This window comes from Procambarus clarkii, chromosome 29, assembly GCF_040958095.1.
Source record: "Procambarus clarkii isolate CNS0578487 chromosome 29, FALCON_Pclarkii_2.0, whole genome shotgun sequence".
NCBI lineage: Eukaryota > Metazoa > Arthropoda > Malacostraca > Decapoda > Cambaridae > Procambarus > Procambarus clarkii.
Window position 1 is genome coordinate 23,418,179 of NC_091178.1, and position 72,089 is coordinate 23,490,267.

The 72,089-nt window shown below is 39.6% G+C and overlaps 2 protein-coding genes across 2 annotated transcripts; both read left to right on the plus strand.

Annotated features, from left to right (window-relative positions):
• Window positions 1-34,643: 34,643 nt before the first annotated feature.
• On the plus strand, window positions 34,644-36,892 carry LOC138369651 (uncharacterized). Its single transcript, XM_069333078.1, has 3 exons — window positions 34,644-34,772; window positions 34,948-35,523; window positions 36,467-36,892. Exons 1-3 carry the CDS (start codon window positions 34,644-34,646, stop codon window positions 36,890-36,892), a joined length of 1,131 nt encoding a protein of 376 aa, XP_069189179.1.
• Window positions 36,893-37,100: 208 nt separating this feature from the next.
• Window positions 37,101-45,170, plus strand: LOC138369652 (uncharacterized). Its single transcript, XM_069333079.1, has 4 exons — window positions 37,101-37,317; window positions 38,385-38,502; window positions 38,746-38,976; window positions 44,984-45,170. Exons 1-4 carry the CDS (start codon window positions 37,101-37,103, stop codon window positions 45,168-45,170), a joined length of 753 nt encoding a protein of 250 aa, XP_069189180.1.
• Window positions 45,171-72,089: the final 26,919 nt, after the last annotated feature.

The following is a 72,089-nucleotide window of genomic DNA, read 5'->3' on the forward strand; positions in this document are numbered from 1 at the left end:
TCATGGAATTCTCCCACATTAATTTTTCAAAATATCTGAACAACGTGATCATTTCATCTCCGCTGAAGCGTCCTTGAATACCACCCGCCCTGTCCAGCTGTGCTGATCCACTCTGTCAGTATTGCAGTTAGCAGTTAGTCAATCATTAATGTCTCCCTCTTATTAACTTTACCTCTAGACTTCAATACGTATTTTGAGCTTATTCTGTTTAAATTTTATATGGTCTAAGTTAAAGAAAAATATTAATTGTATAAAAGCAACATAAATTTATTTTTTATTTTATTATGTTGATTAACAATTAATGTTGTAATAATTAATACCTTTGAGCCAATTTAAGGTGTTTAGCTGATGTCAGTTAATAGTTTATGGTTCCATTTACTCGAATCTATTTTTTATGGTGAAATATAGAAATTTTGAACAGGACGAATTGGTTTTAGACATATTTTCCAATTAATATTTGAAAATCTTTGTTTCTCTGATTAGGATAATAATGTATATTAAGTGATGTCATCTTATTTTTTTCTTATTTACAGTCGACAAGAGGTTGAAGACATTGAAACCTTTTTCAATGACTTTCATGGTCGGAAACATGTGTTACCTGGTCTTCACTAACGTCGCCCCGGTCGCCATGGTGGTGATATACTTGCTTCAGGGACAACTTGCAACGCTGCTACAACTTTTGAAAGACCTCGTACCCCAGGAAGACTCCAAGATGATGCCTCACTCAAATTTCTTAAGGATTGTTATTCTCCTACTTGTTCCTTCTATTGATATTGTTTTTCGAGCAATAGTATTTACCGATATAAAGCACAACATTTCAATGGTATTTGTACTAGTTTATACAATACTAGCTATTCCCTTCTTATGGAGCTTCTCCCTGATACTTCAAGTTGTTGCCAGTCAAGTTATCCATAGAGCATATATCGGGACCAACGACACCCTGGAGCGTCTCTTCTCAAGTCAAGTAGTTATGGATGATCACTATTCATTTGTGTTGATCACTGCCCGCAAGATCCGGCACAGGTATCTGAGCCTCCAGGAAGCCCACCTGCATGTCTCCAACACTCTGTCGCTGCCTCTGATCTTCTCAAGCTTCGAGAGAGTGCTAATGATCGTCATTTTTGTTATGTACATGATAGTCTATCCACAATGCAATACTTTTTTTGAATTTATTAATTATAGCTCCTGCTGCTTATCTTCCATAGCTGCCATCTACATTCAAGGCTATACATCAGACATACTAAAGGAAGAGGTAAGTAATATTGGCAAATTTTTGTATTTGAAATATATATATATATATATATATATATATATATATATATATATATATATATATATATATATATATATATATATATATATATATATATATATATATATATATATATATATATATATATATATATATATATTAGTATTATTATATTTTGGTAGCAGTCTTTCCTGTAAACATATATTATTAAATATGACCGAAAAAGTAAGATTAATAATTTCACCACGAATTTCTTCGATCTTTCTTATGTTTCTTTTCACTATTGATGGTAATTGAAAAATCAATTCTCCAAAATTCATTTTTATTTCTAGTCTGACGCGACACTTGAACGCGTTTCGTAAAACTTATTACATTTTCAAAGACTTTAGTTTACACACATACAACTATACCTGAAAAGAGTTCAAACAGCTTCGATTTTATACCTGCATTTGGGTGAGGTGATATGTTACAACAGTTTTGGATGAGGTGAAAACAAACTTTCAACACAAGACAGAACACGAAACAATGGGTATAATATTTTGAAAGTTAAAGGGAAGAATGGAAGTAACTGCAGAGGGCCTATTGGCCCATATTTCTTGATGCTTCTATATTGGAGCGGAGTCTTGAAGTGGGTAGAATATAGTTGTGCATTAATTGGCTGTTGATTGCTGGTGTTGACTTCTTGATGTGTAGTGCCTCGCAGATGTCAAGCCGCCTGCTATCGCTGTATCTATCGATTATTTCTGTGTTGTTTGCTAAGATTTCTCTGGTGATGGTTTGGTTGTGGGAAGAGATTATATGTTCCTTAATGGAGCCCTGTTGCTTATGCATCGTTAAACGCCTGGAAAAAGATGTTGTTGTCTTGCCTATATACTGAGTTTTTTGAGGCTTACAGTCCCCAAGAGGGCATTTGAAGGCATTTATGACATTGGTCTCTTTTAAAGCGTTCTGCTTTGTGTCTGGAGAGTTTCTCATGAGTAGGTTGGCCGATTTTTGGGTTTAATAGCAAATCGTCAGTTGTATCAGTAAATCGTCAGTTATATATATATATATATATATATATATATATATATATATATATATATATATATATATATATATATATATATATATATATATATATATATATGTCGTACCTAGTAGCCAGAATGCACTTATCAGCCTACTATGCAAGGCCCAATTTGTCTAATAAGCCAAGTTTTCCTGAAATAATATATTTTCTCTAATTTTTTTCTTATGAAATGATAAAGCTACCCATTTCATTATGTATGGGGTCAATTTTTTTTTATTGGAGTTAAAATTAACGTAGATATATGACCGAACCTAACCAACACTACCTAACCTAACCTAACCTATCTTCATAGGTTAGGTTAGGTTAGGTAGCTGAAAATGTTAGGTTAGGTTAGGTTAGGTAGGTTAGGTAGTCGAAAAACAATTAATTCATGAAAACTTGGCTTATTAGGCAAATCGGGCCTTGCATAGTAGGCTGAGAAGTGCGCTCTGGCTAATTTCATAAGAAAAAATTTAGAGAAAATATAATAATTCAGTAAAACTTGGCTTATTAGGCAAATCGGGCCTCGCATAGTAGGCTGAGAAGTGAGTTCTGGCTACTAGGTACGACATATATATATATATATATATATATATATATATATATATATATATATATATATATATATATATATATATATATATATATATATATATATATATATATATATATATATATATATATATTTATATATTTATATATATATATATATATATATATATATATATATATATATTTATATATATATATATATATATATATATATATATATATATATATATATATATATATATATATATATATATATATGTCGTACCTAGTAGCCAGAACTCACTTCTCAGCCTACTATGCGAGGCCCGATTTGCCTAATAAGCCAAGTTTTACTGAATTATTATATTTTGTCTAATTGTTTTCTTATGAAATGATAAAGCTACCCATTTCATGATGTATGAGGTCAATTTTTTTTAATTGGAGTTAAAATTAACGTAGATATATGACCGAACCTAACCAACCCTACCTAACCTAACCTAAACTATCTTTATAGGTTAGGTTAGGTTAGGTAGCCGAAAACGTTAGGTTAGGTTAGGTTAGGTAGCCGAAAACGTTAGGTTAGGTTAGGTTAGGTAGGTTAGGTTGTCGAAAATCATTAATTCATGAAAACTAGGCTTATTAGGCAAATCGGGCCTTGCATAGTAGGCTGAGAAGTGAGTTCTGGCTACTAGGTACGACATATATATATATATATATATATATATATATATATATATATATATATATATATGTCGTACCTAGTAGCCAGAACGCACTTCTCAGCCTACTATGCAAGGCCAAATTTGCCTAATAAGCCAAGTTTTCATGAATTAATTGTTTTTCGACTACCTAACCTACCTAACCTAACCTAACCTAACTTTTTCGGCTACCTAACCTAACCTAACCTATAAAGATAGGTTAGGTTAGGTTAGGTAGGGTTGGTTAGGTTCGGTCATATATCTACGTTAATTTTAACTCCAATAAAAAAAAATTGATCTCATACATAATGAAATAGGTAGCTTTATCATTTCATAAGAAAAAAGTTAGAGAAAATGTATTAATTCAGGAAAACTTGGCTTATTAGGCAAATCGGGCCTTGCATAGTAGGCTGATAAGTGCATTCTGGCTACTAGGTACGACATATATATATATATATATATATATATATATATATATATATATATATATATATATATATATATATATATATATATATATATATATATATATATGTCGTACCTAGTAGCCAAAACTCACTTCTCAGCCTACTATTCAAGGCCCGATTTGCCTAATAAGCCAAGTTTTCCTGAATTAATATATTTACTATAATTTTTTTGTTATGAAATGATAAAGCAACCCTTTTCTCTATGTATGAGGTCAATTTTTTTTATTGGAGTTAAAATTAACGTAGATATATGACCGAACCTAACCAACCCTACCTAACCTAACCTAACCTATATTTATAGGTTAGGTTAGGTTAGGTAGCCAAAAAAAGCTAGGTTAGGTTAGGTTAGGTAGGTTAGGTAGACGAAAAAACATTAATTCATGAAAACTTGGCTTATTAGGCAAATCGGGCCTTGAATAGTAGGCTGAGAAGTGCGTTCTGGCTATTAGGTACGACATATATATATATATATATATATATATATATCGTACCTAGTAGCCAGAACGCACTTCTCAGCCTACTATGCAAGGCCCGATTTGCCTAATAAGCCAAGTTTTCATGAATTAATTGTTTTTCGACTACCTAATCTACCTAACCTAACCTAACCTAACTTTTTCGGCTACCTAACGTAACCTAGCCTATAAAGATAGATAAGGTTAGTTTAGGTAGGGTTGGTTAGGTTTGGTCATATATCTACGTTAATTTTAACTCCAATAAAAAAAAATTGACCTCATACATAATGAAATTGGTAGCTTTATCATTTCATAAGAAAAATATAGAGAAAATATATTAATTAAGGAAAACTTGGCTTATTAGGCAAATCAGGCCTTGCATAGTAGGCTGAGAAGTGCGTTCTGGCTACTAGGTACGACATATATATATTGTGACGGTAATCTCTTTCAAGAGAAATTTAGCCTGCTCTTCCCTACCAAGTACGTCAATATACAAGATAATATTGATGATACGTCCAGCAAGTATCGCCAAACGTTTTGCCCAGAGAGCAAAATGCATCCAGCACACCGGCACACCTGCTTCAGCCACCGTAACCAGCAAACTGCTCATCCTTTGCCTGCCTGTCGCTGATTGGCTGGTGTCCCGTCGCACCTGCCCTCCGCCCTCCACCACAAGTCGATGTCTGGGCTGCAGTGCGCTAATATCGTCAGAATATCTCAGTGCTCCAAGCAGTTGACATCTCTCACTGGTAGACTAAGCCTTGGCTTTCGTGTACTAAGGGAGGTGGCAGCTCGAAGCCGGTATTCCAGCACCACTAATATTTATTTTGCTATCACTGTAACTCACTTGTCTTAACGTAACTTTTCATTTGCCAGTGATTATTCATATTATTTTGTTTGTTGACTTGTCTTTCATATATTATGTGCTTAACTTTATTCATGTCTTGTTTTTCTAGAGTAATTAAAATTTCATTGTTAATTTACTTGTGTTTTGTGTGTCTTCCCATTACCTTACCACAGACGAAAGCTCCAGCTTTTCTCTTTTTTTCTATTATGTGATGAGGCCCTGCCCCTAGCTTTTGAAACAGCCGAACACCAACGCTTTACCGTCACATTAAAGTGGGGGCCTGTCCGGGAGCTTCACTCAGGTACTGGTGCCAAGTAGTAAATTTATGCAAGCGTATTTGGCTTTGGTAACGTAGCTTTTCACTATTTTTCATATTCAATTTTATTTTTATATGGTGCTGTGTGTATTGTGCATTCCAAGGGTAGCATATGGTGAAGGTGAGACAACTTTGGATTACGTGGTGACTGTAGGCCTCAGTCATTCTCTTAATTGGTCATCTCTCCGTCCGTGTTATTACTCGTGTTTACCATCTTTTGTCCCTAGGATATTTTTCATATTTTCGACAGATCATCATATTGGTACCCTGGTACTGTGGTCTGCCCCCGGGTCAAGTGCACCTAATCTTCTGCAATCTGACAGTAGGAGGATAAAGAGGGCCATAGTTCCTCTAGCACGAACTTTAGTTGCTGAATTGGGACCTCAGCAGCAGTTCTCGTCACCAGTTGACACCTCGCACCCCTACACGTCGGTCAGAGATGATGATATTTACATTGGTAGGGAATTAGCTTTCTTTTTCAGAGCACAAAAGTTCGCTAATTCTGTAAATATCATATTAATTTCAGTGGGAAAACTTGCTTATGTCCTACAGAGACTCGGCAAGGTATGCCTACATTCTTGGACTACCAATTTTACTTTTGAGGCAATTAACTGTTTCATTTATTTTAGAAACTCAGTTTCGCTTGTTTAGTAGGATTTTCTTGCCCTTATCCTCTTACATGAGTACCGGGTACAAGATTTCCTGCGACCTTGATTTAATTAATCATTTATCATCTTGTAATTAATATTAATTGTTAAAGATTCCACAGGATAGGTACCAGTTGCCACGTTGTCCTGTTTCTGACATTCACCATATCACAACAGTATATTCGTTGTGCATTTATTTGCTAATTTCACCATGTTTCGTCTCCAAGCTTTCCGTGCAGATCCAGCAGGTGAAATAGGGACTTTAAGTCGTGCCAAGAGGACTGAATTACAAACTCTTGCACATGAGTATCAACTAGAAGTTCCCTACCAAGCCAACAAAAATGAAATACATAACCTGTTACTGGATCATCTCTTAGAGCAAGGTAAGATAGACTCTGAAACTCACGAAACTTACTTTATTGCAGATAATTCTGATTTGGCAACGATGAAACTCAAACTAGAGCTGGCCAAGATTGAACGCGAGCAGCAAAGGGAAGCAGCTGCCATGCAAAGAGAAGCCCTCGAGCAACAAAGGGAAGCAGCTGCCATACGAAAGGAAGAACAAGAACGTGAGATTGCAATACTCCGTGAACGTGAACGAATACAGCTTGAAACAAAACGACGTCAATTGGAGATGCAACACGAACATGACAAGCAACACGCAACTCTGGCTATGGAATGTCGTCAACGAGAATTCGCGTTGGAAACTTCACACCTCGCTCAACGCCAGCAAGCTACCGCCAATCTTCCCATCAGTTTCAATATATCACATGCAAGTAAGTTAATGCCACCATTCGTAGAAAAAGAAGTTGATGTGTTTTTCACCACCTTTGAAACCCTTGCTAATCAACTTAGTTGGCCTGCCGACCAATGGGCAACCCTTCTCAGAGTACATCTTACAGGTAGAGCTACAGTTACACTCAGTACTTTGACGTCTGAGAATGACTACCAGACTCTGAAACAAGCAGTGTTGGACACCTACCTTCTCTCCACCGAAAGTTATCGAAGGAAATTCCGTGACCACCGGAAGGCAAGTACCACTACCTTTCTAGAATTTGCTAATACCAAAAGGAGATATTTTGTGAAATGGCTGGAAGCAGCACATGTCTCTACCTTTGCAGAACTCGTCAACCTTATGCTAGTTGAAGAATTCTTGAGGCGTGTGCCGCCTCCTGTCCGTCTATATTTAGCAGATAAAGAAGAAACCGACTACCTAAAGTGTGCTAAGTCGGCTGACACTTACAGCCTCATCCACTGGCTGACACCAGAACCACCTTCCAGTAAGAAGTCGTGGTACAGTTACGAGAAAGTGAGTACCGATCAAACTGGCTCGCAATTGTACTGTAAGTATTGTAGACTCTATGGACATACCATAGATAAATGTGGTAAGTCTCAATACAAAGGAACCACCGAATCACCAAAACCCAAACCAACTCCTCCTAAGTCCGGTAAGCCTGTGATGAATGTTGGTGTTCATGTTAATGATCTTTCTCTTTTCAGTAAACACCTGTATACTGGAACTGTCTCTGCCAACGGTTCAAATCCGGAGGGACGTTTCAAATTGAAGATCTTGAGGGACACAGCGGCTCTTCAATCAATTATTTTGAAGTCGGCTGTGCCCAACAGCGCCTACACCGGAGAAACTGTCTTCATCACTTACCTCACTGCTACCACTCCTTATCCTCTCGCCAGAGTCCACCTGGATTGTCCCTTCGTGAGCGGAGAAGTCCAAGTCGCCATCAGGGAAAAGCCTTTTCCCATGCCTGGAGTGCAACTTCTCCTGGGCAACGACTTGGCAGAAGACCTGCAACCGACCAACCTGATCGTCATGGATAAACCCCAGGTGTGTACCTCTGTGACGGATAATCCCATTTTTGAGTATGTTCCAGCAAAGGTTCAAGAGAGTGATGAAGTTTCTCCTCCGGTTCTCGTGACCACCCGTGCACAAGCCGCACGACCACAGCCAGCTGACTCTACTGCTACTGCTGTCCCTCAAGACCCTCAGAAACTACCCCCGAATCTGACCAAGTTGAAGTTCCGTAAGTTACAGAGGGAAGATCTTACCTTAACACCATTATTTTTCCAGGCTGAGACTCAACCTGACAGTATTCCTGGGTTCTTCCTAGAGAACGAGTTGCTCTACCGCAGATATAGACCCAGTAAACTGAAGGAGGAGGACGATTGGGCCAACGTCGAACAACTAGTGATTCCTGCCAGCCTGCGGCCCACTATTCTACACCTGGCCCACGGAGCACTCTCCCACTACGGATTTAACAAGACTTACCATGGAATCCGTCAAGACTACTACTGGCCAGGTATGGTAAATAGCGTCAAACAGTGTCATTCATGTCAGATGGCAGGTAAACCGAACATCTCTATTCCCAGAACGCCACTGATTCCCATACAGGTGCCTGCGGAACCTTTCCACAGACTTATTATAGACTGTGTTGGTCCTTTACCTCGGACCAGTTCAGGTAACGCCTATATCTTAACCATCCTGTGTCCTACCACCAGATTCCCCATAGCAGTTCCAGTAAAGAACATTATGGTTGCTACGGTTGTGAAACACTTATTGAAGATCTTCACCCAGTATGGATTTCCAAGGGAGGTTCAGAGCGACTGTGGCACCAACTTCACCAGTGATCTCTTCAAAAGGACACTGGAGGAGTTCAACATCAAACAGGTATTGTCCAGCCCCTATCATCCTGCTTCACAGGGTTCTCTTGAGCGTAGTCATCAGACTATTAAAGCACTCCTGAAAAAGTTTTGTAATGAAACCTCTAAGGATTGGGATAAGCAAATAGACCTAATATTATGTATCTATAGAAGTCTTCCCAATGAGTCCCTAGGAGTATCTCCTTATGAGATGCTCTACGGACGTAAGTGCCGTACTCCCCTCAAGGCTTTCAAAGACTCTCTACGTGATGCCACCTTCAGTGAGCATCAGAATGTGCCCCAGTTTCTTCAAAACCTACAACACATTCTAGAGAGAGTCCACAGTTTTGCCCAAGATAATCTATTGAAAGCACAGGAGAGGATGAAGACTCATTACGACCAGACCAGCAAAGTAAGAAAATTTAAGCCGGGAGACTTCGTACTTGCTTATTTTCCTATCCCAGGTTCTCCTTTACAAAACAGGTTTTCAGGACCCTACCGCATCAAGGAGTATCCATAACTACGTTCTAGAGACTCCAGATAGGCGGCGGAAGACCCAGCTGTGCCACGTCAACCTCCTGAAGCTATATAACGGTACTCCTCCCACTGTCTTGACATTATACTCTTCCTTTAAAGAGCCATACATCCACAGTGAGACCTTCCCTGCTTCTCCTCCCGAAAGCACTGACACTGAGTCAGCACTTTCAAATTCAGAAATCCTTACTGATCTTCCCAACCATTTTCAGGACCATAATAGTGCTCCTTTGCCATATTCTAATTCTACTCTCACCTCGTCAGATATCACCAAGCCCTTCATCCTCCATGTCGCCGCCAGTGGTACCGGCATCGGGGGTGACCTAGTACAGCAACGAGGCGAAGAGAATACACCTGTCAGCGACCACAGCTACAAGGAACTGCGGAACAATTGGCAAGGAGCTACTCTTCATCATCCTGGATCTACAGCACTTTGCTCCATACCTGAAAAGTGCTCTGCCTACCATCAACACGGACCACAACACCCTACACTTCCTGCAGCAAGCCCACTTCTACACTCAACGTCTTCTATGATGGGCTTGATAACTGCAGAAATTCAACCTGGAGATCCGCTATACCAGGGGTCTGACAACATCCTAGCCGACGCCCTCTCCAGAGTTTACAAAGTAGAAGAAACTTCACCTATTACTCCACCACATGACGACGTACTTCTTCCAGAACCACAGGCTTCGGGGGAGAGTTGTGACGATAATCTCTTTCAAGAGAAATTTAGCCTGCTCTTCCCTACCAAGTACGTCAATATACAAGATAATATAGAAGATACGTCCAGCAAGTATCGCCAAACGTTTTGCCCAGAGAGCAAAACGTATCCAGCACACCGGCACACCTGCTTCAGCCACCATAACCAGCAAACTGCTCATCCTTTGCCTGCCTGTCGCTGATTGGCTGGTATCCCGTCGCACCTGCCCTCCGCCCTCCACCACCAGTCGATGTCTGGGCTGCAGTGCGCTAATATCGTCAGAATATCTCAGTGCTCCAAGCAGTTGACATCTCTCACTGGTAGACTAAGCCTTGGCTTTCGTGTACTAAGGGAGGTGGCAGCTCGAAGCCGGTATTCCAGCACCACTAATATTTATTTTGCTATCACTGTAACTCACTTTTCTTAACATAACTTTTCATTTGCCAGTGATTATTCATATTATTTTGTTTGTTGACTTGTCTTTCATATTTTATGTACTTAACTTTATTCATGTCTTGTTTTTCTAGAGTAATTATAATTTCATTGTTAATTTACTTGTGTTTTGTGTGTCTTCCCATTACCTTACCACAGACGAAAGCTCCAGCTTTTCTCTTTTTTTTCTATTATGTGACGAGGCCCTGCCCCTAGCTTTTGAAACAGCCGAACACCAACGCTTTACCGTCACATTAAAGATATATATATATATATATATATATATAAATATATATATATATATATATATATAGATAGAGATATATATATATATACATATATATATATATATATATATATATATATATATATATATATATATATATATATATATATATATATATATATATATATATATATATATAGATATATATTATTAAATATGACCGAAAAAGTAAGATTAATAATTCTAACACGAATTTTCTCAATCTTTCGTACATTACGCTTCACTGTTGGAGGTAAATCAAAAATCACTTCTCCAAAATTCATTTTTATTTCTAGTCTGACGCGACACGGGCGCGTTTCGTAAAACTTATTACATTTTCAAAGACTTCACAAATACACAACTGATTAGAACTTACGTATCTCTGATTTTATATCTACATTTGAGTGAGGTGGGAGGGGTGATGTGGCATTAACACAAGACAGAACAAGAGGGGATATTAATAGGGTATTAAAAGTATCAACACAAGACAGAACAGAAACAATGGGTATTGAATAGAAGTGTTTGTAGAAAGCCTATTGGTCCATATTTCTTGATGCTTCTATATTGGAGCGGAGTCTTGAGGTGGGTAGAATATAGTTGTGCAATAATTGGCTGTTGATTGCTGGTGTTGACTTCTTGATGTGTAGTGCCTCGCAAACGTCAAGCCGCCTGCTATCGCTGTATCTATCGATGATTTCTGTGTTGTTTACTAGGATTTCTCTGGCGATGGTTTGGTTATGGGAAGAGATTATATGTTCCTTAATGGAGCCCTGTGGCTTATGCATCGTTAAACGCCTAGAAAGAGATGTTGTTGTCTTGCCTATATACTGAGTTTACTGTCTTGCCTATATACACATCACCTCTTCCACCTCACTCAAATGTAGATATAAAATCGGAGATACGTAAGTTCTATTCAGTTGTGTATTTGTGAACTAAAGTCTTTGAAAATGTAATAAGTTTTACGAAACGCGCCCGTGTCGCGTCAGACTAGAAATAAAAGTGAATTTTGGAGAATTGATTTTTGATTTACCTCCAACAGTGAAGCGTAATGTACGAAAGATTGAGAAAATTCGTGTTAGAATTATTAATCTTAATTTTCGGTCATATTTAATAATATATATATATATATATATATATATATATATATATATATATATATATATATATATATATATATATATATATATATATATATGTCGTACCTAGTAGCCAGAACAAACTTTTCAGCCTACTATGCAAGGCCTGATTTGCCTAATAAGCCAAGTTTTCATAAATTAATTGTTTTTCGACAACCTAACCTACCTAACCTAACCTAACCTAACTTTTTCAGATACGTAACCTAACCTAACCTATAAAGATAGGTTAGGTTAGGTTAGGTAGGGTTGGTTAGGTTCGGTCATATATCTACGTTAATTTTAACTCCAATAAAAAAATATTGACTTCATACATAGTGAAATGGGTAGCTTTATCATTTCATAAGAAACAAATAAGAGAAAATATATTAATTCAGAAAAACTTGGCTTATTAGGCAAATCGGGCCTTGCATAGTAGGCTGAGAAGTGCGTTCTGGCTACTAGGTACGACATATATATATATATATATATATATATATATATATATATATATATATATATATATATATATATATATATATATATATATATATATATATATATATATATAACAAAGGTACTCCCTTCCCTATTCATAATATATATATATATATATATATATATATATATATATATATATATATATGTCGTACCTAGTAGCCAGAACGCACTTCTCAGCCTACAATGCAAGGCCCGATTTGCCTAATAAGCCAAGTTTTCATGAAATAATATTTTTTCGACAACCTAACCTACCTAACCTAACCTAACCTACCTTTTTCGGCTACCTAACCCAACCTACCATATAAAGATAGGTTAGGTTAGGTTAGGTAGGGTTGGTTAGGTTCGGTCATATATCTACGTTAATTTTAACAACAATAAAACAAAATTGACCTCATACATAATGAAATGGGTAGCTTTATCATTTCATAAGAAAAAAATTTGTGAAAATATATTAATTCATGAAAACTTGGCTTATTAGGCAAATCGGGCCTTGCATAGTAGGCTGAGAAGTGCGTTCTGGCTACTAGGTACGACATATATATATATATATATATATATATATATATATATATATATATATATATATATATTTATATATATATATTTATATATATATATATATATATATATATATATATATATATATATATATATATATATATATATATATATATATATATAGTATATTTTGGCAGCAGTCTTTCTTGTAAACATATGTTGTTGAATACGACTAAGACTGAAAGAATAAGATTAGTAATTCTATCACGAATCTTCTCAAAATTTCTTACGTTTTTCTTCACTGTCGAGGGTAATTGAAATATTAACTCTCCAAAGTTAATTTTCTCTTTTTTGAATAATGGTTTGACACCTAAAAGCGTTTAGCAAAGGCTTCTTACTTTTTCAAAGACAGGTTGTTGTTGTTGTTGTTTTATATTTACCTACTCAGAGCTAAATGTCCATGTAGCACGGGCTATGGTGAACCTGTAATTGAGTTCAGGTTTTTGCAATATCCTTGTTACTGTGGTATTTGGGTCAAAGACAGGTTTACACATATCATATATCATGCTTATATTCGTTCTGGGAGTTAACAAAGTTAACGACCTTTGAAAACTAAATTCTAAAGGGTAACGAAGCCGAATTGAAAATGAAGGAAAACAGATTCATTGAAACTGGGAACGCCAAGGAATCCGGACTCCACCTACCAAAGGTTATCGGGGAATACAAACCTATTTACGCATATGGGAATATCAAGACCCCACAATGCTGGAAACCCACTTCGTCCAATCATCAGTCAGATACCCACTCCTACATACAGACTGACTAAGCGACTCAACTGCCTGCTGACTCCTTAGGTGACTTGTGCTTTTAGCCTGAAGTCTCCAAAGGAACTCATTGACTTACTGCGGGGAGCACGGGCCACAGGGATGAGAGTCTCTGTAGATGTTGAGTCGCTGTTTACCAACGTGCCTAGGCAAAACAATCAGGATGATGTTGGACAGAGTGTATCGTGATCCGGCTTGTTCCCCTCTGGACATACCACAGAGCATACTGAGGAAGTTATTCGAAGCCTGCACTATAGTGGAGCTCTTCTTGAATCCCGACGGGCACATGTATAAGCAAGTAGATTGGGTCGCCATCTGTTCTCCCCTAGGTGTCCTGTTTGCGAACTTCTACATGAGTAGCATAGAACAGAGGGTCTTAGTTGACATGGACTTGAAACCCGCCATATACTGCAGGTACATTGACGACCTTTTTATGCAGGTACCTGATGGCAGACGTTTACAGCAGCTGAAGGAAGCATTCGAGCAAAATTCGGTGTTAAGTTTCACTTACGAGATGGAGAGTGATGGGAAGCTGCCCTTTTAGCTAGATGTAACAGTCACGGAAAGGAGTGGTGGTTTCCACACTACAATCTACAGATTAAGACTTTCCACTAGCTTCCTTGAGATACGGTTCGTATGAGAACCTTGGTCCAGGATGAATATCACTAGTTCATGTTGGAGGGTGGACATAACAGTTCATGTTGGAGGGTGGACATAACAGTTCATGTTAGAGGGTGGACATAACAGTTCATGTTGGAGGGTGGACATAACAGTTCATGTTAGAGGGTGGACATAACAGTTCATGTTGGAGGGTGGACATAACAGTTCATGTTAGAGGGTGGACATAACAGTTCATGTTGGAGGGTGGACATAACAGTTCATGTTGGAGGGTGGACATAACAGTTCATGTTGGAGGGTGGACATAACAGTTCATGTTGGAGGGTGGACATAACAGTTCATGTTAGAGGGTGGACGTAATAATTCCTGTTGGAGGGTGGTTATCTATCTTGAGGTTATCTTGAGATGATTTCGGGGATTTTTTTTTAGTGTCCCCGCGGCCCAGTCCTCGACAAGGCCTCCACCCCCAGGAAGCAGCCCGTGACATCTGGCTAACACCCAGGTACCTATTTTACTGCTAGGTAACAGGGGCATAGGGTGAAAGAAACTCTGTCCATTGTTTCTCGCCGGCGCCTGGGATCGAACCCAGGACCACAGGATCACAAGCCCCGCGTGCTGTCCGCTCGGCCGACCGGCTCCCTGGGTGGACATAACAGTTCATGTTGGAGGGTGGACATAACAGTTCATGTTGGAGGGTGGACATAACAGTTCATGTTAGAGGGTGGACATAACAGTTCATGTTGGAGGGTGGACATAACAGTTCATGTTAGAGGGTGGACATAACAGTTCATGTTGGAGGGTGGACATAACAGTTCATGTTAGAGGGTGGACATAACAGTTCATGTTAGAGGGTGGACATAACAGTTCATGTTAGAGGGTGGACATAACAGTTCATGTTAGAGGGTGGACATAACAGTTCATGTTGGAGGGTGGACATAACAGTTCATGTTAGAGGGTGGACATAACAGTTCATGTTAGAGGGTGGACATAACAGTTCATGTTAGAGGGTGGACATAACAGTTCATGTTAGAGGGTGGACATAACAGTTCATGTTGGAGGGTGGACATAACAGTTCATGTTGGAGGGTGGACATAACAGTTCATGTTAGAGGGTGGACATAACAGTTCATGTTGGAGGGTGGACATAACAGTTCATGTTGGAGGGTGGACATAACAGTTCATGTTGGAGGGTGGACATAATAATTCCTGTTGGAGGGTGGACATAACAGTTCATGTTAGAGGGTGGACATAACAGTTCATGTTAGAGGGTGGACATAACAGTTCATGTTAGAGGGTGGACATAACAGTTCATGTTAGAGGGTGGACATAACAGTTCATGTTGGAGGGTGGACATAACAGTTCATGTTGGAGGGTGGACATAACAGTTCATGTTAGAGGGTGGACATAACAGTTCATGTTGGAGGGTGGACATAACAGTTCATGTTGGAGGGTGGACATAACAGTTCATGTTGGAGGGTGGACATAATAATTCCTGTTGGAGGGTGGACATAACAGTTCATGTTAGAGGGTGGACATAACAGTTCATGTTGGAGGGTGGACATAACAGTTCATGTTGGAGGGTGGACATAACAGTTCATGTTAGAGGGTGGACATAACAGTTCATGTTGGAGGGTGGACATAACAGTTCATGTTGGAGGGTGGACATAACAGTTCATGTTAGAGGGTGGACATAACAGTTCATGTTGGAGGGTGGACATAACAGTTCATGTTGGAGGGTGGACATAACAGTTCATGTTAGAGGGTGGACATAACAGTTCATGTTGGAGGGTGGACATAATAATTCCTGTTGGAGGGTGGACATAACAGTTCATGTTAGAGGGTGGACATAATAATTCCTGTTGGAGGGTGGACATAACAGTTCATGTTGGAAGGTGGACGTAACAGAGATTGCGGCTGTTAGTAAAGCAAACTGGTGCATTGTAAGCTGTTACGAATATGAAAGGAACAAATTGTGCAATATTTTGAACTCTGTGAACTGGCCGACCGGTGGGAACGGAAGGGAATTATCAGGGGAAAGCGCCAAGCCATTACTACTATTTATCACTTGGAAGGGGATCAGGGTAAGGATTTGGGATGGGACACGGGGAAGAAATGGTGCCCAACCACTTGGACGGTCGGGAAGGCCGTTGGATTAGCTCCATTATCTTTCCCGCCAACAAAGAAGTACCTCAAGGTCTGTGGTAATTATGGATTACCTGTAATATATCTGACGAACATTTTGTTAATAAAATGTAAACTCTTTAATATGTGCTGCAAATAGATTATTGCAGTTGTAAATATTTAGACTTTCCAGAAACTAGCCGAAAATGGGGGATGTCGTAAGTGGGTCGGGAGGACCCTGGTGAAGACGGTCTTCACACAACCTATATATATATCTGTTAAGACATCAGTTGTTTTCTGAGACAAAGTATATTAACTTAGCGATCTTGTATATCACAGTGAGTAATATTTAGACAGAGAGAGAGAATATAGTTTTCCTGTCATATAAAGTGAGTGCAAAGTCATGCAGTATTTTCTGTAGCTATTTATTTCATTCTATACTTGTATGAGGAGGCTTATTGCATGTGTATTTACGATGTAATGTGAAGATGTCTTCAATAATATGATGCGAGGGGTTCTAGCCCACTCTGAGATACACCACTTGAATGATATTGTAGCTTTCCATTTGTAAATATATTTTAATCATAACTCAGTACCGAAGTTTGTGTGCTCTCCGAGCCTTGCAACTAGCTAGGCATATAACAGCAGACTCATGTAATCAAATCCTGGGAGTATAGCAAACACCAAGCTAGGCAAGAAAAGAGGCAAAAAGAGGAGGCAAGAACATGAAGCAAGATATTGTGTGGCAAGAAGTAAAAACTGTTACATCATGTCATATAACTTAGAATTACATGACAAATTGTGAGTGCGAGTAAAGAGTGAGTCTTTGCAGTTACTTGGCAAAACTACTGGTGTTGGTTGAATCACGGATACTTTCGTAGCATTCATTACAGAGGACTGTGTGGTACTGGCGTCATTCACAGGTCTCTCCTGCAATCTATTGTTTTGTGCTGACGTAAACACTTTCCACAACGTTGCAAATGTTGAAGGCGAGCTTGCAATGTTGTATAATTAGAGGAGATATGGCATCCCTTGAGCTTAACTTGTATTCGTTCCGAAGAACAACATCCCCCGTGTGATATCATAATGATGATATACAGTGCAGTATTATTGTTAGCGAATCACTAAACACACAGAAGATTGATAATTTAAACGTATTTTTCGTGAATGTGATACCAACATCAAATATAATATATCAAATGTCACCCTTATCGAACAGGACTTTGAAGTAGCCATACACAGTTTGCTCATGCACCATGCGCTTATTTCTGGAATTCTATATTCATCAGGAATTGTAAAACCCACTATCACAGTCCCTTAACATCATTTGGAGACGGAGCCCAAAAACTAGTGTTATCCCGGTTATCACTAGGGAGCCGGTCGGCCGAGCGTACAGCACGCTGGACTTGTGATCCTGTGGTCCCGGGTTCGATCCCGGGCGCCGGCGAGAAACAATGGGCAGAGTTTTTTTCACCCTATGCCCCTGTTACCTAGCAGTAAAATAGGTACCTGGGTGTTAGTGAGCTGTCACGGGCTGCTTCCTGGGGGTGGAGGCCCGGTCGAGGACCGGACCGCAGGGACACTAAAGCCCCGAAATCATCTCAAGATAACCTCAAGATAAGATCCTCTGACCACGGTCAGTTGTATTATTTTATTTATCTTTGTAATGCTGCGTGTTATTTTTTCATATTTTTTGTTACGTTTTCCCTTGTTGGAACTTATTGTGTGTTATATTTTCCAAGTATTTTCTAGGGTTGGTGGAGGTGCTGGCCTCCGTTTGTATGGGGCCTTTGTGTGTCTTTAACTTTTTCTTGTGTATTCTGTATTTATGTGTTGTGTGGTTCTGGTTCTGTATTTGCAGTGCCATAAGAGTATTTCCCCAGTGTAGTTCTGGTCCCATTTATGCGCGCATTTGCGCTGTGCCCTGGTTTCGTGTACTTGTATTTCCATGATCTTTTAGTATATATGTAATTTTTGGTGTATTTGGTTTGTATTAGAATGGTGCTCTGTTGCTGGTGGTGTATCCTGTGGTGTTGGACAATGTTATGATACTTTGGTATCTTGCCTTTTATTTGTATGTATATATTATTTTTTAATAAAGGAAAAAATGATCCAGTATCAGATCTGCATGGTTGGCAAAACTTCCTGACACGAATCCAATTATTTCTGAATCTTTGCAATTCCTTTGAATTGTGACTTGATGGTTTGAATTTTCCAGTTTATTGATCAGTCGTGCTGGTGTCCGTTCTATGTCACAATAATTATCTGTTACGAACCCGACTCCATCGTCGGAGCATGGAGCAGCGACGTCAATGCCATCTGTGAGTCTGCTCCCTAAACCCCCACAAAATGGACGACGCCATCTGGTGGTCGCAGTAGGATACCTGTCAGAGACGCTAGATTCCTGCCCTGGTCAGCTCGAAGGGTCGCTGTTGCTGACCTCTGGTGAGGTGGCGCCTAGAAAATCAGAGTTATCTATTGTGGGAGGAGTTGTATGTTTATGTCAGAGTCCGTAAGTGGTATTTCCTAGTGTCCCAAGTACTGGCCAGTTTACTGATGACGTGTCTGTGTTCACAGAGGCGACGTAGGGCTGCGGTGGTACGAAGACAGGCAGTCTACCCAGGGCAGCCTGTTATCTCTCTACTTCATTCTGCTTTACGTAAGCAGTGAGCCGCCGCCGAAGAGGTACTGAGTAGTATTTGCTGTCTGCCTGTGAAGTGGCAGTGACAGAATTCGGCGTATCCCGGGACTGGCTAGAGGAAGAGACAACCGGCAGTGAGGTGCTCCAGAGGAGTGTAACTAGCTAGTTGCAAGAAGCTCCTGCCAGGGGTTCGCTACCCCTTGTATTTATTCGTGTAGAGGCCCAGCAGCGCGGGGCTGATGTTGTCTGCTAGCACCAGGCTGGAAAGTGATTGTGGGCATTCGAGGAGCACCTAGTGAGACTGTAGATAGGCAAGCCAATGGCTAGGGTAGACTCGTTGGTGTTTTCCAGTACTGGTTGAGGACGATACTGTGTGTTGAAGAAACACAGTAGTTGACAAGGCTGCATTGCACGAGCATCGAGGAGCACTTAGCGTCCTATGAGAGCAACACATGTGTATGTATCAGTGTAGTAATACTTCCTTTATGATTCTATTTAAGGTGATGGGAAAGTGATAATATGTGAATATATTGATAATTGATGAAGTGTCGTATTCCTTTCAACTCCCCCCTTGTGTTTTACTTGCATTACCAAGCTCACTCCTTGAAAGCCCCTACTGACTTGGGGTCGGATATTAGTACTTTGGTTCCTCCAGCAAAGAACCCGGTTGCGACTCATAGTGGCCGTAACATTATCCTAAAGGAGTGCGATTGCTCAATGGTAATTATTTGAGATCGTGGTTAATTCAGCAATCTCCTCTTTGGCTTCTTCAGTCACTTGACCTAGATCAGGTCTGTCGTGTACCGAGGCACTGAATGCATCATAAAATTGCTGCCTTGAATCACTATCACCGCTGAAGGTGGGAAAATTTATCAATGTAGGCATAGTGTGGCTACATTGTGTAAATTGCCACCGCCAGTTAGCGTCATTGGTGTGTTTACTGGTGATTGAGATGTCTGTGTCGCTCTAAGTCCACTAATCCTGCCATCATAATCTACTTCGCACTTTCATACACTCTCGAGTGAATTGCACGTTCCTCACCACCAGCTTTACTGTCAACGAACGTCAATTTTTATATTTTCCGAATCCTCAAAACCCTTGTTAAGGTCGCCGTAAACATGCTAGGCTTCTCGCTTGTACTGATTATAGAGTTGCCATTTTCTGCCTCAGTGGATATTGGCCTTTTGAATATTTTTAAATAATGATGAATCCCATCCTGGTGGGATTTTACTTCTAGGGTTAGCTTCTTATAATTATATTAGTATTTTTATTGCAATCTTGACCCAACTATGATCTTGAAAGGAATCCAGACCAAACTTTGATCTTTGAAAAGAATCATGACTAAACAGTGGCCTTGTAAAAATATGACTCAACTGTGGTCCTGCAGCTTGTGGGCGCCTGACAGCTGGGTGGACAGTGCTTTGGATTCGTAGTCCTGAGGTTCCGGGTTCGATTCCCGGTGGAGGTGGAGAAAAATATGCAAAATGTTTCTTTCACCCTGATGCCCCTGTTACCTAGCAGTAAATAGGCACCTGGGAGTTGGACAGCTGCTACGGGCTGCTTCCTGTGGATGTGTAACAAAAAGGAGGCCTGGTCGAGGACCGCGACGCTAAGCCCCGAAATCATCTCAAGATAACCTCAAGATACTGCAAAGGAATCCTGACCAAACTGTAGTCCTACAAAATAATCCTGTCCTAACTGTGATCGTGCAGAGGAATCCTGACCAAACTGTGGTCTTGCAAAATAATCCAGAATAACTGTTTTTACAAAATAATCCTGTCCTGTGTTCTTGCAAAATAATTCGGACCACAGTGTGTTCTTGCAAAATAATTCGGACCACAGTGTGTTCTTGCAAAATAATTCGGACCACAGTGTGTTCTTGCAAAATAATTCGGACCACAGTGTGTTCTTGCAAAATAATTCGGACCACAGTGTGTTCTTGCAAAATAATTCGGACCACAGTGTGTTCTTGCAAAATAATTCGGACCACAGTGTGTTCTTGCAAAATAATTCGGACCACAGTGTGTTCTTGCAAAATAATCCAGATCAAACACTTGACTTCTGTGGCAATTTTATTTTATATTCCGATGTTCTTGGAGATAATGTCTGATGAGATTTTTTATCTTCAATTTTACACGAGCGTAAAATGTATTCCCTCTTCGGCCAGTCCTTTCTTGATGGGTTTAGCTAGGAATTGTATATATATTGATAGTGTACCTTTAATTCTATTAGGAACTTGATTTTAATATGATTCGCTTGTTCGGCTTTTATTATATTTCTTTTAAGGAATTTTCTTGGCTCAAATAGCGAGAATACTGCCTCTGAAGCAAATTCAAAACAGATTTAATGTTATCAATTATCTGTTTCGAATGACAACTCTTGTAAGTATTGTTTCTGCCTAGAAAAACAACATTGTTGGTATGGGCACTCTTGGGCTTGCATGAAGTTCGGGTATGAAAAGTGCTCTAATTTCACCGATCATTATTTAAAAATTCTCACCTAGCTGTTTTCCGTAGTTGACTATGGTTATTCAGAGCCACCTTATATTCAGAAGTCTTGGTCGAAACTGCCATAATCAAAAGGTGCATTGCTATGACAATAAATATTGTGTACACCTAATTATTAAATCGAGTGAGTAATAAATGAGGTAATAACCAAACTAGATCGTGGTGGATATAGTTGATAAAACAATTCACAACAGACTGCAAGTTGGTCTGTCATGTGTAAAGTGAGCATATTTCAATAGTCATCCTGTATAGTTTCTACAGCTTGATTTAAGTTAATGTGTTCGTAATTTCGAGATCTAGAGACTTCTGAAAACAACTTCTGGTTTAAAGAACCATTATAGGGCGTGTCTCGATTTTAAATTGGTTCATCAAGTGTTATTCCTGATATTACCCACCAGTCTAGCTTCCCCTCACATGTCGTCTCTAGATAAATTTCTTACTTAAATATTTGGAAAAAGGCACTATTCAAGCCTTCATTACCTTCCATAACTGGAATACATATATACTCAACATCCAATCAAGTATGTAATCCAGGTAGTTATAATAATATACAAACCTCTAGGTTGGGTGTCGCCTTGCCTCATTACTCTAGAAACTAAATCAATATTTGTTGTTGGCCCATTACAGTATATCTACTGAGCTCTGGGTAGCACAGATACTGTGATCACCGGTCGCATTGTACTGTGGTTACTCAGGTACTCCAGGGAACTTCTCCGAGGTTACGGGCTATTCGCTCTTCACTCTCCTGTTGCTCGCGTGAGAGTCGTAACCTCTGAGATAGCCGCGTCGTTTCTGTCCTCCTTTTGATGAGTTGGGTTTGTCAAGGAATGTTTTCACTGGCCTGAAAATTACACAATATCTACCTTTCATAACTATTGTGTAGTTGTATTATTAATTGATTGTTATTTATTGATTAAAATGTCATGTTTATTTATACCGAATTTGTTTACATATCTTACTAGGTAAATATGTTTTTATATTATCCCGCCAATATCAATACATATGAATGGGTACAAAGAAGAATGATAAATTTAGCCCTCCTTTATCAAGAGAGAAACTAAAAAATGCTTAATTAATAGAATGATGAAGAGGGAAGGGAACTATCAGGGGAAAGTGCCAGGCCATTAGACTATATTGAACATGGAAGCGATCAGGATAAGGATTTGGGATAGGATGGGGAATGGAATGGTGCCCAACCACTTGGACGGTCGGGAATTGAACCTTTTGGTAATCAGTTTTGCAGATTGGCGGCCAATCTCCCGTGTCATTTTATTTTGTTGACTATTACACATTGGGTTCTGTTAGTCAGGAAATTGTAGATCCATCTGCCTATTTTCCCGGTAATTCCTTTTGAACGCATTTTATGTGCAATAACACCATGGTCACATTTATCAAAAGCTTTTTCGAAATCTGTGTAAATTACATCAGCGTTTTGTTTGTCTTCTATAGCATCTAATGCCATATCATAGTGGTCCAGCAACTGCGACAGGCAAGAGCGCCCTGTCCTGAAACCATGTTGTCCGGGGTTATGGAGATGCTGTGATTCCATGTATTTTGTGATCTTACTTCTTAGCACTCTCTCAAAAATGTTTATGATGTACGATGTTAGTGCTATCGGTCTGTAAAAAAAATACAGACCGATAGCACTAACATCGCACATCATAAAAAAATTTGAGAGAATGCTAAGAAGTAAGATCACAAAATACATGGAATCACAGCATCTCCATAACCCCGGACAACATGGTTTCAGAACTGGGCGCTCTTGCCTGTCGCAGTTGCTGGACGACTATGATATGGCATTAGATGCTATGGAAGACAAACAAAACGCTGATGTAATTTACACAGATTTCGCAAAAGCTTTTGATAAATGTGACCATGGTGTTATTGCACATAAAATGCGTTCAAAAGGAATTACCGGGAAAATTGGCAGATGGATCTACAATTTCCTGACTAACAGAACCCAATGTGTAATAGTCAACAAAATAAAATCCAGCCCATCAACCGTGAAGAGCTCAGTCCTCCAGGGTACTGTGCTTGCTCCAGTACTTTTTCTCATCCTCATATCGGACATAGACAAGAACACAACCTATAGCACTGTATCATCCTTTGCAGATGACACTAGGATTTTCATGAGAGTTGGCAACATAGAGGACACGGCAAACCTCCAATCAGATGTAGATCAGGTCTTTCTATGGGCTACAGAAAATAATATGGTGTTTAACGAGGATAAGTTCGAGCTCATGCGCTACGGAAAAATTGAAAATATAAAAACAAAAACCACGTACAAAACTCAGGCAAATCATGACATAGAACGAAAAGGCAGTGTAAAGGATCTGGGTGTACTCATGTCGGAAGACCTTGCCTTTAAAGAACACAATAAAGTAGCCGTCACAACTGCAAGAAAAATGACAGGTTGGATAACAAGAACTTTTCACACTAGAGATGCTATACCGATGATGATACTTTTCAAAACGCTTGTGCTCTCTAGAGTGGAGTACTGCTGCACAATGACAGCCCCTTTCAAAGCTGGAGAAATTGCTGACCTAGAGAGCGTGCAGAGATCCTTTACTGCTAGAATCCATTCAGTAAAACATCTAAATTACTGGGACCGACTAAAGAGGCTAAATCTGTACTCCCTTGAGCGCAGGCGGGAGAGATACATAAAAATTTACACGTGGAAAATAATTGAGGGGCTGGTCCCAAACCTGCACACAGAAATAACATCACATGAGACCAGAAGACATGGCAGGATGTGCAGAATACCCCCGTTGAAAAGCAGAGGTGCAACAGGTACTCTGAGAGAGAACTCTATCAACATCAGAGGCCCGAGACTGTTCAACACGCTTCCGCTACACATAAGGGGCATAACTGGCCGACCCCTCACAGTGTTCAAGAGAGAACTGGATAAGCACCTCCAAAGGATACCTGATCAACCAGGCTGTGACTCATACGTCAGGCTGCGAGCAGTCGCGTCTAACAGCCTGGTTGATCAGCCCAGCAACCAGGAGGCCTGGTCGACGACCGGGCCGCGGGGACACTAAGCCCCGGAAGCACCTCAAGGTAACCAAGGTAGGTCATGGGCTGGACGGTAGAGCGACGGTCTCGCTTCGAGTTGTTGGACATGAATGATGAAGAGTAAAGAGTGACACGACTGAAGTATTTAAACATATAAATGAGTATAATAATGGGGGATATAAAGGAGATACATCAAATATCAACACAAAATAGAACACGGAACAATACAACCCGTTCTCGCAAATTTAATAAGTCAATATTGACTTATTAGTTGCGTGCATAGGTGACATACTAAACATAATAGTTTCCCTTGAAAAGCTTCATAGAAAACACCGACCTTACCTAACCTACTTATTATGTTAAAATAAGCATCTTATAGCTTCGTAATTACAATTGTTACTTAACCTATTATAGGTATAGATTAGGTAATAATTGTAATTACGAAGCAATAAGATGCTTATCTTAACATACTAAGTAGGTTAGGTAAGGTCGGTGTTTTCTATGAAGCTTTTCAAGGGAAACTATTATGTTAAGTATGTCACCTATGCACATATTTAATAAGTCAATATTGACTTATTAAATTTGCGAGAACGGGTTGAACAATAGGTATAATTTGGTTTAGTTTATATTCAGCAAAGCCCTGGGTGTATGCTTGTTTGGAGTTAGGGCAGTTGATTTATGGAGCAAACTTTAAGGCAATATAATAGATTTAGGATGGTTAAATTGTTTTGTGACCAGGTTAGATATAAATGCGAATGAGTTTGAGTATAAATTGAAGTTCGCTTGTATGGGTCAAGGGCCTTATATCTTAGTTTCTTAATTTCATGCGTTTGTGTTCTGTATTTGTGGCTTGAATGACAAATATGGGCTACATAATATTGTTAAATTACTATTGGCCTGTCACCAAGCTTCTCAAATCCTTCCCTGACCTTGCCTGTCTCAAAGACCCCCAGTTCTTCCCTTCGGCAGGCCTTCTGCAAGATACTCAGCTCGTTCCCTGCGCATAGTACCATGGTTCTCCGGTCCCCCCCTGGGCATGCTTCTGTTATGACACCATGTAGCCTGGGAGGAACGAGTCTACCCTGTGAGAGTTATTCGGCTTTCCGGACCTGAGATTAAGAGGACAGGGAAAGAAAATATATAATAAACGTCAGTGAATAATTTAAGACCACTAGCAGAGGATTAGCGTCTGGTAATAAGTGACATGAAATGAGATGTCGAGACTTTGGTGACGTGGCGTGACGTTACTTCAGTCGCAGCAGTCATCAGAGGTGGTCGTACTTCGTTGATCTCCTGGAAGGAGAGAGAATATAGCTCCCTGTCAGTGCTGGAGTACAGGCTACTTGGTTGCAAGTGTGAGGAAGCTGTTGGGGACATAGTACACCCTCTCTTTGTGATTTGGATATAGTAGGGGCGACCTGGACATGAGTATTTGTCCTGCCTTTGTGGAACTCTAATTGTGTGCTTCTTCAAGAGGAAGGAAGGAAGCAAGCAAGCGTTTCTGTTGCGGAGCCTGGTGGGCGACTCCATGTACTCAAGTCAGGACTAGAAAAAGTCATGTGAAGCAGTCATATAGGGTTTTTTGTGGGCGACCTGTGTGAGCGTCATTTTGAGGGCCAGGGAGTGAGCGCCCAATATCATAGAGCCCTGCAGTAAGCCTGTTTAATCGTTTGTTCGATTAGCTACCAGTGTTTGATCATGTGACCAGCAATCATAGTGAACATATGTATGTATAAGGTAGAAATTTATTGAGCTATTGATCTAGAATAGGAAATTTAAGTTGAGAGGACGTGCTGGAGGGAGCAGTAATACGTCTGCCCACGATGGAGGTCAAGCAGCGACTGAGGGGCGGCAGCCACCAGCGTCGCAGTCGGTGGAAGCACCCGACGGCGTGTCAAGACATATTCCCAGGTTGGATTCGTCTAGGATGGGGGAGTACCCATCAAAGTTGGACGGTGCGGCGTCGGAGGGAGAGATTTAATGCTGGGGTAATAGTTTATTCTTTATATTTTGTTAGGAAAACATTTCATTGGCATGGTAATGGAATTGCAGGTTTGTCTTGGAAGAAATTAATGGAGGAATTTGAGGTTGGAGAAGAAGTTAATGGAGGAACTTCGAGGCTGGAGAAGAAGTGTATGCTGAACTCTGAGGTAGAGCAGAGCTCTATAGTGAGGAGTTGACTTCAAGCAGTGTAGGATAGCTACACGTTCCTTTATGGAATCAGTGGAGAAGCGTCACTGATGTTGGAGCAGGACTTCGTTGTGCAGTAGATTGGGAGAACAGCTGGAGTGCCTTTCCTGATATTTTGGAGGTCATAGATATGCGCATTGATTAAGGAGCCTCTAGGAGCAGAACAGAGGTTTATTGTGGACACATGATTTTATAAGGAAAGTGCTTGAATGTTTATTGGCATGTAAGACCCTGTGTAAAGTAAGAGACTGATTTTTCCTTTTGTTTGGGGATTCTTATGTAGATGTTTCAGGTATTTCAGCCGCAGAGTTTCATATACTTTTAGGGTTGAGGACACAATATTGTTGTAACAGGATTTTAGCCCAAAGCAGTGAGGGAGTAGTAAGTGGTAAGTCAAGAGTTGTGCAGCCACCTAATATGAACAGTTGGTGAAGCCAGGATATGATATTGGTGTGCTACTGGGTTGCATCAGCTTAAAGTGTTGTATGGTGATGTTCTATTTTATATGTCATGTATTATGTACATTTTCTTTATGTATTAAATATCTTATGTTAGCTGATTTTTTATCTTGTCCTGGTGAGGTTTCCCAGAAAGCGAGAGAGAGAAAGGGTCACGGCTGCGGATAGGGTGACAGTAGACACTAATTCACAAAAGGGGGATTTAGGAGATCATCCACAGAAGGAGAGAGTGGGAAGTCACGGCGGCTCGAGTAGGGTGTGTACACAAGACAACGAGGCCAGTTTTAGGAGCCGCATCTCTAAATAGGTGACCCTGAACCCCTCTCCATGATTAAGATGCATACAGGGTGATCTCCTAGGTAAATTCCAAGCACTCCAATGCCCATTGCTGGTCGACTGACGTAGCGGGAGTGTGGCTGCTGAGGTCGGCTGTTGTTCTGTCAAGAAGTTGTTGGGGACACTGTCCGCCTGTATGCATATAACAGTCTGGTGCAACAACCAGAGCTCCCTTTTGAGGTTTAAATCCCCAACCTCCTCCCACTATGAACCTTAACTTCAAATTTGGCCTTGCCTTTTACAAAGACATTTCCTGGGCCTTCATGCCACCACGACCTTAGTTCCTTCCCAAGGCCAGCCTACCACTAAGACCTTCAGCTTATTCTTCGAATCCGCTTGTCACAAAAACTCTCTTCTACTCTCTTGAACCTGTCTGCCTTCAAGACCCTTAACTCCTCCCCTGGACCTTCCTGCCATAAGACCCATCAGCTTCTACCATGGATTTGCCTACCAACTAGACCAGCAGATCCCCCTCCTAGGTATGCTTGCCACAAAAACCCTTAGCTCCTCCCCTGCCCTTCCTGTCAAAAGATCCTCATCTACCATGTGTCTGCCTGCCACCAAGACCCCCAGCTTCTACCATGGGTCTGCTTACCAGCTTGACCCACAGTTCCTCTCCAGGGCCAGCCTACCATTAAGGTCCTCAGTGCCATCTTTTAGCCTGCCTGCCTCCAATAATTTTAGCTCCTCTCGTGTCTGACTGTTCGAGAGATTCTATGCTCCTTCCCTGGAACATCCCTTGAAAGTGTTGTGTGATACCTCAGTAAGCAGTCAGTCTTATGTTGCAGGTAACATAATATTTTATATATTACTGTCATGTAATAAAGTTTTCCAGATACGTAGCATTTGTCTGTATCCCACGCACTATTCAACGTGCTTCTTTCCATTAAAATATAATTAAGTTGTTTTCAGTCCTCTCTTCACTTCCACATAAATATGTAAGTTTATGTATAACCTTTATGCTAAAACAATATTTAATATGTATGTTATTGCACATGTCATTTAATCTACATTGTTTATAATTTATTCCCTGCTCACCTTGTACACCCATCATATAATTCTCATAGCCTATTCCAACTTTACATTTAAGTAATCTCTAGTCCTATTTATATAACTTATGTGTATCATACCAATCTCTAAACAACCCGAGCTCACTTCTCAAGCCTTTATTTCACTCATAAGCATCTTGACCTGCTCATCATCGCATCATTGTGTGTCTCATTCTAGTCTGCATTCCTTAAATGGTCCTCTCGCTCCCTATTTCTATTATTTTTACTTGTGCATTTTACTAGCAGTCAACGATTTTTTCTCACTTCCTCTGATCTTGGATCTTATTAAAATATTATGTCCAACCTATCATCCCTAGAGTCTTTAGCCACTGTCATTTAATTTTATTCATTATTTATTTCCCTTGCATTCTATATGGCATTATAACCTTTCCTTCCTAAAGCCCTGGCAGGCACACCCACTAGAACCGAGGCAGATGATGCCTATTCCGTTAAAAATAAATTTGCATCTATTTAAAACTAATTAGATATTCAATGTGCAACTAAAATACATTACAAAATTCAATATCATTGATTGCAGACCCGACGCCCAGATGAATACAAAATTCTGTTTTTCATTTTCAACCAAATCCAAAATAATTCCTCTATTTTAGACTTCTAGTCATAGCCCCACAAGCAATATCAATTAACTGAAAACATCCCTTTAGTTAAGTCCGGCTTTAAGAATGTTTAAACCTTCCTCACTCTCACGTTGTATCATATCCTCACCCTAATACACTCTGCTGCACCACACAGGCGACGACTCCAGTGAGGATACTATCGAAGATGGACACGATCATGACAAGTGTTGGAGTCCAGTCAGAGGTGGAGAAAGAGGCAAGTTGAACTACTAAATTTTTATACAATGTTATATCACCCTACATACATTTCTTCTCTTATCTCAAGATAAGAGAAGATAACCACCCTCCATAGTATTACTTGTATGTAGCTTAATACATAATTTTCTTCTTGGCTAAAAAAAAAGTACAAAGCAAATAAATAATTTCCCTAATGTTAGGATATTGCAGTTCTTTGTCATGGGACCTGATCTAGCTAATGTGAGGCTACTTCCCAGCAAACACAAGAAGTTTTCTAATGTTTTTAATTGTAGAAATGTCACACTGTAACTATTTCTATATAACCCTTATTTTCCTGTTTAAAAACCTCAATTTCAGTCAGTAAAAAGTTAGAGTCCAGGGGCGGCCAATCCGCGGCTCTTGAGCCACATGTAGCTCTTTCACCTTTAATCTGCGGCTCGTCTAAAATTCTAAAGAATTCGAATATTCTAGAAATTTCGATCCAAATCCAGAGCAAGAAACGTGCAACTGAGCTGTCATAGCTCAGTCGATTAAGGCAGTGTCTGGGATGCTCCCGGACGCAGGTTCGAATCCTCGTCATGACCCTTGTGGATTTGTTCATACCCTCCCTGTCCCATTTCCCTTGACAATCACTCCAGAATCCTCTGATACCCTATTACCTCACAAATCTCTGATACGAACTCTGTTGATAAGAAAAGACTGGAGATTTGAAGAGTTGGTTATCCAGAGCTATGAAGGTTTCAGCGACTACATAACAGGTACCATAGCAATTGGGGAACAAAAACTTATAGTAGTAGGCATATATAAACACCTCCTCCCCCCCAAAAAAATGACTGAAGACCCAGACAGGAATATGAGAGAAACAACATTGCTAACATTAATATAATAGAGAGAGCAGCTTCTGTCACTAGCAAGAATGGATCCAGGCTGCTAATCATGGGAGACTTCATCCACAGGAAGATGATTGGGAGAACAGAGACCCACATGAAGGACCAGACACATGGAGAGTTACGCTGCTGAACGTGACAACAAGAAAGTTTCTAAGCCAACAAATCAAGGTACTGATAAGAATGAGAAAAGACGAACCAGCCATGCTAGATCTGATATTCACCTTGAATGAGTCGGATATAAGGGAAGTTAAGTTGGAAGCCCCTTTTGGAATGAGTGATCAGTGTACTAATATATGAGTACCTGGTAGAGCTAGGAGTAATCTCCCAAAAAAAGAGAAAACAAAGGGAAGGCATATCGAAATGGAAATTATGATTAAATGAGTAAATTCATAAGAGAAATACCGTGGGGTACAGAATTTTGAACTAGGACCGTACAAGACGGGTTTATTACGGCCCAAAAAGAAAAAAAATGAGAAACAAATGGAGAATCCATGGTTTATTAGGGCATGTATGAAAGTAAAGGAACAAAAGGGCGTGGAGGAACTTCAGAAATAACAAAACACCAGAAAGCAGAGAGAGAGATACCAGAGAACCAGGAATGAGTATGCCAGTGTGAGAAGAGAAGCTGAGAGACAGTATGAAAATGATATAGCAAATAAAGCCAAGACCGAACCAAAACTGCTTCACAGCCACATCAGGAGGAAAACAATATTGAAAGAACATGTGACGAAATAAAACGGGTGAGTACAGGTACACAGAGAATAACAAAGAGGTGTGTGACGAACTCATCAAGAGATTCCTGGAGGGCTTCAAAATAGAACGAGGTAAAGTCCTTGAGCTAGGAGAGGTGGCAGGAAACAAGACGGCCTTGGAAGGGTTTGAACTTACCAGAGATGAGGTTAAGAGGCTTCTATTGGATCTGGACGTGAAAAAGCCTGTTGGTCCAGACGAAATCTCATCGTGGGTATTGAAAGAGTGTGCAGAAGAACTTTGCTTGCCACAATCCATGGTGTATAGTAGGTCAGTGGAGATGGGAGAATTACCAGAAATATGGAGGGCAGCCAATGTAGTCCCAATATACAAAAAGGGTGACAAACATGAGGCACTGAACTACAGACCAGTGTCTTTAACTTGCATACAATGCAAGGTGATGGAAAAAAGTGCGTGAAAAACCTAGTAGCATAGCTGGAAAAAGGGGACTTTGTGACACCACCAACATGGGTTCAGGGATGGTAAACCTTGCCTCACTGGTTTAATAGAATTCTACGATCAGGTCAGAAAGATTAAGCAAGAAAGAGAAGGTCGAGCAGACTGCATTTTCTTGGATTGTCGGAATGCCTTTGACACATTACCTCATAAGAGGCTGGTGCATATGTTGTAGAAACACGCAAGAGTAACTGGTAAGGTGCTCCAGTAGACAAGAGACGAGTACCTAAGCAATAGGAAGCAGAGAGTTAGTGAGGGGTGAGACCTCAGCTTGGCGTAAAATCACCAGTGGAGCCCCACAGGGCTCTGTACTCGGACCTATCTTGTTTCTGATATAAGTAAATGATCTTCCAGAGGGTATAGACTCATTTCTCTCAAAGTTTGCTGATGTTGCCAAAATTATGAGAGTGATTAATCCAGAGGAGGACGGCATGAGACTTCAAGGACACCTGGACAAACGGAAGGAATGGTCAAACAAATGGTTGTTAGAGTTTAACCCCAGCAAATGTAATGTAATAAAGATAGGTGTAGGGAGCAGGAGGCCAGATACAAGGTACCATTTGGAAGATTGAATTCTTCTAGAATCAGAGAGAGAGAGAGAAAGACCTGGAGGGGGGAGGGGTTATATTTCGCTAGGCCTGTCCCCCGAAGCCCATATCAACGGGATAACATCACCGGCATATGCCAGGTTGGCCAACATAAGAACGGCCCTTAGAAACTTGTGTAAGGAATCTTTCAAAACCGTAAATACCACATGTATCAGACCAATCCTGGAGTATGCAGCTCTAGCATGGAGTCCATATATCAAGACAAGCATAAAACAATATTGGAGAAGGTATAGACTCATTTCTCTCAAAGTTTGCTGATGTTGCCAAAATTATGAGAGTGATTAAGCCAGAGGAGGACGGCATGAGGCTTCAAGGACACCTGGACAAACGGAAGGAATGGTCAAACAAATGGTTGCTGACCGGGCCGCGGGGACACTAAAAAGCCCCGAAATCATCTCAAGATAACCTCAAGAAGGAGAAGGTTCAGAGGTTTGCCATCAGAATAGTGCCCGAAATGAGGGGCATGAGCTATGAGGAGAGACTACAGGAATTAAACCTCATGTCACTGTAAAACAGGAGAGTTAGGAGGGACATGATCACCACATTCAAGATTCTCAAATGAATTGATAGGGTAGATAAAGACAGTTTATTTAACACAAAGGGCAAACGCTCAAAGGAACACAGGTGGAAATTGAGTGCCCAAAGGAGCCATATAAAGACATTAAAAATAATTTGTTTAGTGTCAGAGAAGATGACGAATGGAATGCATTAGGAGGTGATAAGGGTATAAGTAGACTCCATAAATAGTTTCAAGTGAAGATATGATAGAGCCCAATAGGATCACGAACCTGTTAACCAGTTGATTGACAGTTGAGAGGATGGACCAAAGAGCCGAAGATCAACCCCCGCAAGCAAAACTAGAGGAGTATAACGTGGTGAGTACTAACATCCCCAGGAATACCTCATATATTGCCTGTACCTCTGATAGTGATTTTACCTCTGATACTGCCTGTGCCTCGAATAATGCCTATAACTCTAAAGTTGTCTGTATCTCTCATATTGCCTATACATCTCATATTGTCTGAATCTCTGACACTGTCTATACCTCTCATGTTGCCCTTACCTCTGACATTGTTTATACCTCTGATACTGCCTATACCTCTGATATTAGCCTAACTTCTGATATTGTCTTAACCTCTGATATAGCCTATTCGTCTGATATTGTTTATACTTCTCATATTGCCAATGCATCTGATATTGCGCTTACCCCATATATTACCTATACCTCTCACATTGTCTATACCTCTGATATTGCCAGTTCCTCTGATATTGCCAGTACCTCTGAAATTGTCCTTACCTCTCATATTGTCTATACCTCTGAAATTGTCCTTACCTCTCATATTGTCTATACCTCTCATATTGTCTATATCTCTCATATTGCCTATACCTCTGATAATGTCTACACCTCTCATATTGTCTATACCTCTGATATAGTCTGTACCATTGATATTACCTATACCTTTTATATTGCCCTTACCTCTAATATTTATATAAATCTTATACTGTCTATACATCTTTTATTACCCTTACCTCTGATATTGCCCGTACCTCTGATATAGTTAGTACCTCTCATATTGCCTACACCTCTGATACTGTCTATACCTCTGATTTTGTCTGCACCTCTGATATTGCCAATACATCTGATATTGTCTATTCCTCTTATATTGCCTATAACTCTGATATTGTCTATACCTCTGATACTGTCTATACCTCTGATATTGTCCATTCCTCTGCAAATGCTATTACCTCTGATAATGTTTATACATCTGATATTATCTATTCCTCTGATATTATATATTCTTCTGATATTGCCAATACCTCTTATATTGTATGTACATTTGATGACCAGACCACACACTAGAAGATGAAGGGACGACGACGTTTCGGTCCGTCCTGGACCATTCTCAAGTCGATTGTCCAGAACGGACCGAAACGTCGTCGTCCCTTCATCTTCTAGTGTGTGGTCTGGTCAACATACTTCAGCCACGTTATTGTGACTCATCGCCTGCATGTACATTTGATATTGCCTTTACATCTGATATTGCTTATACCTCAGATATTGCCATCACTTCTGGTATTGTCCTTATCTCTGAAACTACCCATTCCTCTGATAATGCCTATAACTCTGATGTTACCTTCTTCTGATATCCTGATACTTCTGATATTGCTGATTCCTTCTGATACTTCTGATATGGCTGATATCTTCTGATACTTCTGATATTGCCTATACCTTTGAAATTTCCTATTCCTCTGATATTGCCCTTACCTATGATATTGCCTATACCCCTGAAATTGCCCTTACCTCTGATATTTCCAATACTTCTGATATTGCCCTTACATCTGATATTGATTATTCATCTTATATTGCCTATACTTCTGACATTGCCTATAACTCTGACATTGCCCTTATGTCTAATATTGTCTCTACATATGAATATGTCTATATTTCAGATTTTGCCTATAACTCTCATATGGCACTTACCTCTGATATTGCTATGTTCTCTGATATTGCCTATATTATCTATACTAATGATATTGCCTGAACCTCTGATATTGCATATACTTTACCCTTACCCTTACCTCTGACATTGCCCTTACCTCTGACATTGCCTACTCTCGCTGATATTGCCTAAACCTCTGATAAAACCTGTTCCTCTGATATTCCCCTTACCTCTGATACTGTCTATACCTCTGATATTGCCTATACCTCAGATATTGCCCATCACTTCTGATTTTGTTCACACCTCTGATATTGCCTATACATCTGATATTGCCTATACATCTGATATTGTCTATTACTCTGATATTGCCTATATCTCTGATATTGTCAATACCTCTGATGCTTTCTATACCTCTCATATTGTCCATACCTCTGATATTGCTCTTACCTATGATATTGCTCTTACCTATGATATTGCTCTTACCTATGATATTGCCTGTACATCTTATATTATCTATTCTTCTGATATTGCCTGTATCTGTGATATTGCCAATATATCTGATATTGTATATACTTATGATATTCCCTTTACATATGATATTGACCTTACCTCTGATATAACCCTAAATTCTGAAATTGTCCTTATCTCTGAAACTGTTTCTTCCACTGATAATGCCTACATCTCTAATATTGCCAATACCTCTGTTATTACCTATGCTTCTGACATTGCCTATACCTCTGATATTCCCCTTACCTCTGATATTGCCTATATCTCTGATATTTCCGATTCCTCTGATATTACCTATTCCTATGTTATTACCTATTTGCCAGCTATAGGCAAACACTTGGTGAGTTGAACATTAAGGTGACTTGGTCGTGTTTACAAGGGTTGTGTGAGGATCAGGGGCAGTCAAATTGTAGGGTTCTCGAATTCTTGGATGATGACTCAATTTGCATATTAATCTTGAACATTTGAATTGCTTAAATTATGATACTTATGTGAAATATATTTGATGAATTTAATATTTAAATTGTCTTTAACTTTGTTCCCTAGAGTTTTTGAGTTGAGGTGAGAAAGCCTCTGCGGTTACTGGTTTCATTATTTTAATGAGTACATGTTTAGAGTTGATACATGGTAATAACATCTTTTGGTACAGACAAGTTCCATTCCTTGTCTTGTATGTAATGGTCTTGAATAGATGGTGGCAGCATTTCTTCTTCTACTCTTCTACTTCTACTCTCTACTCTTCTACTTCTACTGATCTATTCCTCTCCCTCCACCCCTCTCCAACTTTCACTTTCAACTGACGACCCTCCTCGCTCCTCCCACCTCTACCTCTCTCAACCCAAACACTTACTAATTACTTCCTTATTCATCTCTTTCCTTTCGTTTCTCTTATACGTTCGTGGCAGTGAAGTTTGTTCTAGAGTTCTCCTAGGGTTGCTGGTAGCTGATCAAGATACGGCGCCTTGTAGTCCCAGCACCTAGGTAGTCAAATACCTAGGTTACAAGGTGTTGAACCAGAGAGGTTGCTATAGGGACTCTGGGGGGTGGGAGGTGTTCTAGAATAGTTAGCTAACTGAGGACGGGATAACGGACTAGAGAGAGCTGTTTCCCCCGGCCTCGTTAGTAAACTGGGGGGTGGAATAATGGACAAGAGAGAGCTATTTCCCCCCCCCCCCGTTACACCTATACCTCTGATATTGCCTATTCTTCTAATATTGACTGTACCTCTGATATTGCCTATACCTTTGATATTGCCCTTACCTTTGATATCGCCTATACCTCAGATATTGCGTATAACTATGATATTGCATATACTTTTGATATTGCCTATACCTCTCAATACTGCCCTTACCTCTGATACTGCCCTTACCTCTGATATTGCCTATTCCTCTGATATTGCCCTTACCTATGATATTGGCTATACCTTTGATATTGCCTATACTTCTGATGCTGTCTATACATCTGATATTGTCTATACCTCTGATATTACCTATACCTCTGATATTGCCTATACCTCTGATATTGCTTATACCTCTGATATTGCCTGTTCTTCTGACATTGCATATATCTCTGATATTGACTATACCTCTGATATTGCCTATACCTCTGATATTGTCTATACCTCTGGTATTGTCTGTAACTCTGATACTGTCTGTACCTCAGATATTGCTTACACCTTTGTCGCTGCCTATACCTATGATATTGCCTAATACCTCTGATATTGCCTATACCTCTGCTATTGTCTGTAACTCTGATATTTCCTATACCTCTGAATTTGGCAAGGTCAGAGATATACATATCTCTGATATTAAGATTGGGATGGTGATTAGGAATATACTAAGTATAGGTAGATTTGATATAAATTTGATATTGCATATATCTCTGATATTGACTGTACCTCTGATATTGTCTATACCTATGATATTGTCTGTACCTCTCTTATTTCCTATATCTTTGATATTGCCTTTACCTCTCATATTTCTGTTACCTCTGATATTGTCTATATCTGTTATTGCCCTTCCCTCTAATATTGCCTTTACCTCTGATATTGAATTTTCCTCTGATATTGCCTATACCTCTGATATTGCATTTACCTCTGATATTGCCTCTTCCTCTGATATTGCCCTATCCTTTGGTAATGCCATTTTTTCTGATATTGTCTTTATCTCTGAAACTGCCCATTCCTCTGATAATGCCTATACATGTGATACTACCTAAACTTCTGATATTGCCTATACCTTTGAAATTTCCTATTCCTCTCATACTGCCCTTACCTCTGAAATTGCCCTTACATCTGATTTTGCTCTTTCCTCTGATATTGCCCATACCTCTGAAATTGCCCTTACCTTTGATATTGTCTATCTCTCTGATATTGCATATAACTCAGCAATTGCCTATATTTCTGATATTGCCTATTCCTCTGATAATGCCTATTCTTTTGATATTGCCTATACCTATGATATTGCCGTTACATCTGATATTGTCTATCCATTTGAAATTGTCTATACCTCTGATATCGCATATACTTCTGATATTGCCTACACCTCTGATATTTTACTTTACCCTCATATTGTCTATATTAATGATATTGCCTATACCTCTGACATTGCTCATATTTCTGATATTTTCTATACCTCTGATATTGTCTATACATATAATATTGTCTATACCTCTGTTATTGCCTATACCTCTGATATTGTATATACGTTTCATATTCCCCTTATCTCTTATATTGCTAATACCTCTGATATTGCCTATCATTTTAATATTGCCTATTCCTCTGATACTGCCCTTACCTCTTACCTCTGAGATTGCCTTACCTCTGATATTGCCTTCTCCCGCTGATATTGTCTAAACCTCCGATATTGTTTATACACCTCATATTGCCAACGCCTCTGATATTGCGCTTACCCCATATATTACCAATACATTTCATATCGTTTATACCTCTGAAATTGTCCTTACCTCTCACATTGTCTATTCCTCTGATATTGCCTATTTCTCTGATATTGTCTATACCTCTGATACTGTCTATACCTCTGATATTGTCCATTCCTTTGCAATTGCTATGTCCTCTGATATTTTTTATATCTGATATTATCTATTCCTCTGATATTATCTATTCTTCTGATATTGCCAAATCCTCTGATATTGTATATATATTTGATATTGCCTTTACTACTGATATTGCCTTTACATCAGATATTGCCATCACTTCTGATATTGTCCTTATCTCTGAAACTGCCCATTCCTCTGATAATGCCTATAACTCTGATATTACCTTCTTCAGATGTTCTGATACTTCTGATATTGCTGATATGTTCTGATACTTCTGATATTGCTTATATGTTCTGATATTGCTGGTATCTCCTGATATTGCCTATACCCTTGAAATTTCCTGTTCCTCTGAAATTGCCCTTACCTCTGATATTGCCTATACCTCTGAAATTGCCCTTACCTCTGATATTTCCAATACTTCTGATATTGCCCTTACATCTGATATTGCTTATTCTTCTGATATTGCCTATACTTCTGATATTGTCTGTACCTCTAATATTGCCAGTACTTCTGATATTGCCTATACCTCTGACATTGCCCTTACGTCTGATATTGTCTATACATGTGAATATGTCTATACTTCAGATATTGCTTATAGCTCTCATATTGCCTATTCCTCTGATATTGCTTATTCCTCTGATATTGTCTATTCCTCTGATATTGTCTATACCTCAGATACTGTCTGTACCTCAGATATTGCTTACACCATTGTCACTGCCTATGTGGGAACCGACCTGTGAGATTTATATTTATTTAATTTATATGAATTTATATTTACGTTAATTTATATACTTCGATAGCAATTTGTATAATGATAAGTGGACTGTATTTCTGCAATAATCTCACAAATCGATCCTCTACACATTAGGGGGGGTTTATATTTATATATATGCAGCCAATCAAACTACAGTAACTACATACATTGAAAAGGTTCCTTATCTTATAGTACAGCAGGTTAGTCCACCAGGTATAACTAGGGTGTAGACACCAAATTATCCTCTTTGAGGTAGCTTCCATATCACCCAGTAACTGGTGCACAAATCTTCCTTCCTCGTCTTGACCTGTCAAAAGGGCGCTAACTGTGAAGCCAGAATCCTATATATGACAAGTATATCAGAGAAAACACTATACAGTACATGGAACATTAAAGACCTGGCTTAATTACCTTTAGTTTGAGGCGATTTCGCGATCTAACCGGGTCACCCTATATCCTGACATTAATGGCCATAAATGAATGATAAACGGGTTTCGGATAGACACTTAACTTGAATTGTAGACATCGTGTTGGAGATGGTACCTTTGGTTTCCATAACACTACGTCCAAGTAAAATTAACAGGAGCCGAATTTGCTCCTGTGTGAGCCTCTGGTCTCGTATAAAATGGCTGTTTAACACTCCATACTATTGACGTTACTGGCCGACATTGTCCAGAATGATAGGAGCCGAATTTGCTCCACACGTCTCGGAGGTGACACAACAATGGCTGCCCTCCTTCCTCACTCCCCTGGCTTACATTGTCCACATTTCAGAAAGTGATAGAAGGGTCACATTTACTCTACTTTAATATTGATAATTAAGTTAATTTATATAAGATGTTTTTATGATGGTAAAGTCCAAAGACTAATGTATTTAAGAATAATTCCCACCATAATAGGTGGTGAATTATAATAGTATGTGGTGATGATATCCCGTTTTCTATAGACGGTAATTCCACTACAAGTTACGTTTTCTATGGGTAACTTGTTGGTAATACAGTTATTATCTGTATGATTATTAAATGGTGTCGGATTTTCCGACATAATTCCCCAGGGGGCTGCTCACGGGTCGAAGTCCTGTTTAGAACAGACAAACACCGATACTCCTCCTTCGAATTATTAGATTAATTTGATGTTAGTAGTTAGTAATCACACATTTGTGTGTCTGTTCGTACAGGACGGATGTCCCGTACTAGAGTTGCAGGGGTTAGAAGTCTAATGCGATTTCATTTCCCTGTTAACTCTTGAAAGGCTAATATTCAAGCCTAATTACATATTATTTAACCCAGAAGACTGAATGTGATCAAGTACTACAGTCAAGTATGATTCAGGGACTGCAGTGAGATCAGTGACATTAGATATAACTTGAAGTTTCTTCAGGTAACTGGTCACTGATATATAAACACTGAGGCCCATGGAATACATCTTGATTAAATAATAAATGTATCAAATCAGTCATCAGATTTATTGGGGTTTAATTTAGTTAATTGATTCAGAAGATTGAATAGCTCATCATTAAAGTAAAGTATGGTTCTGAGACTGCAGTGGGTTCAGTGACATTGGTCGCAGTGACTTGTAGCTGTTTTAGGCTACTGTTCACTGATTTGCCACTGAGGCCTCATGAACTCATCTTCAGCTTTATATGATGATACTAACATCAACCTCTGTTGGTATAGTCAGCTGTAATCTCCTTAGTATAATGCTACTGGAGAAATATAATCAGCTGACAAATTTAGATTTCTACTGGTATTGTTTATCTGCAGGCATAGGTCTCCTCAGGCTTGATACTGGACCTGAGAGTAATTTACCTCCTGCAGAGTTTAACATGGTTATACCCTGATATTTAGTAGGGCTACCAATGAATTGATGGTAGTAGTCTGTCCCCACAAGGACAGCCATTTGGCATTTGATTTGCTCAAATTTACCTGCAGCTGCTTGATAATAGCTTTCCAGGTCAGCATAATCAACTTGAGATTGTTGTGACAAATCTTCACATTTCTTGATCTGTCTTGTTAAGTGGCCTTTAAGACCTGCAAGGGTTCTTTTCATTCTCCCTGCATTATCCATACTGGCTCGTTGGTGAAGCCTTGTGGGACTTGTACTTGGGCTGCTCATAATACTGAACAAACACTAATGGTAGCCTAGGGTAAATTCTGAACTCACTAGGCAATAATCCTACCTCTACTAGAGGTTAGCACTTAAAATTAATACACATTATATATATATACAATCATACACACTAATGATTTGAGTGATAAACCAGTGTCACTGGAAGTACCTTTAGGTTAGCTCCTCTATATCACCCTAGGATGGAATAGACACTAATTAATCACTCAAAGGTGTAATGATCATAAGTAAATTATTATATATACACAACTCAACTCGAGTTGATAAAAATTACACCCAAAATAGGGTCTGCACCATTCATTAATGGTGTTAGGTTGTTCAATATAGTACAACTGACTATGGTAATAATGGGACTAGGATGAATGATAATAGTTCAACTAGTCATATCCTACCCTGTTGTGGGTTGGCAATTAGTAAATATTATACTGTGATCACTAGTGCAATATATATTAAATAATTCTCTATTTTGGAGAAATAATATACACAATTATTGATAATAGCCTCTTAATTAGCCTCTATAAAACTTCTAATATTATCTAGAAGTATTAAATATTATTAGTGACCTCGCGAAATAAACTCCACAAAATTCGTAGATAATCTCTCGCGAAATGTAACACCACGAAATCAGTGAACAATCTCGCGAAGACACAGTCACTAATTAGGCTGGATTCTATATTAGCGCTGTCATTTCACGAAATAACACGCCACCAAATATCTGTGGGTGTGCATGAAACCGCTGACGAAGCTGAACTGGGCTGAGGGAGGCTCCTGAGCTCCCTCGAGGCTACGCTGCCGTCTTGACTGCTGGCTTTGTTTAAATAACACTGCACTAGTATATTTAATGAATCCACTGGTTAACTGGTTCATCCGGTACTAAGATGACCAAATGTGGGTTCATAGGACCGAATATTCCGGTTCCGAAGGTCCAAATAATGTGGGAACCGACCTGTGAGATTTATATTTATTTAATTTATATGAATTTATATTTACGTTAATTTATATACTTCGATAGCAATTTGTATAATGATAAGTGGACTGTATTTCTGCAATAATCTCTTAATCTCACAAATCGATCCTCTACACATTAGGGGGGGTTTATATTTATATATATGCAGCCAATCAAACTACAGTAACTACATACATTGAAAAGGTTCCTTATCTTATAGTACAGCAGATTAGTCCACCAGGTATAACTAGGGTGTAGACACCAAATTATCCTCTTTGAGGTAGCTTCCATATCACCCAGTAACTGGTGCACAAATCTTCCTTCCTCGTCTTGACCTGTCAAAAGGGCGCTAACTGTGAAGCCAGAATCCTATATATGACAAGTATATCAGAGAAAACACTATACAGTACATGGAACATTAAAGACCTGGCTTAATTACCTTTAGTTTGAGGCGATTTCGCGATCTAACCGGGTCACCCTATATCCTGACATTAATGGCCATAAATGAATGATAAACGGGTTTCGGATAGACTTAAACTTGAATTGTAGACATCGTGTTGGAGATGGTACCTTTGGTTTCCATAACACTACGTCCAAGTAAAATTAACAGGAGCCGAATTTGCTCCTGTGTGAGCCTCTGGTCTCGTATAAAATGGCTGTTTAACACTCCATACTATTGACGTTACTGGCCGACATTGTCCAGAATGATAGGAGCCGAATTTGCTCCACATGTCTCGGAGGTGACACAACAATGGCTGCCCTCCTTCCTCACTCCCCTGGCTTACATTGTCCACATTTCAGAAAGTGATAGAAGGGTCACATTTACTCTACTTTAATATTGATAATTAAGTTAATTTATATAAGATGTTTTTATGATGGTAAAGTCCAAAGACTAATGTATTTAAGAATAATTCCCACCATAATAGGTGGTGAATTATAATAGTATGTGGTGATGATATCCCGTTTTCTATAGACGGTAATTCCACTACAAGTTACGTTTTCTATGGGTAACTTGTTGGTAATACAGTTATTATCTGTATGATTATTAAATGGTGTCGGATTTTCCGACAGCCTATACCTATGATATTGCCTAATACCTCTGATATTGCCTATAACTGTGATATTGCCTATACTTCTGGTATTGTCTGTAACTCTGAAATTTCCTATACCTCTGATATAGGCAAGATCAGATATATATATATATATATATATATATATATATATATATATATATATATATATATATATATATATATGCGAACAAGCCTGAATGGTCCCCAGGACTATATGCGAATGAAAACTCACACCCCAGAAGTGACTCGAACCCATACTCCCAGAAGCAACGCAACTGGTAACTACAGGGCGCCTTAATCCGCTTGACCATCACGGCCGTCAAAAGGAAGTGATAGCCGAGGCTATTTGAGCCACTTCCCCGACGGCAACTCGGATGGTAATCTTGGGCATAGCATTTCACCAAATCACCTCATTCTTTGGGGCACACGTGAGGAACACAAATGCGAACAAGCCTGAATGGTCCCCAGGACTATATGCGAATGAAAACTCACACCCCAGAAGTGACTCGAACCCATACTCCCAGAAGCAACGCAACTGGTAACTACAGGGCGCCTTAATCCGCTTGACCATCACGGCCGTCAAAAGGAAGTGATAGCCGAGGCTATTTGAGCCACTTCCCCGACGGCAACTCGGATGGTAATCTTGGGCATAGCATTTCACCAAATCACCTCATTCTTTGGGGCACACGTGAGGAACACAAATGCGAACAAGCCTGAATGGTCCCCAGGACTATATGCGAATGAAAACTCAGTTGCGTTGCGTTGCTTCTGGGAGTATGGGTTCGAGTCACTTCTGGGGTGTGAGTTTTCATTCGCATATAGTCCTGGGGACCATTCAGGCTTGTTCGCATTTGTGTTCCTCACGTGTGCCCCAAAGAATGAGGTGATTTGGTGAAATGCTATGCCCAAGATTACCATCCGAGTTGCCGTCGGGGAAGTGGCTCAAATAGCCTCGGCTATCACTTCCTTTTGACGGCCGTGATGGTCAAGCGGATTAAGGCGCCCTGTAGTTACCAGTTGCGTTGCTTCTGGGAGTATGGGTTCGAGTCACTTCTGGGGTGTGAGTTTTCATTCATATATATATATATATATATATATATATATATATATGTTGTACCTAGTAGCCAGAACGTCGTACTCGGCCTACTATGCACGGCCCGATTTGGCTAATAAGCCAAGTTTTCTTGAATTAATATATTTTCTCTAATTTTTTTCTTATGAAATGATAAAGCTACTCATTTCATTATGTATGAGGTTAATTTTTTTTATTGTAGTTTATTTATTGGAGTTAAAATTAACGTAGATATATGACCGAACCTAACCAACCCTACCTAACCTAACCTATCTTTATAGGTTAGGATAGGTAGCCGAAAAAGTTAGGTTAGGTTAGGTAGGTTAGGTAGTCGAAAAACAATTAATTCATGAAAACTTGGCTTATTAGGCAAATCGGACCTTGCATAGTAGGCTGAGAAGTGCGTTCTGGCTACTAGGTACGACATATATATATATATATATATATATATATATATATATATATATATATATATATATATATATATATAATATATATATATATATATATGATATTAACATTGGGATGGTGATTAGGAATCTGCTAAGTATAGGTAGATTTGATATTGCATATATCTCTGATATTGACCTTACCTCTGATATTGCCAATGCCTCTGATTTCGTCTATTCCTCTGATATTGTCTATACCTCGGATATTTATTTTATCTCTGATATTGCCCTTACCTCTCATATTTCTCTTACCTCTGATATTGCCTATATCTGTTATTGCCCTTCCCTCTGATATTACCTATAACTCTAATATTGCCTATAGCTCTGATATTGCATATACCACTGATATTGCCCTATCCTCTGGCATTGCCCTTTCTTCTGATATTGTCCTTATCTCCGTAACTGCCCATTCCTCTGATAATACCTATACATCTGATGTTGCCCTTACATCTGAAATTGTCTATACCTCTGATATTGCCTATATTTCTGATATTGCATTTTCCCTCTGATATTGTCTATTCCTCTAATATTGTCTATATCTCTGATATTGTCTATTCCTCTAATATTGTCTATATCTCTGATATTGCCTATTCCTCTGACATTACCCTTACCTATGATATTCCTCTTACCTCTCATATTTTGTTTACCTCTGATATTGCCTTTACCTCTGATATTATATAAACCTCTCATTATGCCTATACATCTGATACTGTCTAGACCTCTGATGTTGCCTAAACCTCTGATATTGCCTATACCTCTGATATTGTCTATTCCTCTGATATTGCCCTTACCTCTGATATTGCCTATATATCTCATATTGTCTATACCTCTGATACTGGTTGCACCTATCATACTGTCCTTAATTCTAATAATGCTCTTACTTCTGATATTATCTTTACTAATGATATTTCTGATACTGTCTATACCTCTGATAATGCCTATACCTCTGACATTGTCTATACGTCTAAAATTGCCCATACAATACATCTGACATTGTCTATATCTCTGATACTGTCTATACCTCTCATATTGCCCATACCTCTGATATTCCCTTTACCTCTGATATTGTTCATACCTCTGATATTGCCTATACCTCTGATACTGTCTATACCTCTGATATTGTTTATGCTCTACTACGGGCTCACCATAGCCCTTGCTGCTTGGAACTTTTTATTACAAGTAGCGAATCTTTAACAACAACAACAACAACCTCTGATATTGCCTATACATCTGATATTGTATATATCTCTCATATTGCCTATAAAACTGATACTGTCTACACCTCCTCCCACCTATTTTGGGAGCCGGTCGGCTGAGCGGACAGCACGCTGGACTTGTGATCCTGTGGTCCCGGGGTCGATCCCGGGCCCCGGCGAGAAACAATGGGTAGAGTTTCCTTCACCCTATGCCCCTGTTACCTAGCAGTAAAATAGGTACCTGGTTGTTAGTCAGCTGTCACGGACTGCTTCCTGGGGGTGAAGACCTGGTCGAAGACCGGGCCGCGGGGACACTAAAGCCCCGAAATCATCTCAAGATAACCTCTCATAATGCTTATATCTTTGACCCTGTCTATACCTCTGATATTGCCTATACCTCTGATATTGCCCTTTCCTCTGATATTGTATATTCCTCTGATATTGCCCTTACCTCTGATATTGCCTATAAATCTGATATTGCCTTTAAATCTGCTATTGCCTATACATATGATATTGCCTATAAATATGATATTGCGCTTACCTCTGATATTGTTTATACCTCTGATATTGCCTATACTTCTGATATTGCCTATAAATCTGATATTGCTCATACCTCTGATACTCGCAATACCTCTGATATTGCCTGTACCTTTGATGTTGCCTTTACCTCTGATCTTGTATAGACCTCTCATATTAACTATTCATCTGATATTTCCTTTATCTCTGATAAATATCCCTTACCTCTGATATTGTCTTTACCTCTGATATTGCCTACACATCTGATACTGTCTATACCTTTTGATGTTGCTTATACCTCTGATACTGTCTATACCTCTCATACTGCCCTTACCTCTGATATTGATCTTACCGCTGATATTGCCTATACCACTCATATTATCTATACTAATGATATTGGTTGTTCCTCTAATATTGCCTAAACCTCTGATATTGCAAATATATCTGATATTGTCTATAACTCTGATATTATCTTTACCTATGATATTGCCTATACCTCTGATACTGTCTATAAGTCTCATATTGTCCTTTTCTCTTATATTGCTTATACCTCTGACATTGCCTATAACATTAATATTGCCTATTCCTCTGGTACTGCCATACCTCTGATATTGCCTAGGTTATCTTGAGTTGATTTCGGGGCTTTGTTGTTAGTGTCCCCGCGGCCCGGTCCTCGACCTGGCCTCCACCCCCAGGAAGCAGCCCGTGACAGCTGACTAACACCCAGGTACCTATTTACTGCTAGGTAACAGGGGCATAGGGTGAAAGAAAATCTGCCCATTGATTCTCGCTGGCGCCCGGGATCGAACCCGGACCACAGGATCACAAGTCCAGTGTGCTGTCCGCTCGGCCGACCAGCTCCCGCATTGCCTATACCTTTGATACTGCCTATACCTCTGATATTGCCCCATACCTCTGATACTGCCTATACCTCTGATATTGCCTATTCCTCTCATACTGCCTATACCTCTGATACTGTGTATTACTCTGATATTGTCCATTCCTCTGATATTGCGTATTACTCTGTTATGTCTATACCTCTGATATTATCTTTACCTATTCCATTACCTCTGATATAGGCAAGCTGTGTGACTTGTTCTTTTGAACACGTCGCTGATTATTCAACTTTTCATCGGATGATGTGTTCAACATAAATTTGTTCATTTATATATAACAGATGAAGAAGATAATGAAGTTGTGTGAGCGTCCCTTGGTTATCCGGCCCTGTGGTCTCTACACCGTCTCCCGCACCAACCTGTTGACTGTGAGTACCTTGTTGAGACAGGCATGTACTGATCTGTTGACTGTGAGTACCAGTTGAGACAGGCATGTACTGATCTGTTGAATGTGAGTTCCTTGTTGTGACAAGCATGATTTGAAAATATCCTTTGTTTATAAATGTCAATGAATTTATGTGTGTGTATCTAAAAGCTGCCAGAAAATCATCTCAGTTTTCCTCATCTAGCTCAGTAAAAGTGGGAAGACTAAGCTTGGGAAGCTGGGGTTGTGGTGGTAATAAATTTGGTGCAATACCTATAGCTGTATTAGTACTTTTAAATTGTATAATTATGTCTACGACTGGTTCTAATTTGGCCTGAGTATCATCTTCATACTGGGCTATGTTGTCCATAATATCATCCATATCTGCACCTGGCGTTTTGGCATCTGGTAGTACAGCCAAGTAAGTCACAGTCTTTTGACTTGTTCAAATTTGGCTGTAGCCACTTGGCAATATGTTTCCAGTTGTACATTGTCAACTGGTGTTTGATAAGACAAATCCTTACATTTCTTGCTGTTTCTGGAGTTAACTGGCCTTTCGGACCTGCTAATTTTCTTTTATGTGCTTCTACAGTAGCCATAATTAATGATTAACTCACTACCTCTTGCTCACTGAGTTAAAAATATTGCCTTAAGTCTAAGTGTGAGTGTTTATTTTGATGACTGATTCAGTTTTCTTAATAGGATTTGATTAACTGACGCTCTTCCCTCATTACCACAAAAGAATCTGAGTAACAGAACCTTTAATAGCCATCAAAAGTGTAACATTTTGTATCAAAATGCAAAAAAGCACCTGTGTGTGTGTGTGTGCACCAGATGTACAAAATTAGTTTTCATTATAATAATTCCTTCTGGTATGTTACTTTTCCCACCATACTTAGGGGGTCAGTAGCTTAATACATGCTAAAACTACTGTAGGTTAAATTGGGTTAAGAATAAATTATACAGTAATGCACACTTTACAGTTGAGTACAAAAATATGAATAAAAGTCTCTCTTTTCTGGTGCTTATACACTAACACAATAGTATAATGTAATGTAACAGCCTTTTTATGTTAATTATAGGCAGTTGCCTTTGATTTGTTATAAAGTCAACTACTATTGTATTGGTAACTACCTTGAAGAATTATACCTTGGACTAAACAGTAGTTACCTATATTGAGCCACTATATTTTGTTTTAGAATAAACTAGATAGCTATGTCACTGTAAGTTAGGTTAGGCTAGGTTTATACTAGGTTATGTTAGTCTAAACTAGGTTTATACTAGGTTAAGTTAATCTAGGCTAGAACAATACAAGGTTAAGCTAGGCTACGCTAGTGTTGAGAATTGTACTCCACAATTTGGTGGAGCCGACCAAATATGGGATTGTGGAGTATGATACTCCAGTATTCGGTTTGTAAAGAACCAAATGTGGGGTTAATGTTCTGACACCCTAAAGTAAAGATCTAACTTCTAACATAACAGCAAACTTAACTGTCTACAGTGTAAGTAGTCATATCCAGTGACCACTAAGAAAATTGATGCCTTCTTCGTTGTTTAGTGGATTGAATGTAATATTTCTTTGTTCCCTAGGTGGGTCAGTTTCAGGGTGTTTCAGCTGGAATGGTGCTGCTTTCATTTTTACTTCCCGAATGAAAATTACCAAATATGTGTGACTTCACACACACTTGGTAAAAAATATATATGTATATGCAGTTAGCAGTGATACGGTTATAAATTATTTTAGCCTTTCCTTTTAATTCTGATATTTTGCCATATGTGAAATATAATATAAACAATGATAAGTTTGGTTATTTAATTCTTTATTGTTATGAATTTATCTATTGCAAATGTATATTTTAATTTATTTTTAAGAAATTACAATATAAAATATTTATTTGTTAAATATTGATTAACATAGTATATATTTAATTAAGTGGCTAGTAATTTACTTACTGAAGGGGGGCTCGTTACCCCATGGTATAACCGCACCTGCAATAAATAGGGTTAGTGGCATAAACAATTTGGATCTAAATGTTCCAAAGCACCACCAACCTTCCATTGTATCAATATTTTAATAAAAAAATCAAAATTATTTTGATTTATATTTATTATTATTTTCCTACGACATAACCCTATTGTTCTATTGTTGGAAAATGTAGTGTTGTTCGCTACCATTATTGAAATGGTGTGGTAATGGCATCTGAGAGCTCCGTCACCTGCGGTCACAGTAGCACTAATCGACGTCACAGCTTGACCATTCAAGCTGGTTCGCATTTGTGTCGCTCACGTGGCCCCACAAAGTGAGGTGATTCGATGAAATACCTATGTCCAAGCTTAACACCAAGTGGCGTCGGGGAGTTGGGCCTCAGCTACCAATGTCTATTGTACGGTCATGGTTGCACGAGTTGTTAAGGTACCGGGTACACCAGTTGCATAATGCTCCTGGTTCTCTGCGTTCGAATCCTTCTGGGGTGTGAAGTTTTCAGTAGAATATTGCCTCGGGGACCATTTAAGCTTGTCTGTATATATATATATATATATATATATATATATATATATATATATATATATATATATATATATATATATATATATATATATATATATATATATATATATATATATATATTTATACATATATATATATTTATACATATATATATATTTATACATATATATATATTTATACATATATATATATTTATACATATATATATATTTATACATATATATATATTTATACATATATATATATTTATACATATATATATATTTATACATATATATATATTTATACATATATATATATTTATACATATATATATATATATATATATATGTCGTACCTAGTAGCCAGAACTCACTTTTTGGCCTACTATTCAAGGCCCGATTTGCCTAATAAGCCAAGTTTTCCTGAATTAATATATTTTTTCTAATTTTTTTCTTATGAAATGATAAAGATACCCATTTCATTATGTATGAGGTCAATTTTTTTTTATTGGAGTTAAAATTAACGTAGATATATGACCGAACCTAACCAACCCTACCTAACCTAACCTAACGTATCTTTATAGGTTAGGTTTGGTTAGGTAGCCGAAAAAGTTAGGTTAGGTTAGGTTAGGTAGGTTAGGTAGTCGAAAAACAATTAATTCATGAAAACTTGGCTTATTAAGCAAATCGGGCCTTGAATAGTAGGCCAAAAAGTGAGTTCTGGCTACTAGGTACGACATATATATATATATATATATATATATATATATATATATATATATATATATATATATATATATGCGAACAAGCCTGAATGGTCCCCAGGACAATATGCAACTGAAAACTCACACCCCAGAAGTGACTCGAACCCATACTCCCAGAAGCAACGCAACTGGTATGTACAAGACGCCTTAATCCACTTGACCATCACGACCGGACATAATGAGGTGATAGCCGAGGCTATTTGAACCACCCCACCGCCGGCACTCGGATAGTAATCTTGGGCATAGCATTTTACCAAATCACCTCATTCTTTGGGGCACACGTGAGGAACACAAATGCGAACAAGCCTGAATGGTCCCCAGGACAATATGCAACTGAAAACTCACACCCCAGAAGTGACTCGAACCCATACTCCCAGAAGCAACGCAACTGGTATGTACAAGACGCCTTAATCCACTTGACCATCATGACCGGACATAATGAGGTGATAGCCGAGGCTATTTGAACCACCCCACCGCCGGCACTCGGATAGTAATCTTGGGCATAGCATTTTACCAAATCACCTCATTCTTTGGGGCACACGTGAGGAACACAAATGCGAACAAGCCTGAATGGTCCCCAGGACAATATGCAACTGAAAACTCACACCCCAGAAGTGACTCGAACCCATACTCCCAGAAGCAACGCAACTGGTATGAACAAGACGCCTTAATCCACTTGACCATCACGACCGGACATAATGAGGTGATAGCCGAGGCTATTTGAACCACCCCACCGCCGGCACTCGGATAGTAATCTTGGGCATAGCATTTTACCAAATCACCTAATTCTTTGGGGCACACGTGAGGAACACAAATGCGAACAAGCCTGAATGGTCCCCAGGACAATATGCAACTGAAAACTCACACCCCAGAAGTGACTCGAACCCATACTCCCAGAAGCAACGCAACTGGTATGTACAAGACGCCTTAATCCACTTGACCATCACGACCGGACATAATGAGGTGATAGCCGAGGCTATTTGAACCACCCCACCGCCGGCACTCGGATAGTAATCTTGGGCATAGCATTTTACCAAATCACCTCATTCTTTGGGGCACACGTGAGGAACGCAAATGCGAACAAGCCTGAATGGTCCCCAGGACAATATGCAACTGAAAACTCACACCCCAGAAGTGACTCGAACCCATACTCCCAGAAGCAACGCAACTGGTATGTACAAGACGCCTTAATCCACTTGACCATCACGACCGGACATAATGAGGTGATAGCCGAGGCTATTTGAACCACCCCACCGCCGGCACTCGGATAGTAATCTTGGGCATAGCATTTTACCAAATCACCTCATTCTTTGGGGCACACGTGAGGAACACAAATGCGAACAAGCCTGAATGGTCCCCAGGACAATATGCAACTGAAAACTCACACCCCAGAAGTGACTCGAACCCATACTCCCAGAAGCAACGCAACTGGTATGTACAAGACGCCTTAATCCACTTGACCATCACGACTGGACATAATGAGGTGATAGCCGAGGCTATTTGAACCACCCCACCACCGGCACTCGGATAGTAATCTTGGGCATAGCATTTTACCAAATCACCTCATTCTTTGGGGCACACGTGAGGAACACAAATGCGAACAAGCCTGAATGGACCCCAGGACAATATGCAACTGAAAACTCACACCCCAGAAGTGACTCGAACCCATACTCCCAGAAGCAACGCAACTGGTATGTACAAGACGCCTTAATCCACTTGACCATCACGACCGGACAATCACCCCACCGCCGGAGTGCCGGCGGTGGGGTGGTTCAAATAGCCTCGGCTATCACCTCATTATGTCCGGTCGTGATGGTCAAGTGGATTAAGGCGTCTTGTACATACCAGTTGCGTTGCTTCTGGGAGTATGGGTTCGAGTCACTTCTGGGGTGTGAGTTTTCAGTTGCATATTGTCCTGGGGACCATTCAGGCTTGTTCGCATTTGTGTTCCTCACGTGTGCCCCAAAGAATGAGGTGATTTGGTAAAATGCTATGCCCAAGATTACTATCCGAGTGCCGGCGGTGGGGTGGTTCAAATAGCCTCGGCTATCACCTCATTATGTCCGGTCGTGATGGTCAAGTGGATTAAGGCGTCTTGTACATACCAGTTGCGTTGCTTCTGGGAGTATGGGTTCGAGTCACTTCTGGGGTGTGAGTTTCCAGTTGCATATTGTCCTGGGGACCATTCAGGCTTGTTCGCATTTGTGTTCCTCACGTGTGCCCCAAAGAATGAGGTGATTTGGTAAAATGCTATGCCCAAGATTACTATCCGAGTGCCGGCGGTGGGGTGGTTCAAATAGCCTCGGCTATCACCTCATTATGTCCGGTCGTGATGGTCAAGTGGATTAAGGCGTCTTGTACATACCAGTTGCGTTGCTTCTGGGAGTATGGGTTCGAGTCACTTCTGGGGTGTGAGTTTTCAGTTGCATATTGTCCTGGGGACCATTCAGGCTTGTTCGCATTTGTGTTCCTCACGTGTGCCCCAAAGAATGAGGTGATTTGGTAAAATGCTATGCCCAAGATTACTATCCGAGTGCCGGCGGTGGGGTGGTTCAAATAGCCTCGGCTATCACCTCATTATGTCCGGTCGTGATGGTCAAGTGGATTAAGGCGTCTTGTACATACCAGTTGCGTTGCTTCTGGGAGTATGGGTTCGAGTCACTTCTGGGGTGTGAGTTTTCAGTTGCATATTGTCCTGGGGACCATTCAGGCTTGTTCGCATTTGTGTTCCTCACGTGTGCCCCAAAGAATGAGGTGATTTGGTAAAATGCTATGCCCAAGATTACTATCCGAGTGCCGGCGGTGGGGTGGTTCAAATAGCCTCGGCTATCACCTCATTATGTCCGGTCGTGATGGTCAAGTGGATTAAGGCGTCTTGTACATACCAGTTGCGTTGCTTCTGGGAGTATGGGTTCGAGTCACTTCTGGGGTGTGAGTTTTCAGTTGCATATTGTCCTGGGGACCATTCAGGCTTGTTCGCATTTGTGTTCCTCACGTGTGCCCCAAAGAATGAGGTGATTTGGTAAAATGCTATGCCCAAGATTACTATCCGAGTACCAGCGGTGGGGTGGTTCAAATAGCCTCGGCTATCACCTCATTATGTCCGGTCGTGATGGTCAAGTGGATTAAGGCATCTTGTACATACCAGTTGCGTTGCTTCTGGGAGTATGGGTTCGAGTCACTTCTGGGGTGTGAGTTTTCAGTTGCATATTGTCCTGGGGACCATTCAGGCTTGTTCGCATTTGTGTTCCTCACGTGTGCCCCAGAGAATGAGGTGATTTGGTAAAATGCTATGCCCAAGATTACTATCCGAGTGCCGGCGGTGGGGTGGTTCAAATAGCCTCGGTTATCACCTCATTATGTCCGGTCGTGATGGTCAAGTGGATTAAGGCGTCTTGTACATACCAGTTGCGTTGCTTCTGGGAGTATGGGTTCGAGTCACTTCTGGGGTGTGAGTTTTCAGTTGCATATTGTCCTGGGGACCATTCAGGCTTGTTCGCATTTGTGTTCCTCACGTGTGCCCCAAAGAATGAGGTGATTTGGTAAAACGCTATGCCCAAGATTACTATCCGAGTGCCGGCGGTGGGGTGGTTCAAATAGCCTCGGCTATCACCTCATTATGTCCGGTCGTGATGGTCAAGTGGATTAAGGCGTCTTGTACATACCAGTTGCGTTGCTTCTGGGAGTATGGGTTCGAGTCACTTCTGGGGTGTGAGTTTTCAGTTGCATATTGTCCTGGGGACCATTCAGGCTTGTTCGCATTTGTGTTCCTCACGTGTGCCCCAAAGAATGAGGTGATTTGGTAAAATGCTATGCCCAAGATTACTATCCGAGTGCCGGCGGTGGGGTGGTTCAAATAGCCTCGGCTATCACCTCATTATGTCCGGTCGTGATGGTCAAGTGGATTAAGGCGTCTTGTACATACCAGTTGCGTTGCTTCTGGGAGTATGGGTTCGACTCACTTCTGGGGTGTGAGTTTTCAGTTGCATATTGTCCTGGGGACCATTCAGGCTTGTTCGCATTTGTGTTCCTCACGTGTGCCCCAAAGAATGAGGTGATTTGGTAAAATGCTATGCCCAAGATTACTATCCGAGTGCCGGCGGTGGGGTGGTTCAAATAGCCTCGGCTATCACCTCATTATGTCCGGTCGTGATGGTCAAGTGGATTAAGGCGTCTTGTACATACCAGTTGCGTTGCTTCTGGGAGTATGGGTTCGAGTCACTTCAGGGGTGTGAGTTTTCAGTTGCATATTGTCCTGGGGACCATTCAGGCTTGTTCGCATTTGTGTTCCTCACGTGTGCCCCAAAGAATGAGGTGATTTGGTAAAATGCTATGCCCAAGATTACTATCCGAGTGCCGGCGGTGGGGTGGTTCAAATAGCCTCGGCTATCACCTCATTATGTCCGGTCGTGATGGTCAAGTGGATTAAGGCGTCTTGTACATACCAGTTGCGTTGCTTCTGGGAGTATGGGTTCGAGTCACTTCTGGGGTGTGAGTTTTCAGTTGCATATTGTCCTGGGGACCATTCAGGCTTGTTCGCATTTGTGTTCCTCACGTGTGCCCCAAAGAATGAGGTGATTTGGTAAAATGCTATGCCCAAGATTACTATCCGAGTGCCGGCGGTGGGGTGGTTCAAATAGCCTCGGCTATCACCTCATTATGTCCGGTCGTGATGGTCAAGTGGATTAAGGCGTCTTGTACATACCAGTTGCGTTGCTTCTGGGAGTATGGGTTCGAGTCACTTCTGGGGTGTGAGTTTTCAGTTATATATATATATATATATATATTATTAAATATGACCGAAAAAGTAAGATTAATAATTCTAACACGAATTTTCTCAATCTTTCGTACATTACGCTTCACTGTTGGAGGTAAATCAAAAATCACTTCTCCAAAATTCATTTTTATTTCTAGTCTGACGCGACACGGGCGCGTTTCGTAAAACTTATTACATTTTCAAAGACTTCACAAATACCCAACTGATTAGAACTTACGTCTCTCTGATATTATATCTACATTTGAGTGAGGTGGGAAGGGTGATGTGGCATTAACACAAGACAGAACAGGAGGGGATATTAATAGGGTATTAAAAGTATCAACACAAGACAGAACAGAAACAATGGGTATTGAATAGAAGTGTTTGTAGAAAGCCTATTGGTCCATATTTCTTGATGCTTCTATATTGGAGCGGAGTCTTGAGGTGGGTAGAATATAGTTGTGCAATAATTGGCTGTTGATTGCTGGTGTTGACTTCTTGATGTGTAGTGCCTCGCAAACGTCAAGCCGCCTGCTATCGCTGTATCTATCGATGATTTCTGTGTTGTTTACTAGGATTTCTCTGGCGATGGTTTGGTTATGGGAAGAGATTATATGTTCCTTAATGGAGCCCTGTTGCTTATGCATCGTTAAACGCCTAGAAAGAGATGTTGTTGTCTTGCCTATATACTGGGTTTTTTGGAGCTTACAGTCCCCAAGTGGGCATTTGAAGGCATAGACGACGTTAGTCTCTTTTAAAGCGTTCTGTTTTGTGTCTGGAGAGTTTCTCATGAGTAGGCTGGCCGTTTTTCTGGTTTTATAGTAAATCGTCAGTTGTATCCTCTGATTTTTGTCTGTAGGGATAACGTTTCTATTAACAATATCTTTCAGGACCCTTTCCTCCGTTTTATGAGCTGTGGAAAAGAAGTTCCTGTAAAATAGTCTAATAGGGGGTATAGGTGTTGTGTTGGTTGTCTCTTCAGAGGTTGCATGGCTTTTCACTTTCCTTCTTATGATGTCTTCGATGAAACCATTGGAGAAGCCGTTATTGACTAGGACCTGCCTTACCCTACAGAGTTCTTCGTCGACTTGCTTCCATTCTGAGCTGTGGCTGAGAGCACGGTCGACGTATGCATTAACAACACTCCTCTTGTACCTGTCAGGGCAGTCGCTGTTGGCATTTAGGCACATTCCTATGTTTGTTTCCTTAGTGTAGACTGCAGTGTGGAAACCTCCGCCCTTTTCCATGACTGTTACATCTAGAAAAGGCAGCTTCCCATCCTTTTCCGTCTCGTAAGTGAAACGCAGCACGGAACTCTGCTCAAATGCCTCCTTCAGCTCCTGCAGATGTCTGACATCAGGTACCTGTGTAAAAATGTCGTCAACATACCTGCAGTATATGGCCGGTTTCAAGTTCATGTCGACTAAAGAAATATGGACCAATAGGCTTTCTACAAACACTTCTATTAAATACCCATTGTTTCTGTTCTGTCTTGTGTTGATACTTTTAATACCCTATTAATATCCCCTCTTGTTCTGTCTTGTGTTAATGCCACATCACCCCTCCCACCTCACTCAAATGTAGATATAAAATCAGAGATACGTAAGTTCTAATCAGTTGTGTATTTGTGAAGTCTTTGAAAATGTAATAAGTTTTACGAAACGCGCCCGTGTCGCGTCAGACTAGAAATATATATATTTATATATATATATATATATATATATATATATATATATATATATATATATATATATATATATATATATATATATATATATAAATATATATATATATATATATATATATATATATATATATATATATATATATATATATATATATATATATATATATATATTTAAACCTAGAAGGGGTACCACCTCTGGTGCAAGTGTAGGGACCCATAGCCTCGGAGAAGAAAATAAAGAGTACTCAGAGAAGACCTTGTGGATCCTCACTGAACACTTTGATATTTTCTTCTCCTACTACCCCTATTCTTTTGGTATGTGTGTATATTTATCTAACTTTATTTGAAAATGTCATTACACAAAAAAAGTTACAATATTGATTACATGCAGGGTGCAAGGCTGCTTGTCAAAAGTTGTACAGCTCTTCCAGCTCCTCAGATGGCGGGCAGGAACCATGGATGCAGTGAGCATTTCCTCTCTGGATTGCCACACTAAGGCGCTGAAAAAGAAAACTGGCAGCTCTAGGGTCTCTAGTTGTTTCGATTAGCTTAGACCCCAACTCCTTCAAAAAGCTAGCAGCACTTTTACCCCAGGCACCAAGTGTCTCTGAGGCAATGGGGACAAAATTTTAGTGGTGCTCAAGGTCTCTGTATTTACGTGACTTGGCCGCTTCCCGGTGATTGGCAGCTCCTCCTGCTTGTGTAGCACTGAAGTCAATATAGGTATTGGCTAAAGTTGAAACGCATGTGTAGTCCCACACCAACTGTCTACCATTCTTCCAGGGGTTCACCGTGATTCCGTCTGGGCAACCGACAGGCTCATCAGAGTTGCGGGACATTAGGTAACGGGGCTCTCTCTCTGCTGGACAACCGGCTGTGGTAAGGCTTCTCTTAATAATGTCATTGACCTCGCCGTGTCTTGCATGCCATCCTCCTGTCCTTTGGCAGAGAAGGCCATGCCGTCCGTATCTGTCGGCCTCTGCCTCGCCGCAAATACACCTGTATTCGGTGTGGATTGGGGCAGCGAGGCGGAGAGCCACGGCAATTCGGAGGGCCTGCGGTGTGAGACGGGTGCCAGTTGCTGACATTGGGGTTGCTAATAGGAAATCACCTGCATGGGGAGCAGCTACAGCTCTAAGTCGGGCAGTGTCATGTGATGTTGTCGCAGCTTCTAGCAAAGTCGCAGCTTCTTGGTCGGCAATGGGGCGATCCCAGCTGGATTGCTTATGGGCTTCAGAAGGTGGTGGTTGGGGTGCTGGTCTTGCGAGAGAGACCCATGTGGTTGTGCAGTCTGTGAAGCTGGGATCATGTACCCCTGCCTGTTGAACTAGGTGCTCAGGTAGGATTTCCTTCACCAAGTTGTCAGACCCCACTGAAGAGGACAGGAACGCTGGTACAGCAATTTGTGTTGCTGTGCGCACGCCAAGGCCCCCGAGTCTGACAGGAAGGGAGGCCTGTTTAAACTGTAAGTCGCTGAGGGAAAGATTGAGGGCTTTTTCTAGTGTTGAATTCAGCAAGCTGTCGTACTCTTCTAATTTGATATTGTTGAAAGATGGCGAACATCTTAGAAAGTAGGTCAGCCTGGGGAGGGACAAGCATCTGGTGATGAGGTAAAGTGCATCATGAGCATCGATGTCTTCAATCCTCTCGTTCATCCTCTTCAGGTCAGTGATCTTCTTACCAAGGACCCCGTCGATGGCATTCCTTCCAAGAGGAGCACCTAGGAGTGTGCTGTCCTCAGGGTTGGTTGTATGAATGTCAGGCAAAACAACCTTTATTTGCTCTATTATGTGCTATTTGGTGGAGGTTATATATATATATATATATATATATATATATATATATATATATATATATATATATATATATATATATATATATATATATATATATATATATATATATATATTATTAAATATGACCGAAAAAGTAAGATTAATAATTCTAACACGAATTTTCTCAATCTTTCGTACATTTCTTTTCACTGTTGGAGGTAATTCAAAAATCAATTCTCCAAAATTAATTTTTATTTCTAGTCTGACGCGACACTTGAGCGCATTTCGTAAAACTTATTACATTTTCAAAGACTTTACACATACACAACTGAAGAAATACACAACTGAATAGAACTTACATCTCCGATTTGTTTATATCTACTTTTGAGTGAGGTGGATGGGGTGAGGTGGTATTTAATAGGGTATTAATTTCATCAACACAAGACAGAACACGAAACAATGGGTATTGAAATGGAAGTGATTGTAGAAAGCCTATTGGTCCATATTTCTTGATGCTTCTATATTGGAGCGGAGTCTTGAGGTGGGTAGAATATAGTTGTGCATTAATTGGCTGTTGATTGCTGGTGTTGACTTCTTAATGTGCAGTGCCTCGCAAACGTCAAGCCGTCTGCTATCGCTGTATCTATCGATGATTTCTGTGTTGTTTACTAGGATTTCTCTGGCGATGGTTTGGTTGTGGGAAGAGATTATATGTTCCTTAATGGAGCTCTGTTGTTTATGCATCGTTAAACGCCTAGAAAGAGATGTTGTTGTCTTGCCTATATACTGGGTTTTTTGGAGCTTACAGTCCCCAAGTGGGCATTTAAAGTCATAGACGACGTTGGTCTCTTTTAAAGTGTTCTGCTTTGTATCTGGAGACTTTCTCATGAGTAGGCTGGCCGTTTTTCTGGTTTTATAGTAAATCGTCAGTTGTATCCTCTGATTTTTGTCTGTAGGGATAACGTTTCTATTAACAATATCTTTCAGGACCCTTTCCTCCGTTTTATGAGCTGTGGAAAAGAAGTTCCTGTAAAATAGACTAATAGGGGGTATAGGTGTTGTGTTAGTTGTCTCTTCAGAGGTTGCATGGCGTTTCACTTTCCTTCTTATGATGTCTTCGACGAAACCATTGGAGAAGCCGTTGTTGACTAGGACCTGCCTTACCCTACAGAGTTCTTCGTCGACTTGCTCCCATTCTGAGCTGTGGCTGAGAGCACGGTCGACATATGCGTTAACAACACTCCTCTTGTACCTGTCTGGGCAGTCGCTGTTGGCATTTAGGCACATTCCTATGTTCGTTTCCTTAGTGTAGACTGCAGTGTGGAAACCTCCGCTCTTTTCCATGACTGTTACATCTAGAAAGGGCAGCTTCCCATCCTTTTCCATCTCGTAAGTGAAACGCAGCACGGAACTCTGCTCAAATGCCTCCTTCAGCTCCTGCAGATGTCTGACTTCAGGTACCTGTGTAAAAATGTCGTCAACATACCTGCAGTATATGGCCGGTTTCAAGTTCATGTCGACTAAAACTTTTTGCTCGATGGTACCCATGTAGAAGTTTGCAAACAGGACACCTAGGGGAGAACCCATGGCGACCCCATCTACTTGCTTATACATGTGCCCATCCGGGCTCAAGAAGGGTGCCTCTTTAGTACAAGCTTTGAGTACTTTCCTCAGAATATTTTTTGGTATGTCAAGAGGAGTACAGGCTGGATCACGATACACTCTGTCGGCTATCAACCCGATTGTCTCGTCCACAGGTACGTTGGTAAACAGCGATTCTACGTCCAACGAGGCTCTTATCCCTGTGGCCCGTGTGCCCCGCAGTAAGTCAACAAATTCCTTTGGAGACTTCAGGCTGAAGGCGCAAGGAACATAAGGAGTCAGCAGGCCGTTGAGTCGCTTCGCCAGTCTGTATGTGGGTGTGGGTATCTGGCTAATGATTGGCCGAAGTGGGTTTCCAGGCTTGTGTGTCTTGACATTTCCATACGCATATCCATGTTTATATTCCCCAATGATCTTTGGCAGGTGGAGTCCGGATTTCTTGGCGTTCACAGTTTCGATCAGTTTGTTGACCTTTGCTTTCAATTCGGCTGTAGTGTCCTTCGTTACCCTTTGGAACTTAGTTTGGTCACAGAGTATGAGGTTCATTTTCGCCAGATATTCGTCTTTTTTAAGAATGACATATATTGGCGACTTGTCACCTCTCCTGACAACTATCCCCTTGTTCTCACGAAGGCTTTTAGCTGCCGCTTTGAGCTCGGGGGACAGTATGGTGCTTCTGTAATTGCCTCGATTCTTTCCTCCTTCTGCAATAAGTTCTGCTTGTAAGGTATCTTTGGTAGTGACCTTCTTTTGTGTCTCGAGGTCGAATATGTCGTCCAACAGAATTTCCAACTCTACTTTCCGGGCCATCTCACTCGGTCTGGACATAACGTGACAGTTTATGCCCAGATTTAGGAGAGTGACTTGGTCCTCAGTGAGGTTAATTCCTGTAAGGTTCAGGAAGCCATCTCTTGGTCGTGGAATTGCCATAGGTCCTCCATATAATGTTGTTAGTTTCTTGATAATCCTTGTTTCAGTGCTGAGGTGATGTCGGTCTGTGAGGATGTCGAGGTGTTGTTCAATGCGGGTACGGATACTTTCGTCGATGTTGCTATTTCTCCACTCGTTTGTAGCATGAAGTAGTTGCGTTTTGTTATCTTTGATTTCATTCTCTGCCTTGTATATCTGATCACGAATCAGATCCTGGCGATATTTTATCGTGAAGGCTTGATTCCTTGCTGCTGGGTCGTGCGCTTTAATATTAGTATATTTTGGTAGCAGTCTTTCCTGTAGACATATATTATTAAATATGACCAAAAAAGTAAGATGAATAATTCTAACACGAATTTTCTCAATCTTTCGTACATTTCTTTTCACTGTTGGAGGTAATTCAAAAATCAATTCTCCAAAATTCATTTTTATTTCTAGTCTGACGCGACACTTGAGCGCGTTTCGTAAAACTTATTACATTTTCAAAGACTTTACACATACACAACTGAATAGAACTTACATATCTCCGATTTGTTTATATCTACTTTTGAGTGAGGTGGATGGGGTGAGGTGGTATTTAATAGGGTATTAATTTCATCAACACAAGACAGAACACGAAACAATGGGTATTGAAATGGAAGTGATTGTAGAAAGCCTATTGGTCCATATTTCTTGATGCTTCTATATTGGAGCGGAGTCTTGAGGTGGGTAGAATATAGTTGTGCATTAATTGGCTGTTGATTGCTGGTGTTGACTTCTTAATGTGCAGTGCCTCGCAAACGTCAAGCCGTCTGCTATCGCTGTATCTAACGATGATTTCTGTGTTGTTTACTAGGATTTCTCTGGCGATGGTTTGGTTGTGGGAAGAGATTATATGTTCCTTAATGGAGCCCTGTTGTTTATGCATCTCTTCCCACAACCAAACCCATGTAGAAGTTTGCAAACAGACATACCAGACGTTTTTCTTGACATACCAGAAAAAAATCTAAGGAAACTACTCCAAGCTTGTACTAAAGAGGCACCCTTCTTGAGCCCGGATGGGCACATGTATAAGCAAGTAGAGGGGTCGCCATGGGTTCTCCCCTAGGTGTCCTGTTTGCAAACTTCTACATGGGTACCATCGAGCAAAAAGTCTTAGTCGACATGAACTTGAAACCGGCCATATACTGCAGGTATGTTGACGACATTTTTACACAGGTACCTGATGTCAGACATCTGCAGGAGCTGAAGGAGGCATTTGAGCAGAATTCTGTGTTGCGTTTCACTTACGAGATGGAGAAGGATGGGAAGCAGCCCTTTCTAGATGTAATAGTCATGGAAAGGAGCGGAGTTTTCCACACTGCAGTCTACACTAAGGAAACAAACATAGGAATGTGCCTGAATGCCAACAGTGACTGCCCGGACAGGTACAAGAGGAGTGTTGTTAACGCTTATGTCGACCGTGCCCTCAGCCACAGATCAGAATGGAAGCAAGTCGACGAGGAACTCTGTAGGGTAAGGCAGGTCCTAGCCAACAACGGCTTCTCCAATGGTTTCGTGGAAGACATCATAAGAAGGAAAGTGAAACGCCATGTAACCTCTGAAGAGACAACTAACACAACACCTATACCCCCTACTACACTATTTAACAGGAACTTCTTTTCCACAGCCCATAAAACGGAGGAAAGGGGCCTGAAAGATATTGCCAGTAGAAACGTTATCCCTACAGACAAAAATCAGAAGATACAACTGACGATTTACTATAAAACCATGAAAACGGCCAGCCTACTCATGAGAAACTCTCCAGACACAAAGCAGAACGCTTTAAAAGTGACCAACGTCGTCTATGCCTTCAAATGCCCTCTTGGGGACTGTAAGCCTCAAAAAACCCAGTATATAGGCAAGACAACAACATCTCTTTCCAGGCGTTTAACGATGCATAAGCAACGGGGCTCCATTAAGGAACATATAATCTCTTCCCACAAACAAACCATCACCAGAGAAATTTTAGCAAACAACACAGAAATCATCGATAGATACAGCGATAGCAGGCGGCTTGACGTCTGTGAGGCACTACATATCAAGAAGTCAACACCAGCAATCAACAGCCAATTAATGCACAACTATATTCTACCCACTTCAAGACTCCGCTCCAATATAGAAGCATCAAGAAATATGGACCAATAGGCTTTCTACAATTACTTCCATTCAATACCCATTGTTTCGTGTTTTGTCTTGTGTTTGAATTTAATACCCATTCAATACCCATTGTTTCGTGTTCTGTCTTGTGTTTGAATTTAATACCCATTCAATACCCATTGTTGAAAATTTGTTTTCACCTCATCCACCTCACCCAAATGTAGATAAAAACTCGAAGATGTGTAAGCTCTATTCAGTTTCAGTTGTGTGTTTGTAAACTAAAGTCTTTGAAAATGTAATAAGTTTTACGAAACGCGCTCAAGTGTCGCGTCAGACTAGAAATTAAAATGAATTTTGGAGAATTGATCTTTGAATTACCATCAACAGTGAAAAGAAACGTAAGAAAGATAGAGAAAATTCGTGTTAGAATTATTAATCTTACTTTTTCGGTCATATTTAATAATATATGTCTACATGAAAGACTGCTTCCAAAATATACTAATATATATATATATATATATATATATATATATATATATATATATATATATATATATATATATATATATATATATATATATATATATATATATATATATATATGTCGTACCAAGTAGCCAGAACACACTTCTCAGCCTACTATGCAAGGCCCGATTTGCCTAATAACCCACGTTTTCATGAATTAATTGTTTTTCGACTACCTAACCTACCTAACCTAACCTAACCTAAATTTTTCGGCTACCTAACCTAACCTATAAAGATAGGTTAGGTTAGGTTAGGTAGGGTTTGTTAGGTTCGGTCATATATCTACGTTAATTTTAACTCCAATAAAAAAAAAATTACCTGATACATAATGAAATGGGTAGCTTTATCATTTCATAAGAAAAAAAATTGAGAAAATATATTAATTCAGGAAAACTTGTCTTATTAGGCAAATCGGGCATATATATATATATATGTCGTACCTAGTAGCCAGAACGTCGTACTCGGCCTGCTATGCAAGGCCCGATTTGCCTAATAAGACAAGTTTTCCTGAATTAATATATTTTCTCAATTTTTTTTCTTATGAAATGATAAAGCTACCCATTTCATTATGTATCAGGTAATTTTTTTTTTATTGGAGTTAAAATTAACGTAGATATATGACCGAACCTAACCAACCCTACCTAACCTAACCTAACCTATCTTTATAGGTTAGGTTAGGTAGCCGAAAAATTTAGGTTAGGTTAGGTTAGGTAGGTTAGGTAGTCGAAAAACAATTAATTCATGAAAACGTGGGTTATTAGGCAAATCGGGCCTTGCATAGTAGGCTGAGAAGTGTGTTCTGGCTACTTGGTACGACATATATATATATATATATATATATATATGTATATATATATATATATATATATATATATATGTCGTACCTAGTAGCCAGAACTCACTTCTGAGCCTACTATGCAAGGCCCGATTTGCCTAATAAGCCAAGTTTTCATGAATTAATTGCTTTTCGACTACCTAACCTACCTAACCTAACCTAACCTAACTTTTTCGGCTACCTAACCAAACCTAACCTATAAAGATAGGTTAGGTTAGGTTAGGTAGGGTTGGTTAGGTTCGGTCATATATCTACGTTAATTTTAACTTCAATAAAAAAAAATTGACCTCTTACATAATGATATGGGTTGCTTTATCATTTCATAAGAAAAAAATTAGAGAAAATATATTAATTCATGAAAACTTGGCTTATTAGGCAAATCGGGCCTTGCATTGTAGGCTGAAAAGTGAGTTCTGGCTACTAGGTACGACATATATATATATATATATATATATATATGTATGTATATATATATATATATATATATATATATATATATATATATATATATATATATATATATATATATATATATATATATATGTCGTACCTAGTAGCCAGAACGCACTTCTCAGCCTACTATGCAAGGCCCAATTTGCCTAATAAGCCAAGTTTTCATGAATTAATTGTTTTTCGACTACCTAACCTACTTAACCTAACCTAACCTAACTTTATCGGCTACCTAACCTAACCTAACCTATAAAGATAGGTTAGGTTAGGTTAGGTAGGGTTGGTTAGGTTCAGTCATATATCTACGTTAATTTTAACTCCAATAAAAAAAATTGACCTCATACATACTGAAATAGGTAGCTTTATCATTTCATAAGAAAAAATTTAGAGAAAATACATTAATTCGGGAAAACTTGGCTCATTAGGCAAATCGGGCCTTGCATAGTAGGCCGAGAAGTGCATTCTGGCTACTAGGTACGACATATATATATATATATATATATATATATATATATATATATATATATATATATATATATATATATATATATATATATATATATATATATATATATATATATATATATATATATATATATATATATATATATATAATTTCGTACCTAGTAGCCAGAACGCACTTCTCGGCCTACTATGCAATGCCCGATTTGCCTAATAGACCGAGTGATTTTCTTTATTTTCAGTAAATTGTTTCCAATTAGTTTATTTCAATTATTATTATTATATTAAATTAAGAACATAAATTATTTACTTAGTTGTGGTAATTTAGGTTAGGTTATGATAGGTTAGGTTAGGTTAGGTAGGGTTGGTTAGGTTCGGTCATATATCTACGTTAGTTTTAACTCAAATTTGGAAAAAATTAACTCATACATAATGAAATGGATAGCTCTATCCTTTCATTAGAAAAAATATTGAAAATCTGGAAAACTTGGCTTATTAGGCAAATCGGGCCTTGCTTAGTTGGCCGAGTACAACTTTCTGGCTACTAGGAACTACACACACACACACACACACAAACACACACACAGATATGATAGGGACATATAAAATACTCAGGGGAATTGACAAAGTGGAAATAGATGAAATGTTCACACATAATAATAACAGAACGAGGGGACATGGGTGGAAACTGGAAACTCAGATGAGTTACAGAGATGTTAGGAAGTTTTCTTTTAGCGTGAGAGTAGTGGAAAAATGGAATGCACTTGGGAAACAGGTTGTGGAAGCAAATACTATTCATACTTTTAAAACTAGGTATGATAGGGAAATGGGACAGGAGTCATTGCTGTAAACAACCGATAGCTGGAAAGGCGGGATCCAAGAGTCAATGCTCGATCCTGCAAGCACAAATAGGTGAGTACAAATAAGTGAAATAGGTGAGTATACATAGGCGGGACCAAAGAGCCAAAGCTCAACCCCCGCAAGCACAATTAGGTGAGTACACACACATGTGTGTGTGTGTGTGTGTGTGTGTGTGTGTGTGGGAGGACGAGTGGTTGACAAATGGAATGCATTAGGCAGTGATGTGGTGGAGGCTGACTCCATACACAGTTTCAAGTGTAGATATGATTGAGCCCAATAGGCTCAGGAATCTGTACACCTGTTGATTGACGGTTGAGAGGCGGAACGAAAGAGCCAGAGCTCAACCCCCGCAAGCACAACTAGGTGAGTATATATATATATATATATATATATATATATATATATATATATATATATATATATATATATATATATATATATATATATGTCGTACCTAGTAGCCAGAACGCACTTCTCAGCCTACTATGCAAGGCCCGATTTGCCTAATAAGCCAAGTTTTCATGAATTATTTGTTTTTCGACTACCTAACCTACCTAACCTAACCTAGCCTAACTTTTTCGGCTACCTAACCAAACCTAACCTATGAAGATAGGTTAGGTTAGGTTAGGTAGGGTTGGTTAGATTCGGTCATATATCTACGTTAATTTTAACTCCAATAAAAAAAATTGACCTCTTACATAATGAAATGGGTAGCTTTATCATTTCATAAGAAAAAAATTAGAAAAAATATATTAATTCAGGAAAACTTGGCTTATTAGGCAAATCGGGCCCTGAATAGTAGGCCAAAAAGTGAGTTCTGGCTACTAGGTACGACATATATATATATATATATATATATATATATATATATATATATATATATATATATATATATATATATATATATATATATATATATATATGTGTCGTACCTAGTAGCCAGAACGCACTTCTCAGCCTACTATGCATGGCCCGATTTGCCTAATAAGCCAAGTTTTCCTGAATTAATATATTTTCTCTAATTTTTTTCTTATGAAATGATAAAGCTACCCATTTCATTTTGTATGAGGTCAATTGTTTTTTATTGGAGTTAAAACTAACGTACATATATGACCGAACCTAACCAACCCTACCTAACCTAACCTAACCTATCTTTACAGGTTAGGTTAGGTTAGGTAGCCGAAAAAGTTAGGTTAGGTAGGTTAGGTAGTCGAAAAATAATTAATTCTTGAAAACTTGGCTTATTAGGCAAATTGGGCCTCGCATAGTAGGCTGAAAAGTGCGTTCTGGCTATTAGGTACGACATATATATATATATATATATATATATATATATATATATATATATATATATATATATATATATATATATATATATATATATGATACATATATATATATGTCGTACCTAGTAGCCAGAACGTACTTCTCAGCCTATTGTGCAAGGCCCGATTTGCCTAATAAGCCAAGTTTTCCTGAATTAATATATTTTCTCTAATTTTTTTCTTATGAAATGATAAAGTTACCCATTTCATTATGTATGAGGTCAATTTCTTTTTATTGGAGTTAAAATTAGCGTAGATATATGACCGAACCTAACCAACCCTACCTAACCTAACCTAACCTATCTTTATAGGTTAGGTTAGGTTAGGTAGCCGAAAAAGTTAGGTTAGGTTAGGTTAGGTAGGTTAGGTAGTCGAAAAACAATTATTTCATGAAAACTTGGCTTATTAGGCAAATCGGGCCTTGCATAGTAGGCTGAGAAGTGCGTTCTGGCTACTAGGTACGACATATATATATATATATATATATATATATATATATATATATATATATATATATATATATGTATCATATATATATATATATATATATATATATATATATATATATATATATATATATATATATATATGTATTATATATATATATAAGGTGGGGAAGGACGAGGGAATGGGGGAGTTTGGGATGGTGGGGACGAGGGGATGGGGAAATGGAGAATGGTGGGAGGACAAATGGGCAGGGAAGTGGGTCATGGTGAGAAGGAAGAGGGAAATTGAAATTGAAATTGAAATAAGTTTATTGAGGTAAAATACACACAAAGGGATGAGGTAGCTCAAGCTATTCTCACCCCATTCAGTACAACGTGTTAATATATACATAGACACACATCACAAATAAACATATTGCCAAACATTCTGAGAGGTAAACATATACATTTCCTCCTTCACAAGGAGTATGTTATCAGACGTACACACAAATACTTTTATGACCTAGGTATACTGTATAGACAATTTGCAAGAGACATGCAGATAATTCAACAAAATATTACAATCTTGGTGCAAAATTCTTATATCTCTCAAGAATATCATCAACCTTTCCGTTGTGACACATCCAGGCTATTTGTTCAGGAACAGTCCTTATCTCAGTGTTTCTATATACATTAATCAACGGACAATCAAGAACATAATGGGCCAGGGTGTGAGACCTTAACATACCACATAGTTTACACCTCGTGTCATTATCATGAACATCTAACCCATATTCCCAGTAATATTTGTGCCCAAGCCTGAGCCGCATGTACACAGAGTCACTCCAAGCATTTCTCCTTTTACCATAAGTGAAATGGGTGTTTTGACTCACATACATGTAGTGTTGCATGGTTTGACTACTCTCATACATTATCTCTCTCCTCTCCACTCCCGCCTGTGCCTGAATATTTCTGATTTTGCTTCTTATTTGTCTCATTGTGAATTCACATTCAATGTCAACTTGTGGTTTTGATGTGGCACGTTTGGCCAAGTCATCCGCCACCTCGTTGAACACTATTCCAACATGAGATGGAATCCACATGAATTTCACACTATAACCTTTCAGCTGTATCTCAGTTATTCTTCTCTTACAGTCCTCAACTATAGACATGAAGACTGGGTTTCGACTGTTTAAGGACTCCAGTGCTCCTCGGCTATCGACAAATACAAAAACATTTTTGTCGTCATGACGTACTTCCTCCAAACACGCCAGAATGGCCTGCAGTTCAGCTTGTGTGGATGATATATAATTACTAAGCCGGAGTTCAATTATCCTGTCCACAGTCCCAAACTCCGTATAATCCCTTATTAGGACACCACACCCGGCCCTGCCATCCTCCACCACCGACCCGTCGCAATATACATGTAAACTGTTGCCTCTTGGTAACCGAGATATCATGCTTCCATACAAGCACCGTAATTGTCCCGGTTCATGATGAATCTTTTTCACCTTGAGGGGTACAATTTCGACGTCTATTTTCTGTACTTTCCAGGGAGCAGACATATTACACTGTCGAGAGGGTTTACAGCAGTCAAGTACGTCGTATTCCCTGAGGTCATGAGCTAATCCCCTCGTGTAGCGTGTCTCCCTCAGTTTCCTGGAAGTGTGTATGTCACTCAGGCAGGTCTGAACGCTCTCAAACAGCTTATCCCCTCCTTTTCTCCGCATGAAACGAATAGATACTCTAGTGTTAATGTCACGGACTCTATCACACACGCTCTGTAAATTTAATTCCATTCTCATTATTTCAATCATTGCATTTCTTTGACATCCAAGAATAATCCTCATAGCCTCGTTCTGTATCAGCTCTATTTTTTGAATTCTGCCTTGGCCTGTGTAAGACAATACGGGTGCTGCGTAGTCTATCAGGGACCGAACAGTACTTATGTATAACATCCGCAAGATAGGTACCCCAACACCTTTACCAGAAAAAGCCAGTGCTTTCAGAGGATGCAGACGGGCTTTACATAAGGTGCTGATATGATTTATTTCAGCATTTTTACTCTCACATGTGTATCCAACATACATGCTCAGATACTTGTACTTCTGAACACGGCTCAGTTCCACACCATTTAGAGTAAGTGTTATATTTCTTCGTTTTCTATACTCGTATTTGGTTTTATCTGCATTTATAACTAAGCCTAACTTGTGACAGGTTGTACCAAGTATGTTAAGAGCAGTTTGAATTTTGTTCCCAGAAGTGCCTTGTATAAGAATGTCATCAGCATATATGATCGTCGTGACCCCTGGAGGATACATCTCTGATGCTAATCTGTTCATTAATACATTGAATAAGGTGGGACTTAATACTCCCCCTTGTGGGGTACCTAACTGAAACCTCCGTTCCTCAGACATGTAACCCTGGTAATACACCTGACCTTTTCTGCCTTGTAGATAATCCCTTATCCAGTGTAGCAATCTCCCTGTTATTCCCAGATTGGCTAATTCGTATAAGATTACTTCCCCATTGGCTTTATCAAATGCTCCTTGTAGATCAACAAAAACTCTACAATTGTCATCCACATTAGACAAACACTTTAAGAGACAATCCGCAGTACTTTTGCCTTTGATAAAACCAAAGAGATTACTGGACATGTTATCACCTACAAGGTAGAGTAGCCTATTTAACAAAATCCTTTCCATCATTTTACAAAAGCAGGATATTAAGGAGACAGGTCTGTAGCCTCCGTTAGACTTAGGGATAGGAATGATGACAGCCTCTTTCCATTTTCTTGGTAACTTTCCCTCTCTATAACTCATATTAAACAAATCAAGTAAGGGACTAGGTTTCATACCGGCTAAATAATTAAGTATGTCATACGTTACTCCATCTTTCCCCGGAGCAGTAGAGCTGCTACTTTTTATAGCATCCAGTAGCTCATCGTGAGTTATCTCAGTGCACGCTATAGATCTTGTATTTAAGGCACATAAAGTTACTCCATTTCTAATATTTTCCCATGACTCAATGGTGACTCTCGTGTCTGCAGGTAAGGACTCCATACCAGCAGCACTTGCCCATTTATCTACTAACTCATTAGCAACTTTCCCTGGATCTGAATGAGCAATGAATTTGGTCTTACAACCCCTGACTTTGTTTACTGCTCTCCATATGTCTTTAAGGTTCTTAGCATTACCAATGGACTGAGCAAAGTCTTGCCAGTATCTGTCCCGCGCCTCCTTCCTCACCTGACTGCATTCCCTAGCCACTTCCAACATTGTATTTTTCTCTTCATCCCTCATTCCATATTTTAACCATTCTTTATGTGCACTCCGTAGCATTCTCTCCCACCCCTTGACTTGCTGATCATTGGAATATTTAAATTTCTTAGGTCCATGCGTCTTGCTTCCCTTGCCCCCGTTATTTTCCCTCTGTACTAATTTCTCTATGT

Excerpts from the sequence above, each read along its gene's own strand:
- LOC138369651 (XM_069333078.1), top strand. The coding sequence starts at position 34,644 with ATGTCTAATATTGTCTCTACATATGAATATGTCTATATTTCAGATTTT. Across the intron at positions 34,773-34,947 it reads TTATCTATACTAATGATATT|ATATTGCCCATCACTTCTGA; the intron begins GCCTGAACCTCT and ends CCTATACCTCAG. Across the intron at positions 35,524-36,466 it reads CAGCTATAGGCAAACACTTG|ATATTGCGTATAACTATGAT; the intron begins GTGAGTTGAACA and ends CCTATACCTCAG.
- LOC138369652 (XM_069333079.1), top strand. The coding sequence starts at position 37,101 with ATGATATTGTCTGTACCTCTCTTATTTCCTATATCTTTGATATTGCCT. Across the intron at positions 37,318-38,384 it reads TGATATTGCCCTATCCTTTG|ATATTGCCATCACTTCTGAT; the intron begins GTAATGCCATTT and ends CCTTTACATCAG. Across the intron at positions 38,503-38,745 it reads ACTTCTGATATTGCTGATAT|TACTTCTGATATTGCCTATA; the intron begins GTTCTGATACTT and ends TAATATTGCCAG.